The 72,089-nt window shown below is 42.5% G+C and overlaps 1 long non-coding RNA gene and 1 other non-coding gene across 2 annotated transcripts; both read right to left on the bottom strand.

Annotated features, from left to right (window-relative positions):
- Window positions 1-3,989: 3,989 nt before the first annotated feature.
- LOC142876772 (U6 spliceosomal RNA) lies at window positions 3,990-4,092 on the bottom strand. Its single transcript, XR_012923591.1, has one exon. It is a non-coding gene; the product is annotated as a U6 spliceosomal RNA (small nuclear RNA).
- Window positions 4,093-42,168: 38,076 nt separating this feature from the next.
- On the bottom strand, window positions 42,169-69,603 carry LOC105865262 (uncharacterized). The gene is made up of 4 exons (XR_001151435.2): window positions 69,353-69,603; window positions 48,337-48,561; window positions 47,018-47,169; window positions 42,169-45,707 (listed from the first exon to the last, which is right to left on the bottom strand). It is a non-coding gene; the product is annotated as an uncharacterized LOC105865262 (long non-coding RNA).
- Between the last annotated feature and the right edge of the window lie 2,486 nt (window positions 69,604-72,089).

Genomic DNA, 72,089 nt, shown 5'->3' with positions numbered 1-72,089 from the left:
ATCTACCCAATTCTGTAGTATCAACAAGTCTTCCATCAGCTTGCCTTACCGAGGTATTCCCCTCGCTCCTAACCACTCTCATCCCACTCCTTTTACACCAGCAAAATGGAACTGCTCACAAATCCTGCAAAGCTGACTCATGCATCTCAGCTTTTCCACTTGCTGTTCTTGGGCCTAACGAGCAATCCTCTTAGATGTTCCTTCTGCCAAGCACCAACTTTCTGCCTCTTTACCTGGCAAACTTCTGCTCGCTCTGCCTTGCTTACCTTAAATCCTATTCACTGTTTTAAAGCTTTAATTCTGTACCATCGACTTAAAGTGTCTGATACATGTTTAACATAATAAGTACATAGTAAATGATGATTATATCAATAAGCTCCCAGAGGGCATCTGGCACACGGTAAGCACTGAATAAAGTAGTAAATAATAAAAATAACAGTAAACATAATAAGCCTCTGACCGTATTTTGTTGTTGTTGTTGTTTTTTTTTTTTTTTTGAGACAGAGTCTCGCTTTGTTGTCCAGGCTAGAGTGAGTGCCGTGGCATCAGCCTAGCTCACAGCAACCTCACACTCCTGGGCTCAAGCGATCCTTCTGCCTCAGCCTCCCAAGTAGCTGGGACTACAGGCATGCGCCACCATGCCCGGCTAATTTTTTATATACATATCAGTTGGCCAATTAATTTATTTCTATTTATAGTAGAGACGGGGTCTCGCTCTTGCTCAGGCTGGTTTTGAACTCCTGACCTTGAGCAATCCGCCCGCCTCGGCCTCCCAGAGAGCTAGGATTACAGGCGTGAGCCACTGCGCCCGGCCTCTGACCGTATTTTTAAAATGTGTGTGTTCAGTTACACTGGAACAATGTTTATTACCCCAAAGACATCTGACAGTTATTTGTGAGGTGGGCAAGTGAATAAAATGAAGAAAAATGGTTTGACAATTCTGTTGAAGAAATGCAGAAATTAAACAGGAACAGGTCTACTTTATTACAAGCACCTTAAAGATCAAAACTATGTCTCCTCCATCTTTGTCTCCTGCAACTTGCAATACCTAACTTATGGAAGCTCTTTGAGAAATATATACTAAATTAAAGGGGCTTCATACAGTTCACATTGTACTATGAAGTAGGTGTCCTATATAGGTAGCACAGTAGCATTGCTGTTACTGTGAAACATTTTTCTACTTTTATTATAATTGGTTAAGACCAGAGTTGTGCTATTGGAATATTTCTTATGAAAATATTTTGTCTAATGGACACAAGATGACTGTGATCATGACAATTATCCAGCAGATAGGAGAACACATCTTGTTCTAGTGAAGTAAATATATCTCATTCAGTTTCAACCTAAGGGGAATGAAGTCAATAACAGTGAGACTGTATTGGTGTAAGAATGGGTAACATAATCTGTGCTTCTCAACAAGGAATTGCTTTTCTGACATCTGTACTCAATAGGTATCTTTAAAAAATAATCTACTGGCTGGGCACAGTGGCTAATGATGCTTGTAATCCTAGCAATTTGGGAGGCAGAGGCAGGAGGATTGCTTGAGGCCAGAAGTTGGAGACCAGCCTGAGCAACATAGTAAAACCCCTGTGCCTACAAAAAAAGTAAAGAACTATCCAGGCATGGTGGCATCCACCTGTAGTCCCAGCTATTCACAAGGCTGAGGCAGGAGGATCACTTGAGCCCAGGAGTTTGAGGTCACAGTAAGCTGTGAAGACGCTACTGCACTCTTGCCTTTGCAGTCTAGCCAGGACAACAGACTGAGATCTTGTGTCCAAAAATAAATAAATAAAATAGTATTCTTCTATTAGCATTCGTGCACATTGGCTACATTTTGCAGTTATTACTACCATTTGTTTATGTTATCAGAAAGGTATTTTTGAGTTCTCAGGTTTAAGAATAGTTATTTTCTTTGTGACACAAATCACTATGTAATCCCTTTGACAACAGAGGTTTGAGCCACAGGGGCCACTTATATGCAGATTTTCTTCTGCTCTGTCACCCAGAGACAGCTGGACCAACCTCTCCTATTCCTCCTCTTCACCAGCCTAGGCAATGTGAAGACAAGGATGAAGATCTTTATGATGATCCACTTCCACTTCATGAATAATAAATATATTTTTTCTCACTTATGATTTTCTTCATAGCAGCTGCTTTTCAATAGCTTACTTCATTGTAAGAATACAGTATATATGACATACAAACTACATGTTATTATAATTGACTGCTTATGTTATCACAGGCTTCTAGTCCACAGGAGGCTATTAGTAAATTCTTGAAAAGTAAAAAGTTATACTCAGATTTTTGACTGAAAGGAAGATCGGTGCCCCTACCCCTCATGTGGTTCAAAGTCAACTGTAATTAATATTCACTAAATGCAAAAAAGTGTATTTTAATAATTAAATAGAAGACCCATTTTTATAACAAATCCAATTCATTATAATGTGATGTAGAGGAAACATGGAATGTGCTAACTTAAAAATCTTTTTTCTTATTTTGACAAAAATGTCAAAAAGGATTTCAGGAATAGAAATAATTAAATACACGAATTTAATGAATTTAATTAATACATAAATAAATATGTGAATTATTTTCAGAGAATACCATTTGAGATTATAAATTACCTACAACTAACTTCTTAAACTCCTTCTGAATTCTAGACTACTAAAAAAGAAATCAAGAAAAAACATACATGCAAATACACACTGATTTTTTTAACTGCTCTTTCGTGCTCAAAACTTTATTACTCTTACTTTTGCATCTACCCTAGGACCACCAAGAGTCATTCACTGTCAGAAGGCTTACCTGGATCACTATTTTGAGAAGGACTCTCCAGCATGTTTTCTTCATGTTCTGAAGTTTGTTGGGGAATGCTATGTATAAACAACATAATAAATAAACAACAATTTAATACTGACATGAAAATCATTTACCAAATAAATTAAATTCTTAAGAGTATTTCAGACAATAACAGAGATATTATAATAACAGAACTTTAATTATCCCATATACCTCAAATTTGTAAGCTTGACAAACTTCTTATTAAGCTTCCAATTAAAGAAGAAAAGTAAGGTGAAGTCCTCATGAAGGGAGGGAAGTATAGATCAGTCAGTTAACTAGAGGTCCCTTGACATGATGCAAAGTGCCCTGAACTCAGAAGAAGTCCTAGCTCTGTAAGCAACAGCTACTTGTTCTTGGACAAGTTGCTTCTCTCAGGCTCATTGTCTTCTAAAAATAAAGATTGTACTGCCTTAATTCAGTAGGTTCTTCAACAACATTTAATGAGATAACATTTTTACAATGCTCAGAAAGATAGGGAATCAATAGAATAATTTGTCCTTGAACTTTATGGCTGAAATGATTTTGGAATCCCAAACAAAACCCAATTGTATTTTTCCATAGGTTGTAATATTCAAATGTTGCAGTTTTCAGAAAATGTTATTAAGTCTTAATTTGGGTTATCAGTTGTTCTATTTTTGTGGCTTGCAATTCAGGGCATCTCAGCTATTTCATAATTTTAACAAAATTTATTTATAAACATTACCTCATTAAGTTAGATAACACAATTTTCCCCTACTACTGAGCTAATCAATCACAGCAAAGGCAGAAAATTAATGGATGTCAAAACCTAGCTTGGACTATTACTCTTCCTCCTCTACCTACTCAAACGGTGAACTAGCAGATCTTTGTTAGAATGATGCTTAATCTCCATGCTCATCTCCAACTGATGTGGAAGGCAAAACCCTACTTTTATTTAAGTTGAATAAAGGTGATGCAAGTTGACATTTTCTCATTTCTAAGTACTAACAACATATTTGCACACAACATTCCACATTACTGAGCTCCACTGTCATTTCATAGATCACTTTATGGGAATATTTCTGTACGGAAAGTCACAATTATAATATTGGGTGTCACCCATTTTGCCTTGACACACAGTTACCTTGGAGCTAGTCAGCAAACAGGCGAATGATGTTTCAGGGACTGCACAAAACACGGAATGCTTCACCAATTTGCATGTCTACCTTGGGCAGGGACCATGCTAATCTTCTCTGCAGGGTTCCACTTTTAGAATATGTGCTGCAGAAGCAAACAGGAAGCCCTACTTTTCTATGTGGATACCGATGAGTCATGGGTGAGGCTTGGCTCTGTTAAATCCAACTATTCTACTTTAGATTCAGAGAATTCTGTTGAATGGCTTTCTTATTAGGCAGAATTTGAAAGTAATTTTAAAATGTGACATACAGATGCAAGTGGCTTGGGAGGTTTTCATTATTACGATAAACAGGTCACTTGCCAGGCCAACTGTGAGTTGGTGCCCACTACTCTGGGGAAGGACAATATGGGAACTTCTACTACCTAAGAAAAGGTGCTACATGGGGTAGACAGGGGCCTCAGGGCACAGATGTGGTAGCAAAGAAGTAAGGAAATTCTCATCTCTTCCTGACACTTTATTTGAACCTCTCTGACACTTTAGAACAATCCCAACTGCTACCTGGTATAGAAAAGACAAACAAAGGCCTCAAAGGATAACTTACCATTACCTTTGAGGCCCTACTCAGAGGCCTAGGCTAAGTCTAGGCTAACATCAGGGCTCCAAAGAAGGTTCTGAATGCAAGGGAAAGGTCAATTTGCTCACTACGTGTGTGGCTAAAGCTACGAGGCCCGGCTGCCAGAGCAGAGCATTGGTGCTTTGGGAATGATGGCTGAGCAATTAAGCATTCGAATGTGAACTAAAAAAAGTAGCTCTGAAGTCTAAGTGTGTATCACCATGAAGACTGAGGGATCTGGATCAGTGAGGGCATCCTGGTAGCAAAGGTCAACCCTCCCAGACTGCAGGACCAGTCTCAATAGCAACAAGGCAGCAACAGAATGGACAGAAACAACAGAGGTGAACAAAGGTCAACTTGAAATGTCCTTTTATTCCCTTCCTTAATTCAGATGTCATAAATTTTTTAGAGACATGATCTCCTTCTGTCACCAGGCTGGGGTACAGTGGCATGATCATAACTTACTGCAGCTTCAAACTCCTGGAATAAGTGATCCTCCTGCCTCAGTCTCCTGACTAGCTAGGAATACATGCATGATCCACCATCATGGCTAATTTTTTTTTTTTTTTGAGATGGGATCTAGCTATTTTGTCCAAGCTGGTCTTAAACACCTGGCCTCAAGTAATCCTCCTGCCTCACCCTCCCAAAGTGCTAAGATTAGAGCCACCATGCCCAGCCTTCCCCTCTTTCAGACTTGCAATAGGGACTGTCTTCCTTGCACTTAAGGAACCCCTTAGTTTCTTGAAAAATTCAAGCAGGTGGGTAGAGTACATAACCCCCAGGGAACAGTACAAGATTTTCTATTAAAGTGGACATTTCAAGACCCAAATAAAAGGGAGGAGGATCAAGATGGTGGACGAGAAACACTGCCAGACAGAGTGTCTCTGCAGAAAAGACAGATTCTAGCAGAAATTAGAAAAAAGAAGCAAGAAGACGAGCATACAGCAGACGAGGGCCGGAAGGAGGGGTACCTGAGACCCCGGGAGACTCCACGGGAGGAGGCTGCAGAGGAGAACTGGAAGCTGGGACCCCTGGAGCAGCCTGGAGACCAGCGGGAAGGGTAGGTGGGTGGATCACTCACCTTTCCCCTCCCCTGCATTTGGGACTGCTGGTGGGCTCCCCAGCGGGTGGAGAGACCTGCGGACACCAGCCCAGAGACAGCCGCCACCAGGGAGCGGTAAGCCTGTAGCGGACACGGCACCAGGCTCCCAACTCCCTCCCGGCACCTCCATGTGCACAGACTCGAGCCGCGCAGCAAGCGCCATATTGCCTCCTCCCCCTCTCCTCCGACCCTACCCGAGGCTGCCCAGAGAGACAATATAGCCACCAGCCGGAGTCACCTCCAGGGAACGGGACCTTCCCTTTTGGGGCCCTACAGCTGACTAAGGGGAACTCAGACTGTGAGCTCCCTACCTGCCAGCCCTCCCAGGTGCTGCTGGCACAGTGATCCCAGGAGAATGGTGCAGACCCTGAGGCTGAGAGACATAGACCAAGCTTGGGCTCCCTGTGGGCAAATTGGGACTGGCACTGCTCTCCCTGGTGGGGATATAGTTTGAACTCTGGGACCCAGAGGTCAGACCTGCAGACCAGATCCCATACACTGAGGTCTCGCATTGCCCGGGGCACAGAAGGGTTATACGTGAACAGCCTACTGAGGTTTGTGTGCCGTCAGGAGCAGATCAGCATCCTAGAGGGCAACCCTCCTCCCAAAAGGAGGCCGTACGCCCAGCCCAGGTGGCGTTCCTGTGCAGGGAACCTCCCCGCCGGCATCACAGTCCGGGGAGGCCTGGTGGCGTGTGGTCTGGCCTGCTGGCAGAGGCCCAGGAGTAGCTGCGGAGTTGGGGAGGGTGGAAAGAAGCGAGGCCTGCTCCAGACTGCCGGTCTCAGACAGTCCCACCTCCACACACAGATTTTCTGATTGAGCGGGGCCATTCCAGCCCTGCCCTGACAGCTTTTCCTGGAAGCAGAGAACAGAACTTTGATCCCTGGTAACGACATTGGTGGTGCCTGAGGGCAGGCTTGCCCAACCCAGCTCCGCCCAGACTCACTCCTAGACCAGTCCTCACTGAGGGGGAGAAAAGGATACACCTGGAAGTCCCAGGGCCCCACCAACCACCTGAGGCACTAGAGTGCCTCTCTACAGGAACAAGAGCTGATAACAGGACACAAAAACAACAGCATAGCCTGTTCCTCCAAGCAAGCGCCACCTACTGACAGGGAGGACATCCTGCACAGCCTTTTCACGGCACCTACTGACTCATTATACAGGGAGTGGTCGAATCTCACCCACAGACACCACCTGCCAGCTTAGAAACTAAACAAGGCATGTGAATACCCAAACAAAAACCTAAAGAAAAGAAACAACAACTGATTGACATGGGAAGAAATCAGAAAAGGAACTCCAGAAATATGAAGAACCAAACGGAAACCACACCCCCAAAGAGGAGAACCAGCCCCCTAGAAACAAACACCAACTAAAATCAGGCAACCAAAATGACAGAAGAGGAATTTCGCATGTGGATCATAAGAACACTCACCGACCTGCAACAACAGCTCAATAACCAACACAAAGAAACCACAAAAAGCCTCCAGGACCTAGAAGAAAAGTTCACTAAAGAAATAGACACAATGAAGAAAAATTTAACCAAACTCCTAGAAATGAAGAATCAATTCAGGGAACTACAAAATACAATGGAAAGTCTCAAAAACAGGGTAGATCAAACAGAAGAAAGAATCTCAGAGATTGAAGATAACACCCTCCAACTAAATAAAACCATCACAGAGATAGAGCAGAGAAACAAGAGAAAAGAGCAAAGCCTACAAGAGATGTGGGATTATGTGAAGAAACCTAATGTGAGGGTCATAGGGTTACCAGAAGGGGAAGAAGAAAACACTCAAGGGTTGGACAAGCTATTTGAAGATATAATAGAGGAAAATTTCCCAGGCCTTGCTCAAAATCTCGATATACAAGTTCAAGAAGCTCAGAGGACCCTTGGGAGATTCAATGCAAACAGGAAGACGTCACGACATGCAGTCATCAGACTGACCAAAATATCAACTAAAGAGGCCCTTCTAAGAGCTGTAAGACGAAAGAAGCAAGTAACATACAAGGGAAAGCCAATTCAAATAACACCAGACTTCTCTAATGAGACTTTACAAGCAAGGAGAGACTGGGGCCCCATTCTCACTCTTCTGAAACAAAACAATGCCCAGCCTAGAATCTTATACCCTGCAAAACTAAGCTTCATATGTGAAGGAGAAATAAAGACATTCTCAGACAAGCAAAGTCTTAGAGAATTCACTATGACAAGACCAGCCCTACAAGAAGTACTCAAAACAGTGTTACGCACGGAACACCATAATAAAAACTCACGAATATAAAAACAACCAAACCCCAAAGATTAAAGGCCAGATAATGCAATGGCTCAAGAGAGAAATCAAAGCAACAACATCCAACCCAACAGAATGAACAATAATCTACCTTACCCCCCCTCAGTTCCCCCATCAATGTGAATGGCTTAAGCTCTCCACTCAAGAGACATAGGCTGGCTGAATGGATAAGAAAATACAGGCCAAGTATATGCTGTCTTCAGGAAACACATCTAACCTGCAAGGATGCATATAGACTAAAAGTAAAAGGGTGGAGATCAGTATTCCAGGCAAGTGGAAGCCAAAAGAAGGCTGGCGTGGCAGTTCTAATTTCAGACGATTTAGTTTTTAAAGACCCAAATAACAAATTAGCAAAATCAAACATGTAACATGATTTTTCTCCCCATGAAGAGGGGTTATACTTGAAATGAAAAGGACAATGTTGGGATCCTTACTAAGAATAAATGTCTTAAAAGTCATGAGATAAAGAATCCTGCACCCATCGATATTTCTAACTAGTCTAGCCTTTTGCTTGATTTCTGGCTGATGGAGTAGACTAACTCTCTGCCATTCCAAAATTACCTGAATCAAACTATGAAATCTCTCTCATCTAATGTATAAGATACAATAGTTCTAATTATGTTAAACCTCAATTTAGTGTTAACTAGTCTTTTCATGTAGACACTTACCTATGAAAACCACTACCAAAGGCATGATCTTCTGCAGCCTGTCCCAAGAGAACTTCAGAAGAGACATCACGACTTTGCTGAAGAAGACTGACTATATGTGATGACTCAGAGTCTGCCGCAAGCATGAGAGCATTTCTAAAACAACAGACAGATAACTTCACCCTTTGGAGCTTTAATAAAGTTACATTTAATAAAGGCTAACTTGTTATTCTTTACCAATTTAATATCTTGCCTGTCAGTGTAGAATTAACCATTTATATGTACTAAGAGACACAAGTGTCTTGGGTGTTCAATGTTCATCTTTGTAAATTACCACCAAGACTAAAAGCAAGGGACAAAATAGAAGCCTCTCATCTGTCACACTGGGGTATGACGGTGGAAGTTGCTAATTCTTTGCTGAGATCACTTATCTCAAGTAGGCAAAGAATTAAATGAAGACTTCTCCACATCTTCATTAGTCTTCCTTAGTCTGATATAAGTTATTGTAATCAAAGTACTTAGGGGTCAGGTAACAAAGAGTAGGCTTAAAACAATAACATTAGTAATAATGGTAATAACAGTAGTCACAGCAGTTTCAGTCAGTGATGCTGATAAGCAAATGCTAGGCAATGAATTAAAGTAATACAGTGATTACATATAAACATAAAATAATATATATAATATATTTCTATATATAATCTTACTTATGTACAACCACCCTGGAAGGATATATTATTATCCTTCTTTTAATATCATATTTATTTGATAATAAATAATAATTATTATGATTATCTATTATCTATCTATTATCAAAATGCCACTAGAAATGGAAAAATAAAAACCACTTGACAAACCCACACTATCTGGTAATAGCAATTAATAGTCCTTTAGGGACAACCTAATATCAATATGCACCAAAGAAAGCCAGTTAAAGCAAGCAAAGAGTCACCAAACGACAAAATGAGTTTCAACTCCAATTTATGTTTATTATAGAGCATTTTTAATGGATAAGTATATAAGAAGCAGAGGTTTAAGAAATACTACAAAAGCATTAAGAAGTTAATTATTGAATCAGAAAGTGAATTACAAGTTAAAGCCCACACTTTAGAAGACTATGAAAACTAATGTGAAACCCCTTCAGGTAGTATAATGTCATATGACCAAAACCATCAGGTTATAAATAATTAAACATCAGTCACTATTATAAGTGAAGATGAATCCTACTGTATACTGTTCTTTATATTGCCAAGACCAAATAATTCCTTTTCTATCTAACTGATGATTTGTGTTTTTCACAAATCATATCCCAATAATTTTAAGTTAATCTTTTCATTAATTTATAATATTTCTGACTTGAGTGACTGTTTCCACTCTAGAATAACACTCACATTTATTAAAAAAAAGAACTAACCACTGTACCTTTTCAACTTATCAACTGCATTTGTGTTTGCTCCATTCCTTACTAAAAAGTCTACCATTTCCTCTTTGTTTTCACTTACAGCAAGTAAAAGTGGTGTGAGGTGACTCTGTAAGGCAGCAAAACAATTTATCATTCACAAAATTACATATTTCTCAATTGAAATGAAAACCGTATATGAGATCCCATGAACCTAAACGTACAGTACAGAAAGGAAAGCAAAGGTATTCCTTTCCTGCTCACCCCTCTGTGCCTTCCATGTGCTGCTCCCTCCCTTGGAAACACCCCTCCTCTGCCTCTCCACATTAACTCCTGCCATCTCCACAGTCACTTAGAACATTCATGGGCTGCAAGGATCTTTGTTTCTATCGCAGCATTTATCACAGTACACTGCCATTATGTTATTGTTTCCCATCTACACCAAGAGCTTCTTGAGGGCAGGGGCTGTATCCTTTATTTCCACATCCCCGAACCCTAAGACATAGTAGTAAATGCTTTGAGTATTTTTATTGAATTAAGGATCTAAGTTGTTATCTCCACAAGAGTGTTTCTTAAACGACACTCCAAAGAATAGCAACCTTTACCAGAAGTTAAGGACTGTACCCCAACAGAAAGATTCCGTGGCCGTCTACTTTAAAGAAATATTACAAAACTGTGCATTATGACCAGTGCCAAAGAAATCTCTTGAATTTTGCCCAATCCCTATTTGGCAATAATTTCCTGTGGAACATTAACATGTGAGGAATTAGACCCTCAGGGATACTTCTGAGAGCTTTTCAGTAAAGGTGGAGGTTTCCTCCAGGTGACACAAACTCGCTTGATTCTCCTCCCTCAGTGGTGTGAGGAACCCAGGTGCCAACAGCAGGCACTCCTGCTCCAAATGGGTCACTAAAGAACTAGCCTATGAATTAAAGAGATAGGCTTCAAAGCAACTTGGATTCCTTACTATGAAATGGTCCATGCAGCTCCTCCTGTGACAAGATGATAGATTTTTATCTTAGTTCAGTCTGAAATTTTATTCTCAACTATAACGATAATACTGGGACCCTAATGTATTATCTACTTTATTTTAATCCATTTTTATTCTGGGTGCCATTTAAATTGCTATGTAAAAATATTTTTTATCTTAGGAAAATTATAAATCAGAAATATAAATACAATGGCTTATTAACTGAAGTTCTAATACTGACCTATATGGATTATTTCTAGCATAATGAGAGCCCCTAAATCACCCGCACTTTGATGTCACGATGCTCGGGAGAAAGATATGATGTGGTCTGCAACATGCGTAACCTATCCAGCTATAACCACACTTAACCTAAAAAGGCTTAGAGGCATTCTAATGGGAGGGTGAATATTTGTGACATACATAAAGAAAAGAGTTTTTTAAGAAAACTTCTGAATTCTAACATTCAACCCCATTACTAAGGAATTAATATGTAATATTAATACTGTACACTATATGGTATGAACAAGTATAAATTCTCATGAAAACTTTGACATCTTTATCAAAATGTACTATAACACAGGACTTATACACTCAAATACTTACGGAGGCAAAGCAGGTGACCTGAGAAAGAGAAGTACCTGGGGGCACAGGAGCAGACTGGAGAACATACACCCCCCCCAAGGGGCAGCCTCTATACAGCTTACCACATGGAAACATGGGCACCAGGGACACCAGATTTGATTCATTAAGAGAAGTCTGAAATCCAGGTTTCTGCAAGTCCCCTTAAATTTTACATGTTAACTCCATTTATGGAGGAAAACTCAACCTGCCTACAGGCCACATTTAGACTACAGCCCTTGTGTTTTTACTATTTGCTGTGGACGTTTCCAAACAGTTGTGCATAACGCAAGTATTTGTAGGTAAAAGGTTTCCTTTCTTTACCATCATGGGTTTTACCAAAATATCAGGCCCAACATGTAATAAAAATTGCTACTAAGACCCATATGACTCATTTCAAGAATTTTTTAAACTATTCATTTACAATCTATTGGTATTTTATTTTCCCAGATTGTTACGCAAACAGTTAATTAGTTCATAGGACTTATGAACCACGATATTAAAAGAATTCCTATCTGTATTCTAACAAACTTTATGGTTGTTAGTATTTAAAATTGCCATCCTGATTATATCCACGCCGTAGTAATGTAACAGACATACTCAGTCCATAATCCAGCCTCAACTGAAAAAAAGTTTCAGAATTTGCTACTATGCTCATTGAGAAAATCCTGCTGGCAGTAAACATTTGTGGACCTAATCACCTGAATGACAGCAAAGAGATTCAAAATCCTGAAAGAATTACTGAAAGATTGCCCCTAAGGAAATTTCTAAAGACCCTCTGGATAGCAGTTAATGATTGATGGTTGGAAGGAAAAAGGTGTAATTCTATAAGCTGATAATATTGATAATAATATTCCTTTTAACTTCCAAGCCACAGAAGATGTCAGTAAAGAAAGATAAATGTCAGTCTAATATAATATTAGTGGAAAGGAGAGATTTGAAGGAAGTAGCACCTATCAACTCCAACTCTTCTAGAGATTTCTTAGGTTTTGAAATATGAGAATTTAAACTTTACATTTATATATTCAGTTATTTTAAACCAAAATTGTATCCGAATCTTGAGGAAAAAACAATTCCTTCCTGGTTAGAGAGAGGGTCTCACAATGTAGCCCATGCTGAACTTGAACTCCTGGGCTCACGTGATCCTCCCACCTCAGCCTCCCATGTGGCTGGGAGTATAGAGACATGCCACTGTGCCTGGCTTTGAGGAAATATTTTTAAATATACATGTCCAGGCCTTATTAGTTTTACTAAATAAAAATCGTCACAAGAGAACCTAGACCTGAGATTTTTTTTGAATTTCCACAAGTCACTGTGATGCACAATTCTAGCTGAGAACTATTGCAGCAGACAACCACTTCAGTGCCATTTCTCACTCAAATGGGCAATTCCAATTACCATTTGGGGATTTGGCCAAAAAGTGGAAAGAGTAAGAGAGAGCACTCCTGCATGCAGGTAGAGTAGGGACTAATAAACTCAAAATGCAACTGGATTTTGCCACTTATAAGCTCCTTATCTCCCGCCTCCCCATCAAGACATTCCAGTAGCCACTTATCTAAGTGGCTGTTTCTGCAAGAATAGGACAATGACTCAGCTAATTATTCATACTTCCCTCTTCTGAAGGCTTCCCCCCTTCATCAACACCTATTCACTGCCAATATGGCTTCCTTAGTGACCTCCTGAAACTGATCTCTAGGCAAGTTTACAACTCACTAACTCTCTTTCCCAAAAACAGAGTTATTATTCTCAAAACCAAAAGTTACCTGGTGTAAGCATATATACTGAAAGCAAATGCACACACACACACACACACACACAAAGTCTTCTTGGTGTTTTCCCTCAATTACCTGACTTCCAAACAGGCCTTCATGTTTATGACTGGTCCCCTTTTCCCTTCCCATTTGTTCCCCTTAACCCTTGCCACTGAGAGAGAAATCACTTTCATACCAATCACTTTTTTAAGGAATTCGTCAATAGCAGCCAGACTTCCATTTATCATAAAATTCTTTAGTTTTGTTTGAGTTTTAAGACAAAGCCTATTGTTAGGGCAAATTTGGCTTTCCTGTGTAGTTTCACACTAATTAGAAAAAAGCACTTGGGTTGGAAAAAAAACAACTCTTAAATAAACAAGTTTTACCTTTAACAAATTATGTGTTGTCACAAATATTAACCATAAGTGCATAAAGGAAAGCCATACCCCCTAATGCTTCTTTAAAAGTATCAATATTTAAAGTAAAATCTTAGACAATTAAGTTATTTTAAAATATGTTCATTCAGGGAGTGCTTTAGATCCCACATTTGGAAAATTGACAGTTACATATGTCAATGTTAAGACAAATGCATCTCAAATATTTTGGAAATAAAGTTGATCTATACCTTGTTTTTGGGGTCAATATATGCACCGTGTGAAAGGAGTTTTTCTGCTATTGATACGTCCTGGTGATAGGTGGCATAGTGAAGAGCAGTGTTGCCATAGAGATCTTGAAAGTTTGGATCGGCACCACCTTTCAGCAGAACAGTCACACATTCCTCCTCCTGGCATTGGACGGCCTGTCAGTAATGAGACCAAGAAACAGACAGCAAATTCTAGGAATTCAAAATAAACTTTCCGCAGGAAGTTGAAATTGACTTTCCACTCAATTTGACCAATTGAGTCATATGTAAAGAAGCTACATTCATGTTTATTATATGTATTTAAATCCAACCCATCACATGCTGAAAGAGCTGGCTGCCACATACCTTTATCAGAGCTGTCCTCTTTTTGTTGTCATGCCTGTTGAGTTGGCACTTTCTGTTTACCAGGAGTCTTACCACTTCTGCATGGCCATTGGCAGAGGCCAAATGTAGAGCAGTCCTACAGAAGTGAGAGGACTTGTTAGGAAATTGTAGTGCACTATCTCAAAACATACAATGATTCACATAATTGTAAACAGTAAATCGCATGTGATACTTCTGCCTTCAAAACAAATATTTGATCTTCTTGTGAAGAAAGTGCAACGCTTATTAGCTCTTATTCCTCACTAGTTAATGAAAAAGCAGCCTATTTGTACACAACGAGCAATTCAATGATTCAGGGCAAGTTGGGTTTGAATCCTACTTTAAGGTTGTCACTTACTAGCCTTTCTATAGCTCAATTTCCTCATCAATAACATGGGGAGGAACATAGCAGCTATCACACAGGACACCACGGTGATGCTTAAATGAGAATCTACGTAAAGTATTTAGAGCAGTTCCTAGTGCAAATAGAGCTCAGTGATTGTTAGATATTATCATTATTTCTATTACTATATCAAAGACAACACGAAAATTCAGTAAATGATACAACTATACCTGCCTTGTGGTTGGTTTTAAAATTTAGAGCCAACACCGTAGTTCAAGGATTCTAAGATACTCATTTTCTTACATTTTCAAATTTCTGACATTGGAATGCCACTTGTCATTCATGATTTATTTCAAACATATTGGGTAGCATTTTAAATGTTCTCTTATTAATAAATAAAATAATGGGTTATCACACAATCCATGGTGCCTCATATTAAGTAAAATACGGTATATACAACAGGCCTATGGCAGTTCTAGTCACATGATTGACATTTAAATAAATTTCACTTCTTAACAGTATTATGGAAAAAGAAGGCTGAAAGAACAATGAAATGTTTTTAAAACAAGTATTAATAGTTCTTCCCTTGATTTTCAAAAACTTCAACACAAAGCAGACTCAGGTTTCAAATAAATGGGTATGGATCATTTTTTTCAAAGAGTACAACTAAAATAAAATTATTCTTATATAATAGTTGATATATATGTAATAAATCTATATATAACAAAAACATGTCTATGATAAAATGTACACATAATAAAATTTACAAGCACACATGAAAAGATTCCCTTTACCTCCAAAGGGACTAAAAGTTGGCAGAAGATTCCAATCCACATACAAAAAAATAATAAATTATAGGAAGTGAGAAATTATTTCTATCTGTGCAAGATTCATATTTCTTCTCTTCCCAGGGACCATTTCATTAATAATAAACTTTCACTAGAATTTTTATACATGCTCATTGCAGAAATCACAGAAAAAGGAAAAAATTTCTCTTATAATACAAATGCCCAGAAATAACAAATTGTATCACAATTTTAAGTACTTTTGATGAGGACAAGACCATAGGGTGATTGTGTGCACTGATATTTTAATAATCAAACTGATATTTTTTCGTCAATCAATCGATATGCCAAATACTTCTCACATGTCAACATGCATCTGTATCTATGCCCACATTTAATGGTCCTATATTAGTCTACTCTTGGATGCGCTGGAACTTATATATAAAATCCATTATATAGATTCTTCTTAATAAATTGCTATTTTAAACATTGGCAAGAAAAACAAATTGCATCTATCTCTCATTATTTCCTAAGGATATTTTTGTAAAATGGAATGACACACTTTGTGGATAAATCAAATGCCTTCTCTTACAAGTAACACTAAATATTTTATCCTATATGCACAGGTCACTTGCAGATCTACAAAAAAGTATTTTTCTCAATTTTAAATTACAGTTCAGGTTATTTCTTGTTGATTTGAAAGAGTTCTATGTAAAATTAACACACATTTTTCAGCTGATATATGCATGTTTGTGTGTGTGTGTGGCTAATATGTTGTCTTTTATTTTGTTAATTTCTTTCTGATATATAGAGGGTTTACATTTTTTTTCCCGCTAAATCAAGCTTCACAATCAATGCTTGCTTGTGAGATCATTCTCAGGAAGGTCTTTGTCAACATAAAAATGTCTCTGTATAAATAGGCATTTGTGTTTTCTTCTGGTACTTTTCTCATTTCCTATTTTTAAAATTTGTGATTTCTATTCCATCAGGAACTTATTTTTGTGATATAAAAATCTAGCTAGGTGTCTCCAAAAAGGTAACAGGCAATTCATTTACCAATAATTCACCTTTCTCTTCTAATATAAAATGTCACCATTATCAAGTTGTAAATTCTCACATATATTTTTTGGTGTTTCTGGATTTTCTATTCTCTTTCATTCATTTGTCTCTTCAACTGTTAGTAAACAATCAAGCTATGGAAATACCATCATTTCATATCCAGAAGGGTAAGGCTTTGCTCACTGTATCCCCAAATTTCTTAACATCATCAAAATAGTAAAAAGCAGACAGCATGTGTCACTCAAAAATTTTAAAATCTTCATATTTTTGTTTGGCTTATGTAGAATTTTATTTTCCCAGAAGTCAATATAGTATGGCAATTATTTCTCTCCTTAAGCACCTTTCTATAATGTACTTAAATGTTATAAAATGTGCACATTAGGCCGAGCGTGGTGGCTCATGCCTGTAATCCTAGCATTCCGGAAGGCCGAGGCGGGAGGATTGCTTGAGCTGAGGAGTTTGAGACTAGCCTGAGCAAGAGCGAGACCTTGTCTCTACTAAAAAAATAGAAATAAATTAGCTGGACAACTATATATATATATCTATATATATATATATATCTATATATATATAGATATATATATATATATATATTAGCCAGGCATGGTGGCACATGCCTATAGTCCCAGCTACTCAGGAGGCTGAGGCAATAGGATTGCTTGAGCCCAGAGGTTTGAGGTTGCTGGGAGCTAGGCTGACCCCACGGCACTGTAGCCGGGGAAACTGAGGGAGATTCTGTCTCAAAAAAAAAAGTGTACATTAAAAATAAAACACTAATAATTGTGATATAGCACCTCTTGTAAATTCCTGGATAGAGCTGGAACCCATCCTACTAAGTGAAGTAGCTAGTATGAAATACTAGACGGATAAACAAGCACCACATGTACTCACCAGAAAATTGGTATTAACAGATGAACACTTAAGTGGACATATAGGAATAACATTTATCAGGTGTCAGGGAGGGGGGAGGAGGGGATGGGTGTTCGAGGGGGCAGGGAGGCATGGGCAATATACGTAACCTTAACACTTGTACCCCCATAATTTACTAAAATAAAAGAAAAAAACACTATATATACTTAATTTTGTTCCTTAAATCACTTGAAAACTGTTGTTAAAGAGCTCTAAAGGGGAAATAAAGAGTGCACTGGAAACCAGCAAATGTTTTGCTTTTGTGTTGCTGCTCATACCGATGGCCTGGGCGGGGTCCCCTACAAATACTGCGGGCCTGTGGAAGGAGGAGAGCCCAGGCCCCTCGAGGACAGGAGGGCGTGAGGCCCAGTCCAGGAAAGAGTGTTTCCCCTACACCCTCCCGGCCCCCAGCTCCGGGCCCCCGCCCAGCCGGCAGCTCCTATTACCTGCGCTTAAAATCTTTATCATTCAGGATATGAGGTTCCTCCAAAAAGATACGCTCCAGTGTCTCCACATCACCACGGCAGACAGCCCTGTGGATCGGCTTGAGGTCTGCCGGGTGGATCTTGTACCAGGTCTTCATGTAGGCCTTGCGAGGAATCTCATCATCCGTGGTGCCCACCAGGGTCTTCCACGTGCTGTCAAAGGAGGACGACTCGCCCTTGCCCTCCTTCCTCCCGAAGGCAAAGAACTTCTTCATGGTGCTGGCTGTGGGCTCTGGACACCTCAGCTACTCCGCTCCCCCTACCCCGGCTTTTGCCCGCCTCCCAGCCCAATCCAGGCAAGAAATCCCAGTCTGGCCACAAGCTCCAAAAGAAACACTGCAGCTTTCAGTCTCCCACACCAAGTTAACCGCCAGGGGGCGCCAGGCCAAGCCGCTAAGCACCACTGCGCATGCTCACGGATGGCAACGACAAAAAACGGCCAACCATGCTACTCTCGCGCTAGCTGAGGAGTCGGGATCTCTACGCCCACCGCCGGGTGGATGCGCCTCAGGCAGCGCAGCTTGGGCGCCTGCACGGGTTCCCGGCTCCCCTGGGGCTGCTTGGGGGTCCCCTAGCACGATGCCCGCCCGGCCTGCGGGCTGGCGGCCTGGCTTGGCGCTCCGGCCGGGCCAGCTCCTCCTCGCCCCGCCTCCATCGCGCAGGGGGCGCCGGTGCTGGGCGCTCCGCCGCGCCAGGCCGCGCTGAGGGCCGGTTCCCGCTTCCTGACCGCCCGGCCGGGCCGCCGCTGCAGCATCTGCCCGGGGGCCGCGCCGGGGCTGCCGGGCCACCGCGGCCGGGCTCCTCCCGCCTGTGCCCGGCCGGCGACCACGCGGAGCGCCCGCGCCGCCTGGCCGCTGAGGAGCCTGCCTGCAGCCGGCCGTGAAGCCGCCCTGTCGCTGGTGTCAGAAAGGAGACGCTGGTAGGCGGTGGGGTGATGAACAAGAACGTGAAACGGGGACAGCACGCGTTAACTCCTGTAAAGCAGGTCCCTAAGTTCGTTTGTGCAGAAACTTTTGGGTCCACGAGGGAAGTCTGTGAAGCCTTTACTAGAAGAAAACTCGACAGAACGTCCATCCTTGGAAGAATTTCCACGAGAGAAAGGCAAAGGCAGAATGATTGAGGGGAAGTGGAGAAGCAAAGTATGTCCACCTCCAGGATGATCTTCCTCTCATTGAAGTGTTTGTGCATCCTCCAGAGGCTTATGCCTGGTTGGGGCATGTTTAGAGAGAAATCAGAAAGTTCCTCATCCCTGTCTGTAATGACGAGATGGGGCATCTACAGCTCCAGGAATTAACATATTGGAAAGGTGGTTCAGAAAATGCAGATGCTGTAACAGTTCCAGGGAAAAGCACCTCATATACAAGAGGTCTACCAACCCCAGACTAACCAGGGAATGGGCAGCAGTCACAGCCCAGCCTGTTGGAGTTGCTGTACCAAGAGGGATTTCGACTCCTAGGAGAATCCTTTCCACCCCTGGGCCAGTGAGTCGGGGTAAAGGACTTCCCACTTCTAGAGCAAGAGGAGTCCCCTGAACTGGGTCCAGACCTCCACCCCAAGCCCCAACAGAAGAGAAATATGAACAGCATGACTATGATGATGGATGTAGTACTTATGATGAAGCGTTATGATACCTATGATAACAGCTATAGCTCCCCAGCCCAAAATAATGCTGATTACTATGATTATGGACACAGACTCAGGAGACTTACAATTCCTACGTTCAAGGGGAGTGAACCAACACAAGGCACCTTCACTGGAGACACACCACGAAGTGCGTGTCTGTGCACACTGGCCATTGGCAGATACTGATTATAATGTCTGATGTCATGAAATAGCTGATTGCCATCAGTCCTGTATAGTGTTCAAAGTGATTTTCTATGAATGATCCTTTTCTAAAATCAAAATGCTTAAAATATGAATGGATAGAAATTACTGTGGTGAAGCATCAACCTTGGCAGAAAAAAAGAAAGACATGCAAAATTTTGTTATTTCCACTCTGAAAAAAATAGAAAAAGAAGGAAAAATAACTTGGATTAACTAGTGTTAAACAAAAAATAATAAACTTTGAGAGTAAAAAAAGAATAAAAAGAAACTCTCTCTAAATCTCTTTATTCAGCAGTTTATTCCCCTTCCACATCCATCTGGGCCCCAGCTGGCCTCCATGGGAATTTAATGGATGCAACAGCCCAACATTGTTTTCATGATTTCGGATAGTGTGGCAACATGTGTCATCAAGTAGAAACTTCTGTGGAAAAACCAATACACATTCTTCAGAAGAAATGAGCACACTTTTCTGGTTGCCTCCTTCCCTTCCCTTTGGCCCAGCTATAGGATTATCTTTTCTTTAATTTTTGCTTTTATTTTATTTTTACATGGTATAACATTTCAGAATTTTTTTATTTAATGGCTATTTACTTGTAATAAAAAAACCCATTTTCTTCATTAGCTTAAAATCCGACTTTAGCTTAAATTCTTCAGTATTTTTGTCTGTTTCTCGTTTTTCATTCTGTTCTCTTGAATGATCTGCTTCTAGCAACAGTACTCCACTATTTTAACTTTTTAAATTATAAATCTATTTTAATATTCATTACAAAAAATAGATGCAAAAATTCTCAACAAAATCCTAGCAAACCAAATCCAGGTACTTATCAAGAAAATAATCTATCATAACCAAATGGGCTTCATCCCAGAGATGCAGGGATGGTTCAACATACGCAAATCTATAAATGTAATTCACCACATAAATAGAACCAAAAACAAAGACCATATGATTCTCTCAATAGACTCAGAAAAAGCATTTGACAAAATTCAACACCCTTTTATGATAAGGACGCTTAACAAAATAGGCATAGATGGGACTTACCTAAAAATGATATAAGCCATATATGACAAACAGCCAGCATCACACTGAATGGGGAAAAATTGAAAGCATTCCCATTTAGAACAGGGGAACCAGACAAGGTTGCCCACTATCTCCACTTCTATTTAACATAGTGCTGGAAGTCTTTGCTAGAGCAATTAGACAAGAGAGTGGAATTAAGGGCATCCAAATGGGGACATAAGAGATCAAACTCTCACCCTTTGCTGGTGATATGATATTATATCTAGAAAACCCCAAGGATTCAACCAAGAAACTCCTGGAATTGATAAATAAATTCAGTACAGTCTCAGGATATAAAATCAATACACACACACATCAGAGGCATTCATATACAACAATAACAGTCAAACTGAGAACTGAATCAAAGACTTTCATTATCCTTCACAATAGCAACAAAGAAAATAAAGCACCTAGGAATATATTTAACTAAGGGCTACATTTTAAAGTCAGGTAGTGTGATGCCTCCAAAACACTTTCTATTTAACTTTATTTCATAAGCTCTCATTCTAAAATGGTTTATTCAAAGTTTTTATTTCTATTTTATAGACATCATTACAGAGTTTAAATTTGTTTATTTTGTATGATCGTTTATTCAAATGATGTTTGCTACTTGTACTAGTTTGTATTGTATTTGTCAAAGACCATGTTAAAGAACCTTGGATAGAGTTTTTTTAAAAGGTATTATCTTACTTAGACCTATTATATGAGCAAACTAAAGTTTCTATTCAGGAAAACAATATAAAACTTTATTTCTTTTGTTTTATTTTTAAAACTTGAAATGCATTTCTTTGAAATAAATTTTTTTAAAAAAAACATCTTTTTTAGACAGAGTCTCACTCTGTTGCCTGGGTTAGGGTGCCGTGGCATCAGCCTAACTCACAGCAACCTCAAACTCCTGAGCTTAAGCAATCCTTCTGGCTCAGCCTCCTGAGTAGCTGGGACTACAGGCATGTGCCATCATGCCCAGCTAATTTTTTCTATATATTTTTAGTTGGCCAATTAATTTCTTTCTATTTTTAGTGGAAACAGGGTCTCACTTTTGCTGAGGCTGGTCTTGAACTCCTGCTCAAAAGATCCGCCCATCTCAGCCTCCCGGAGTGCTGGGATTACAGGTGAGAGCCACCATGCCTGGCCTAAAAAAAATCTTTTTATGGTACACAGGAAAATGAAGGTTCTTTGTGGTCTTTTAAGGAAGGTGATGAGATTGGAAAGGATCAGGATGCTTTCTGGGTAAAGATCACATCTATTTTGTATTCTTCGTGAGAGTGTGTGTGTGTGTGTGTGTGTGATTTCTGCTTCTGTGTTCCCTGGGCCATTAGCAAAATTGTTCTTCAGTTGCTTAAACCAGAAGCACAGAGAGATTTGTTTCTACTCCTTTCCTAATCTTCCACATCAAATTTATCACCATATCTACTCAATTTTACCTTTGTGAAAGTTGTCAGAATCAAAATGGAGTCACTAATGTTAAGAAAACCCTGACTGACAGCCAGGGAAGACCATGAAAAGACGATTCTCCTGCTTGTGTGCCTGATAACAAAAAAAGACTCTCTAAAAGCACAACCTTGCACAAAGGCCATTACAAACTTACACAAAAAAGATTTTGGCAAAGACTTCTGCCCTTGCAACTCCAGCCTCATACTGGCATCACCTTTATTATTGATCTTTGTAGCCAAGGATAATTATTTCAAAACAGTTATGTAATGCTAATTTTTCCCTTTAAAAACCCTTGTCTTTCTTTACCTCCTTGAATATACACATAGTTTACTGTGACATATGTATTCCCATTGCAGTGTTCTATTCTCAAATAGAGATTTTCTTTTAGAGAGTCTGTTATTTAGGTTGACACCTTCAACTATCCTACCAACATCCTAGTCTAAACTATCTTGTGTCCAGCACTGATGTAGATGTAGATCACGGTAATGAACAAAAGAGACATAATTCCTGCCCTCATGGGTCTTACACACTGGCAGAGAGCCAAAGAAATGGGTTACTAAACAAAAAAGTAAGAAGAAAAAGAACAGGGTGTTGTGAAGGAGAATGATCGAGGGTGCAGGGAGGCTCTTGGTCTACTTTAGAAAAGGTGGTCCTGGAAGACCTACCTAAAAAGGTGATATTTAAGCTGGAAACTGAGGGGAGCCAGCAGGTGGGAAGTGGTGGGAGAAGCAGCATAGGCCTAGAACAGCCAGGACTCATGAGCAGGGAGGTCAAAAGAAGCTCACAAATCAGATCATGCAGAGCCCTGCAGACCACAGCAGAAGGCTTGGATTAATTCTGGATGCAGGGGATGCCTTGGTGGAGTTTTAAGCAGGCAAAAGAGAATCTGAGTGTGAATCCCAGCTAGGTGATCACACATAAGTTTGTAACCTTTCCCATCCTTGCTGCTGTTATCCTCAGATAAAGAGTCTGACCTCTCAGGGTGGTGCTGAGGGTCAAATGGGAACATCTGCAGAACACTTAACACAAAGAGGCACTTAACACTTGGCACAAAGAGGCTCATCTTGTGATAAAAAGTAAAACATTCTTTTAAATAGAGTAATTTCAAATTCTGTTTCCCCATTTAAATCAGCACTAAGAATTAAGTGGAATTTTGAGCTGTATACAGTAAAATTCCTTATTAAAATAGTATTGTTAATTATAATTTAGCCCTTGTGATTGGACTGGATTTTTCAAAGACTAAAAATACAATATATTTTTGGTTTTTTCTTTTGTTCACTCAGCTCTTCAAGGTTAAAAAGCCTATTTTTGAGAATATAGTTATTTAAGAAAATGTCTGTTATTCAGGTGTATATACTTAGAAGTATGTCTTGGCTAATGTTCAGGCATTATGGTCAATTCGCATGTTTATCAACTTCCAGTATCTGTAATTATTTTGTTTTTCTTCATTCTATTATCTTTTGTGTCATATAATGAGTGGTCTTAAACTTGAATCCTTTAGTGTTTTAGAATTTCCAACATTACTAAGGGGCTTCACCTGTTGACATCTGTAATTCAAGTGTAGTTTTCGGGGTTCTCAAACTTGAGCATGGATCAGAATCACCCTGAAGGGCTCCACCCCAGAGTCTCTGAGGTCTCCAGGTCCTCAGGTGATGCCAGTGCTGCTGATGTCTGGCATCCACACCTGAGAACTCTCGCCTCGGGCCAGCAGAGCTTCAGACATTTGTTAAATGACAGTTCACTGTTCAAGATAGAGATCTCTGTTCTATATTTACCCTATATTATTTCACACTGAATTATTGTTAAGGATATTAGAAATATTACTATAAATATTCTTGGGGAAAAAAGTAATTTGCAGACTATCACCTTTCCAGCTTCAATCACTTATTACTGATACATCCCATGATAAAAGATTTCAGAAAATACAAGAATATTTTCAACAGAAACAAAGCCACTGTCCTCAAAAATATAATGATCTTCTGTTATACCATCTTAACAGATCAATAAATAAAGCAAGTAAGTTGGTTTGGTTTGTGACCCAGATTCAAATGTATAATTATTGTAAGGTTTTTAATTTAATGTGGTATAATACCTAGGAACTGGATAAAAATGAATTTCAGTATGTTTCACTGTTGCTGAAATGTATTCAGCGATTCTTCATAGATGATGTCAAAGAAGATGAGCCTTTGCTAATTCAGCAGGGACTGGTCCCAAAGATAAGTGTCACATTTTAATTTTATATGGTTTGGGGTAACTTGAAAAACTAGTGTGGATTCAGTTGTCTAGTATTTTCTCTTCCTCTGAAATCCAATTTGAAAAGAAATTGGCATCCATTATTATTGCCTATATGTAATCAAAAATTAAATTCAACATGTTTCCAGATGTATATGCTTGGCAGAGCATGTCAGGAGTTTTGGGACTGAGCCAGACACAACTCTTCCTCTTGACAAGCCTATGCAGTAATAGCATATTTTTAATTATTTTAGTGAATTTGGGGAAGATGAGTAGTGAGTAGGCTCTGTAACTATTTTAATAGACTTTATTAACTAGATTAGACCTAGAAAAATTATCAGACACTTCCCTTTGCCCTGATAACATGTCACTCTTTCTACTTTCTAAACCTTGAATGAATCTGGAAAAATAAATAGCAAAAATATTTTTGCTTATTCAGAGTCACCCCAGTTACAAAATTTTATTCTGTTTTGTAAAATTAACCAGGAGGTAACATGCTAAGTGCCTTTATAATCCCACCTGGCAGCACAGCAGCCTTTGCAGCAGCTCTTGCTGCCCTTCCCTGCTTTTCCTGGGGAGGTTTTTGCAGCACTGAGATGGTTTGTTTATTGCTGAGGACATGGAGGAGGGTAAACTGGCTGGTGATAATGTCTTTGATTTACTCCCTGGGCTCTAGTACCTAAGATTTATTAAGGCCAGGTGGGGCCAAGAAAATCTGTCTCTGCCCCTGTTTACCCTAAAATGCCTCTAATTATGAAGCTGCTTCTTCAGGGGAAAAAGAGTGAGCTTCAGTCTTTCCCAACCCCTCTCAGGGACTTTAAAAGTGTTTGCAGGGGATTTTAAGGACTGTGCTTATGCAAACTGTATATATTTCATTTTGCATTTAACCTTGCTTGGCTCCCTGATACTCTAACTATACTATCATGCAGATAACAGGAAGCAGGGAAGGAGATAAAACCCCAAAGGAAACAGAGCAGGGATATCCCAAGGTTACCTTGTAAACTTAAGCTGATTTGGGGGAGTATGTGTTGGAATACGCCTCAACCTGCCCTGATTTTTTAATTTAGGTTTAAGAATGCCCTCTCAAGGTATAAAAGTGTCATATCACATCTCCACTGCAGTTTTGAAATCAAATAAGATTTTCCATATGCCCCTGGAGTTCTAGTTGGTGATGGAAATTTAATAACCATAAGTTAGGTACTATTATTTCACATAGGTTTTGGCCTGGAGAATAGATTGAAATTATCAAAGACAATGGGGTGCTAGACTCTATACTTCTAAAGAAAATTGTGTTTGCAGACTCATTACAAAGTGTGCTTGGACATTATTCTACTCCATAGAATAAGAATTTCCTGCAAGAAGGAATGTGTTTAGATACTATAAAATGTGTACAGATACTATAAAATCCAGGAGAATTAACACAGGGACTGCCATGTGAGTTGTGTTTAACTCACACTAGTTTTGAGCCTGGGGCCTTGTGAAGCAAAACTCTGCAGTTGGTTCATGAAAATCTTGTTGATGTTATTATTATTACAATTAATATTAGCAATTTAGTTCTAAAAATGTGGATTGCATTGCATTTAACTCATTCACAGAAAACAATAAAAAATAACAAATTAGGATCATTTGTTTGAATAAAACACCATGGCCCCAGGGAAAATTTATTTTTTCTAGTGTGGCAGTCAGTGTGTTAAGCAACTTGTCCTGTACCATATTCCTAGTAAGTCATTGCTATTGTGTCTGGCTTCTGGTAAGGACACAGCTATGGGGACAGTTGGAGTATCTGCTAGATAGTGTATGATCAGGGCACATAAATAGGTTCAGTGAGTACTTGAGTACGTCCTGTTCCCAAGTATTGATCAAATAATGTGCCTTCCCCCACTTCTGTATATACCCAACCAATTAATGGTATGGGTGGGGGGCTGGGGCATGCACTGAGAGGGAGATAGGCTTTGGGGTATAGATGGAATAGTGAAAAAATATACTTAAGGGCATAGAATTTTGAGCATGAATACAGGGAGGGAGAAAACACAGCCTGAGCAGTTAGTTCCTCTGTATAGAGGAACATTTCTTTTCTTGTGCTGTCGGAGAAAAGTTTGCTTCAGAAGGTGAGTGTTTTAATCTAATGTAAATATTTGTTGATTTGGGAAAAAAGAAACCTTACTTGCAACACAGTGGTTCTCAGCCTTTGCTGTGCATTACAGTCACCTGGGGAGCTTTAACACCCTGAGTAGTGCTGATTTACCAGGTCTCGGATGGGTCCTAGCTATCAGGGGTTTCCAGAGCTCCCAGGGTTTTCCACATACAGCCAAAGTTGCAGACTGATTGGTTTGTGTATGGTCTTCAGCTTGGGTGCCTTGGGTTCTTGGCTGCAAAGTATACAAAGGTTTGAAGGCTCTGCTCCTGTAAGAGTTGTTTGTCACAAAGTCATGTTACTAACTTCATGTTCAACTGATAATTTCCAACTATGAATGCAGGATTTTTTTTCTTTTCTTTTTTTTTCTTTGTAAGAGTAACTAGTCTTAGCAAAAATGTTTCAAAGATGGCTTTTGCTTTTTGAATAAATACTGTATGTTCTAGAGGGAGTTACAAAAGTTTATTTTAAATCATACCAATCCTAGGAACATAATATGAAATTGAATGTATATTCCTATGTGGAATATCTGGCTTTTGACCTTTAGCTTTTGGGTGATTTTACACTTATGAGTGTTTATTGTGCTGATCTGTGTGTAACACTGTGTTGAGTACTTCCTGGAGGGCAGATCTTGCCTTAGTGAGTTCCCTCAGTCTTTACTTATCTGAGAAGGTCTTTATTTCTCCTTCATATACCAAACTTAGTTTTTCAGGGTACAAGAATCTAGGCTGGGTGTTATTCTCTTTGAGAAGAGTGAGAATGGCGTCCCAGTCTCTTATTGCTTGTAAGATTTCAGCTGAGAAGTCTGCTGTTATTCAGATGGGTTTTCCTTAGTAGGTTACCTGCTTCTTTCATCTTACAGCTTGTACGAGGGTCTCTTTGGTGGTTATTTTAGTCAGTCTGATGACTGTGAGTAGTGGTGTCTTCCTATTTGCAATGAATCTCCCAGGAGTCCTTTGAGCTTCTTGTACCTATATAGCTAGATTTTTAGCAAGGCCTGGGAATTTTTCCTCCATTATATCCTCAAATAACTTATCCAACCCTTGTATATTTTCTTCTTCACCCTCAGGGATGCCTATGATTCTCACATTAGGCTTCTTCACATAATCCCATATTTCTGGTAGGCTTTGCTCTTTTCTCTTATTTCCCTGCTCTATCTCTGTGGCTGATTTATTTAATCAGAAGTTGTTATCTTCAATCCCTGAGATTCCTTCTTTTGTTTGATCTACCCTGTTCTTGAGGCTTTCCACTGTGTTTCATAATTCCTTGAATATTCTTCCTTTCCAGCAGTTCAGTTTGATTTTTCTTTAATATTCTGATTTCTTTAGTGAATTTTTCTTCCAAATCCTGGATTTTTTTTTGTAGTGTCTTTGTGTTGGTTATGCATTTTTTCTTGCATTTTATTGAGTTTTCTTATAATCCATGTCCGAAATTCTTCTGTCATTTTAGTGTTCTGAATATGGTTGATGTCCATTGCTACAAAGTTGGTGTTCCCCTTTGGAGGTGTTCTTTCCATTTGATTCTTCATACTTCCAGAGTTCGTCCACTGATTCCTTCCCATCTGGATCAGTTCTTGCTTCTTACCTTTAGATTTTCGTTTGGATAATGACATGCCCTGTTAGTCTCTGAGCCAGTAGGTGGTGTTTGTGGGTGAGATTCGACCACACTCTCTATGATGAGTGAGTAGATGCAGTAAAAGAGTGTGCAGAATGACCTCCCTGTCAGTAGGTGGTGCTTCCTGGGGAGAGCAGACTACAGTGCTGTTTTTGGGTTTTGTAACCAGTTTTTGTTCCTCTGGAGAGGCACTCTAGTGCCTCAGGTGGTGGTTGGGTTCCTGGGACTTCCAGGTGTGTCCTTACTCTCCACCTCAGTGGGGGAAGGAGGGGGAGTGAATCTGGGCGGACTTGGGTTGAATGAGCCTGCCCTCAAGCTCCACAAATGGTGTTAGCCAAAGGTCTGTTCTCTGCTTCTGGACAAAGCTGCCAGGGAGGAGCTGAAATGGGCCCACTTGGCCGAAAACTCTGCATGTATGGGTGGGGCTGTCTGAGACCTACAATCTGGATCAGGCCTCTCTCCTTTCCACCCTGCCCTATTCCTCGGTTTCTCCCAGGTCTCTGCCAGCAGACAGGACCTCAAGCCAGCAGATCTCCTATGGCTATGATGTGGGCCAGGAGGTTCCAAGCCCAAGATCACCACCTAGGCTAGGCTCATGGCCCTCCCATGGGAGTAGGGTTGCCCCTAAAGCACACTGATCTGCTCCTGGTGGCACACACACCTCAGCATGCTCACTGTCAAATATCCCTTCTGTGGCCCCGGAACAATGCAATTGAGACGCGGATGCATGGGATCTGGTCTGCAGGCCTGTCCCCTGGGCCCTGTAGATAAATCCTCCTGCCAAGGAGAGGAGTGGTGATCTCAAGTCACCCAGGGAATGCCCAAGCTCAACTGGTGTCTCTCCACCTCAGGATTTACCCTGCTCTCTTGAAGTCCTGGCAGGTGGTACCTGGGAGGGCTGTTGGGTAGGGAGCTCACAGTCTGAGTACCCCTTGGTCTGTAGTAGGGCCCCAAAAGGTAAGGTTCCATTCCCTGCAGATGCCTCCAGGTGGTGGCTAATTTGTCTCTCTCGGGGGCCGCGGGTAGGGAAGGGGGAGGGGAGAATGAAGCAATATGGCACCTGTGGATCTGCTTGGGTCTGCGGGCCGGGAGGTGCCTGAGGGAGCTGGGAGCCTGGTGCCCTGTCCGCAAGAGACTCACCAGTCACTGGTGGCTGTCGTCCTGGGCTGATATTTGCAGGTCTCTCCAACCACTCAGGAGCCCACCAGCAGTCTGAGATGCAAAGGAGAGGAAATTTAACTGTTCCATCTACCCTTGTCACTGGTCTCCAGTTCTCTCAGGGGCCTTTCTCCTTCCAGTTCTCCTCTGCAACTTCTTCCCATGGAGTCTCCGGTAGTTCCAGGTACCCTTCCTTCTGACCCTCATCTGATCTATGTTTGTCTGCTTGGTTATTTATTTTCACTTTCTTCTAAAATCTGTCTTTCTCAGAGAGTCACTCTGGCTGATGGTTTTTCTCCTCCACCATCTTGCCTGTCCCTCAGGATATGCATTTTTTAATTTAATGGAAACATTTAATTCTACAACATTGATTCAAGATGCTGAAAGAAGACTACTTTGTAAAAATTAATCTTACAAGTTGTAAATTGAAGAAGATATGCTTCTCCATTTGTGTGATTACAGAATTATGAGTCATTGTTAAGTCCTGCTATAATGTAAGAAGGAAACATAAAATGCTATGTTAAATTTCACATGGTTTTCTTATATCCCTGTAAACAACATACTAATAGCTCTAATTTCCTTTTTATGCCATACAGGATCTTAGTTAAAAATTGGAGAGAGCATCCATAATGAAATGAGTGAAGCCATGATTACTGACGTTGAAGATCAAAAGTCTTCAACTATATCTATGATTGTCAAGCAGGACCCGATATTCATAAGAAGAGGGAAGAAATCGACTGAAATGTCAAGTGTACAGGATTCCTGAAATGAATGAATCCATGTGTTAGGTAGAACAACTATGAGTACTTAAGTTAATAAAGCTTCCTGAGAATAATATAAAATGTCCTCTTTTCTAGAGACATTTTTAAAAGCAAAAAATCATCAGACATAATTTTGTATACTCCATTGGAACCCATCCTTTATCGCATTTCTATGATAATAGGTAGTTTATGTAAGAAAACAATCACCAATTTTGTGTAAATTCATGTGACGTGTATGTATGTGTCGATTACAGGATAAATCAGAATAACTCCAGAAAGAAGCAATGGCTGCATTTATTTCTCTAACAGGGTTGCAGCTCAAAATTTGTTTTCTCATTTCATTGATACAGATTCAGAGCCTCTTTAATATAACCTCAAATTTTAATTTCAATTAATAAAAAGATCAAATAAAAGGCTTATTTATTTCTCTGTCTTTACTCCCCAGAAGACTTAAAAGAGCTAACAAAATTATATCAAACAGCAAGATAAATTACTTAAGTAAGTTATGGACAGACCAAACACTAAGTCAGAACATTAAGCAAGAATCAAAAGAGCCAAAAATTAATAATTCATAAAAAAAATCTGATAAGGCCCAATATATCACTTTGCATTATCCATGAACACAGGTTTTACTAGATTCAATATAAGACATCACTTTCTTATATTCAAAAGAAGTTGTAACGGAGTAGTCACCTCCTCCCATAGATACGGAAGGATAAAACCGACAGTGGGGAATATGGATCAGAGAGAATGTCCTGAAAAACATAGTACACATGTTTTCTGTCTCTTTAAAACCTCTTTATTCTTTTTGAGGGCTAAAACCTGTATCTCTGCCTCAGTGCAATCATCACCAGCATCAGGGGAATGTCCTTCGTCCTTTGTCCTACAGGAGATGGCTCAGCAGAATTGCAGGGCCTGGGTCCAGGCAGGTGGAGGTCTGGGCAGAGGTCACGAGATTATCTTTTCTGAAGATGGAAGGAATCCGAATCATCAACTGTAGTTGAACAGTGATTGTCTGAAGCTAAAAGCCCTCCCTTTAAAAACTCTGTATTTTTGTTTATGAGTCTCTGCCAGCAAATTAATAAATTTCTCTTCATTTTCCTCAAACCACCTGTCCTTGTTCTTTGGATGTGGCCTTGGGGAGAAGTGGGGAGTTTTGGGTAACAGATTTGCCATCCCTGGGTGGGCCCTTCGGTTCCCTGGTGGCATGGCACCCTGTGACTGCGGGGGAAACAGAGAACAGCCCCAGGACAAGCCATGGGTCTCCTCTAGTAGAACTGGCTTCTCGTTGAGATAGAGAGGATGGGATGGTCCCAGCAGCTGCTGGAACATGTTTTAACTCCAGAGAACTCCCAGCTCTCCCCACAAAATAGATATAACTCCCCACAACCTGAACTGAGTTGAAGAGAAGAAAACAGATTTGAACAGTGACCAGGCACCATGGCCACTTGTTTAGTAAGTTCCCCTCTGTACACACTGAGACCCTTGACTCCACCATTTCTGGAGGGTTCTTAACCCCTCAGGCCAGTGACAGGGCATTTGCTTGGAGCCATATAGCAGGGTGTTTGTTTTGAGGTGCCATTTGGGGGTGGAAATCTCAAGGTTGAGTAAAACTAGGAAAACTGGTTTAAATTGGGAGCTCATTTGCAGTTCCCAGGAAACAGGGAGACTAGGCCACCAATTGTGGAGGGTTTTAAACCTTCCAGCTGTGGGGCAGGGCAGTTGTTTTGGGGTGGTGTTCATCTCTTTGGATTCCCATTTGTTTGATAAGCCCAACATTTTGTGTTGGGGATCCCCTGTATTGTCTATTTGTTATTTGTGAGTTTTGTTACAACAAAAGAACATTCCATCTAAAAGTTCCTTGGAAAAAATTATGGCTGAGTGATCAACTTATATAATAGCTATGAACCTATATATACAGAAAATGGTATTGCAATCCAATGTACACGGTACAGTGTGAAGAAAAGTTACTGTTGGATAAAACCTTAAATTATTATACTGTTTTATAGCTGGAATTATTTTGTCAAAGGTCAGGTAAATGGGAGGAGATCTTATACATGTTGGGTAGGAAATGTCTGATTTCCTTGTCTATTTCAAGGTTGGACATTTTCTATTTAATGACCTAATACAACCTAAAGGCATGGGGTAAAGTTAATGGTGCAAGAGAGTCCTCTACTGGCGGTGGGTGGGATAGTCATGGTACCTTGCTTTAGTTGGTCCACACCAGTTCTGGGTCCTTTGCTGGGCTCCAGCCAGGGCAAAGCACCACCACCACGTGGGACCACAGCCATGGAGGCAGACCCAGCAGCGAGGGAACTGAGGAGCGTGGCCTGCCACTGCACAGCAATGGCCCCCACCCCTGGGCGCACATGCAAGGCAGCAGGGAAGTGTCAATGCCCAGCAGCTCCCTGGGGGCGGCCACGGTGCCCACTGCAGTTCTGGTGATACGGGGCCACACCAGAGGTCCACAGCCAGCCTGCCACAACTACTGCCCACAGCCACCACTGCCACAGTGGCGCTGTGAGAGCAGCGGGGGAGGGTGCGACTCTTCAGTCCCACGCCTACTAAATAATGACTCAGGTTTGGAACGGTCTCTCCCAGCAAAAAGTTCAGTTTGGCCAGAGGACATCCATAACTGGAGCAGGACAATTTAGGTACAATCAGCATGATTTCTGTAAACAAGGGCATTGAAAAGAACATGGCCCCAAATTACAAAGGACTCCAGGTAACAAAAAGCCACCAGGAGAGAAAATGTTTTTTCAAGTCCAACACTCAGAGGACAAAGGAGGCGGTTGGGGCCCCCTGCCTACTACTAGCCCCAATCCAAATGTTTCCCACAGGATCCCGGGGCAAACTTGACAGTGGGATTTAATTAGTGGCAAGCTGCATGGACAGACACCAGCCATGCCAGGTGCTCTGTGAGCCAGGCAGGGATGCAGGGAGAGGGGCCGGGCAGAAATGAAAAAGCCATAGGTAAGTGGGGGCTGAAGAACTTGTCCCAGAAGGTGGACCTGGGCCAGCAGCAGGAGCACTGGGACTTAAGCTCACCTCTGGGGGGCGCCGCCAAGCTCCTGCTCGCTGAGCACCAGGGCCTGGTGAAGCATACAGAAAATTATCACTGCACTTCAACGTTCCGACCTCCAGAGGCCTACACACTGTTACATTTACAAAAAAAAAGCTATCAAAAGTGAGTAAGGCCATATAGGCTGAGGGGATCGTGGTACATACAAAAAAATTAAATTCCCCATACCGATAAATATAAATACATACAGGATCTATAAGTGCCACTAATGATAACTGTACAAATGACTGTAAATGGCACTCAGTTACATTTGAGTGTCAAGATCCTAAGACTAGCGTGGCCCTGTACTGCTGCTGCGCTGTGCTAGGGAGTTTAAAAGGGGGCTCCCGCCCTGTTTGATGGGAGCCTAGTGGGGACTTGTAAAACCTACAATTGTACAGGTTTACAAACAACAGGTTACTTATCTGAGGTTCCTAAGAATGGCATCTGCATCCCAGACTTCAGATTGACAGTAAAGCCCTTACACAGGGCCCTTAAGGAGAAGCTTATGATGGCCCCCACTTTGGGTTTGCCTGACTCATAAATAATACAAAAAACAAAAAATGAGTCTTAGTATAGATGCTGAGAGACATCCCAGGCCAGTGGCCTCTTTGCCTGTGGGCAGTGACAACTACTTGTGAGTTGTTAGCAAAGACTTTGCAGGAATTAGTGCTGAGATAGCCGCTCCCAAGAGCTTAAATAAGGCTTTCCTGGCCTTAAAATGTCAAAGTACTCAAAATAGCACTGCCTCAGAAAACCCCCATTTGTGGCTGACAGCAAACTTCTCCTCTGTGGCCTTCGGAGAGACCCCACCCGCAGAGCCGGTATCTACACAGCTGGGGCTCAGCCCGGCTTTTTGGAAGGCTGCAAAGGAAGGAACTCTAGGGAGGAACTGGGCAAAGGCGCTCGCTGGAGTGCCTGGGACTGCCCAGGGGCTTTTGATGGTGAGATTGGCTGACAAGCTGCTGGCTCCAACATACATGCTTCCTAGTGACTAGCATTGTCACCTTCCATTTTCTCACCGCCACACAGGGCTAGAACAAGCGCTGTCTCAGAGAGGTTTCTTTCTGTGCCTTATTGCACTGCTTTCTGCAAAAGAAAGCCCAGGTAGTTACCCAGGTTAGAATAAGACGGGGCACCTAGCACCTGCCTACACCCTGCACCCCCTAGCTCCCCCTCCCTCTCCCGCAGCCAGGAAGGGGCTCTAGAATGGCCGGTTTGAAAATCGCTGAGCCAGTTTAAACACGTTTTCTAAAGGAGGAAAGTGAGGCTCTCAGAGACCTAACGTTTCAGCCCACGTTACCATTCTGCATTTCTAAATGGCTCCCTGAGGACCAAAAGCAAGGGAAGGGCAGAACAGGGATTAGGACCTGCTGCTCTTGCCTGTGGGCTTTGTTTTCACAAAGAAATAAACTCCAGAAAACTTTGTGTCTGTACTGAGGCCAATGACCAGGGGAACACGGGGGGCCAGGCCAGCTGGATGCCCCAGAGCAGGGGACAGACCCTAGACAGTTGTCACAGGATTGCTCCCTAGGCTGGCCTCTCTTCTCCAGCGTCCTGCTGTGCAGAGCTCTTGGTTAATAGGGACCCTGGATACCAGGGGCTGTTTCTTCAGGACCTGCAGAGCTGGCAGTCTCTCAGGAAATAAATATCTGCCCCTGTTCTGCCTTGGCCCCCAATCTCACACAGTTCAAGGTAGTTTGCAGGGCAGAAACCACAGAATCCCATCCCAACACCTCCCTATTGGGGTAAGTTATCCCTTGTGAACGTAATATCCCATGCAAAACCCAGATGGTCTGTGTTAGCTCATCTAACATCTGCCAGATGTTAGACCCTTGGTGTAGAAGAGGCCTCGGGTCCTTTCACCCCCATTCTACAGGGAACAGCTCTACAGACAAGGCTGCAGACACGCAGAAAAAGTATCTTGGTTCTTGTTGAATGAATGTGTAAGAATAATCGCTCCTACTTATATAGCATCTACCCCATGCTGGGCACTAGTCCAAGTGTTAATCCTTTCAGTAGCCTACAGCATAAATAGGATTATCATCCTCATTTGACCGATGAGGAAATTGAAGCACAGGGAAGTTTAAGTAACTTACCCAAGGTCACCCATTTGGTAACTCACAGGCCCAGGGTTCAAATCCGTCTGTGCTCTTTACTGCCGGGCATGAATGTTATTAAATATAATCCAGATACATGAGACACGACATGAGGCCGGACGTAGCTCAGTTCTAACCTGGGGCAGAGAGCCAGGCCCTATTCCTTCGGTTGGGGCTGGGTCAGTAAATGCATTTGACAGGCAGCTCTCCCCTCATTCCTTCTCCCCACGTCCCATGGCAACCAGTCTGCTTTTCAGGAGTGGAATCCTACCATACGGGATGGAAGGCGGCCCTCCTTGCCCGTCTTCTCCAAACGTCTCACACCGTCACTTTCTCCTTGTTTCTGCTCAGGTCATTTTGCCGTAGTTTAAGCAAACATTGTAACAATTTACTATCTTAAAATTTGTCTTACAAGGTCCTCAGGCAGAGCACCTATTCTTCTTGCCTCTCTTCCCCTGCCCAGCCCTGGACTTCTCCTCTGTGCTCAGGGTCCAAGGTCCAAGTTGAGCCAAAGATATAGTAATATCAAGGAGTCAGAATAACAGGCTGCTGAATCCACAGGCAGGGCTCTGAGGATGGAGGTGGGAACCAAGCTGCCTTAGGAGGTGGGGAAGGCTGGAGGCCTTCCTGGAGGCAGGGAGGCTGGCCTTCACCCCGGTTTCACTTCTGCATCCTCGCAGCAGCCCCTTCCCCACTGAGCTCTGGGTCATACTTGTTTTAATGCTCCCAAAGCCAAACTCTAGATCTGAGCCACAGAACAGAGTAATCAGAAACAGGCCCTACTAAAGAAAGGTTTTCACAACAAAAGGGAAAAGCTGCCTCCCCTCCACTCTGGCATCCTAGCGTCAGTCGGTCACGTAGACTTGTCTCCTGCAGCTTCCGCCAGTGCCCACCGGGCATGCTATGGAAACAAAGACCCATGATCCCCATCCCAGTACCTTGTTAAAAATAAACTGCTTATTTGAGAATAACTTCAGATTAACAGAAAAGTTGTAAAGACATCGTAGAGCATTCCAGTATACCAAACCCCCACTGCTGGGCCCCCTGATGCTGTTCCTGTTGTCCTTCAAAACAAAGAGATCATCACTGGTGCGTTAGTATTAATGGATCTCTGTTTGGATATCACCAGTTTTTGCATGAACGTCCTTGTTGTGTTTCCAGGATCCGATGCCGGTAATGTGTGGAGTTAGTCATCGCATCTCCTCGGGCTCCTCCAGTCCATGGCAGTGTCTCAGTCACCTCCTTGCTTTTCGTGACCGTCACTGTCCCGAGGTGTGTTGGCCAGGCACTCTGTACAATGTCCCTCCCGTTGGGGTTTGTCTGATGTTTTCTCTCATGATTAGACTGGGGCCACCTCAACACATGTTGACTCAGTAGGTCTGGGGCAGATTCCCAGCATGTGGTTCTGATGCACCTGGTCTCTAGTCCCACTCTGAGAAATGTTGCTAGGCACAATATTACTAGATGAATAGGATTAAAAGATGAAATGTTTTTAAATATTGAAAATTGCTTAAAGATCAGGAATGAGAATGAAACAAGAAACAAATCTGTGGAGAATGACACTTTTCTCTGATTTGAAACAGGAGATATCACAAATTAATAAAATATTGACACATGTGGACATGTAAAATATACTCCTTTATAATAAAAAATAAAATAGCAAAGGGGTTCATATCTATAAAGAAGTACTTCTAATGTACCGGGAAAACATAAAGTATCCACTAGATAAATTGAGAAAGAATGGATAGATAATTCCCTAAAAGTAAAAATACAAATAAGAAACAGATATATGGGGAAATTTCCAATCTCACGAGTAAGCAGATGTAAATTTTAAAAAGAACCATCCTATGCCATCTAAATTAACAAAGGTTTTTTTTTTTAAGACAAGACCTTGTGCTGGTAAATTTTTGATGAAGTTAGATTATCCTTCATTTCTGTTGACATTGCTAATTTATACAACTCTTTTGCAAAACAAACTATAAATATATATTCACTTAAACAAAATATTTATAGTCCATATTCCCAATAAATTCTTGAGAATTTATCCAAAAAATCTATCTTAATGCTCTATGAATGAAATATTTCAAAATACCAAAAAAAAATTTGGAAAATAAATATATATGTAACAATAGCAGCATGATTAACAAATGATGATATATTGTCTCCACGTATACAGCTACTTGATAGTTATAAAGACTATCGGGCATCATAAGAAAACACATAGTAATATTATATTGAAATAATATTAATTATATAAAAAGAGGTGTTATGTTTATATTTACTTTGAAATGTTTGGTTTATGTATGGACAAAAACTAAAAGGGAGTTTACCAAAATGAAATGTTATAAAAGATTTTACAACCTCTGATCTAGTGCTCATTTATTCAGTCCAAATTATTTCATTGTCTTTCATCTCAAAAGATATAAGACCCTTAAAAACCAGGAGGTCATTCCGTCAGGCTGCACCGCTGCTGCCTTCCGAGAACGCGTTGGTTTGAGTGTTGACACGAGTCAGATGCCGGGGAGAGTTGAGCTCAAGTCCAGTTCATTCACCGAATGTGGTCCACGTGATTTAAAAAATCCCTTTGGCTTTTCTTTGTAACAGGAAGGGAATCAGCGAAATGAGTGGGTGTGTCTGAGTCATGTTGAGAATTTCCCTTTTTATAAAGAACCACTGGGATAACTAACTTTTGAAAACTCCAAGTGAATTGAGCGAGCTGCCCTCCCCTTCCCTCCTCCGCCCACCAACTATCCGCACTTCCCTCCTGCTCCCACTTCATTAAACCAGGCCTGGCTTTGGAGAGTCGGTTGAGGGGACAGCTTTCCTAGCTGGCCTGCAGCTGGGAGGCCAGCGCAGCCACAACCCTGTCTCCCTGCTCAGTGCACTTCAGCACGCCAACCTGTTGCAGAAACGCCACAGTGTGGACATCTGACCACAGTGGACATCAAGCCTTCCATCACCTAAACTCTTCCATGTTGAATAAGTACCAACAACGCTATTGTCTCAGAGGCAGGGAAGACTCTAAATGGAGCAATATGGGGCATTTTACTTTTGGATTAGAAAGTTTAATTAAAATATCTCCCTGAGTGTTATGATTACAGGATGGACCCAAAAGGAGTGGCTTTAAAATATTCCCTCTAGAATTGATCGACGTTTTTCCCTCACGTGGTAAAAGGATATTTTGACCCATCTTGTATTAGTTTAGATACTGAAAATGTGCAAGGAGAAATTCGCTTCTAGTTTACTAAGGTATTTCTGTTGAGCTTTGACACTCTTCCAACAGATTCCGCCTCACCTCCTTTTTAATTTTAACTTTTACTCTACTTAGGAAAGGATTCATTTGGCCTTGAACACTGGAAATTAACTGTTTCCCTAAGGAACACAAATCTGTGGATTTCCTAATATATATCCAGGAAGCAAAGAAAAGAGAGCCAAGCTCCCTATTGGGGTCAGAAGTTTCTGGCCAGGAGGCGGACTCCACCTACTAACATTCTCTTTCTCAATTCCACCCAAGGCCAGATAGTGAGAACAGGACATTGGGCCCAGGACAGACCCTGCAACTCACCCAGTGTCCTCCACTTCCGAAAAGTGATAGGGCTGGGGGAGGACGGATGCTGGGACCAGGGGTGGCTTGTGTGGCACACTCTGCCTGCACAATCCAGGTGTCTCTCCAGGCTCGCTCGGAAGGGGCTGTTTAACACAGTCAGTTCCAGGGCCCTCTGCAACTCCTTGGTGACTACAAACCAGTGAATGTGCTGAATTCTCTGAGGCAGAGATTCATAAACTGAGGCTCATGGACAGAGTGTCACAGGGTCTGTGGACATGGGTGGGAAAAAAAAAAAACTACATACTTATTTTTAAATTCCAACCAAAATTTAGCATTTCTTTAATTATGAATATAAGCAACAAACCACAACCACATTAGAAGTTCCTGGGACTTTGCCAATGGAAATGGCTGATATTTTCGTAACACCTTACACGTTGTGGCAGATAGCTCAGAATGTCACTCATGCTCATCATGACTCATCATCATTCAACATAGAAGAGTTTAGGTGATGGAAGGCTTGATGTCCACTGTGGTCAGATGTCCACACTGCGGCGTGTCATCATCATGACATCATCACTCATGCTCACCCCTCTTCCTAAGTAGGGTGGCTGTTAGGTGTGAATGTTTGTGTCCCCCACTTCCCAAATTCATATGTGGCAGTCTTAACCCCCAGTGTGATGATATTAGGAGGTGAGGCCTTTGGGAGGTGATTAGGTTTAGATAAAGCCAAGAGGTTAGAGCCCCCATGGCAGAATTCGTGCCTTTATAAGAAGCGGAAGAAATAGCAGAGCACACGCACACACGCACACACGTCCTCTCCCTCTGCCCCGAGAGAACTCATGGGGGAGGGAGCGCTCTGCAGAGAGGAAGGGCCATCTCCAAGAACCGCGTCCGCCAGCACCCTGGTCTTAGACTTCCAGCCTCCAGAACTGTGAGAAACAACTGCCTGCTGCTTAAGCCTCCCAGTCTGGGGTGTTTCCTTACAGCAGACTGAGCTAAGATACTCATACAACACAATATCCCATGTTTTAAAGACTTTGGTAACTTTATTTGCACTTCCTTGGTTTCTTTTATAATCCTATGTATTTCCTTTTACGCATTTGAAAGCATTATTTCGTTATAAGAACCGACCCATAGACTTGCCCATGGGATCCATGCCACAAGAAAGGTGACAGATGACACTTCCTCCCTGCCCTCCGTCTTGGTCACATCCCACCTCACAAGGACAGCTTCCTCCTGCCTCCCAGGCTGAGACATGGTGGCTGAGAACAAGGTGTTAATGAGGCCATTTGCTGTGGCCTTTGTCCTTTTACATCAGTCCTTCACTCACTTCTGGGATTAGGGACTTACTGCTCCCTCTGACCTCAGCCACCACCTGACAAGCATGTGCTGACTGGGGAGAGGAGGGCACAGAATGGTGTCCACCCAGCACTGCTCCTGGGAAAGAACTCCAAGGCCACCAGCTCTTGCCAACGGTGACCCTTGCATAGAACGGCACATTGACACCTCCTCCAGGACTGTGGGGGGAGCAGTTGGAAGGCCACTAAGTATTGGGAAGAAATGTTAAATCTTATATCAATTCAATGTTATGAGTTCATTTGGAATTAAAGAGCAGATGAGACCTATATTGCAATCTTGCCAGCACTACTTACTAGCGATTTGAACTTGAGAAATCTGTTACCATTTTGAGCTTCAGTTTTCTCATCTGTCAAATGATGGATACAACTGCAAAGGTTTCTTTTTCAAAATATGTTCTCTCTCTCTCTCTCTCTCTCTCTCTCTCTCTCTCTCTCTCTCTCTCTCTCTCTCTCTCTCTCTCTCTCTCTCTCTCTCTCTCACAAATCCCTTATTCCGTATTTTGAGAACTGCCAGATTTGAACTTTTTTAATTTCAGTAATAATATTGGATGACAATTCACTTTCAGAAACAGGAAACTGAGTATCTTCAAGAAAGGAATTTAATTTTAAAATCCATTATATAAAATGGCTCAGGCTGAAATAGCTTGTTTTAGGACAGAGTGGGCATTCCTTTTTATTTTACTTTGTTCTAGATATTGCATTATCTAGAATCTGTTTCAATGCATCAGCTCTAGGTGGCAGTAAGGTACCATGGAGCCGTGTGGTAAACAGGCTGCCAAGTTTCAAGTCTCAAAGGGCAAGAAAACCTTAGGGAAAAAGTAAATGTCATTACTGGGTGTCAGGGCTACTCAGATGCTCTGTGAGCAGGTCAAATCATCACTGTTGTCCCTGTGACCAGCTGTGTTGGAGAAGGAAGGAAAGCCACAGGCTCATGAATATGGTATAAGAAAGATGCGATGAAATAAGGTGAATTATATGTTGTAGGGATTTGTCCAAACCTGTTCTCTATATATACTCTACGCACTATATATACACTTATATTACATTCTCTATCTCTATGCACACTCACACACACTAAAGCATGTAAGCCTGAGATTGCATTTGAGTGGACAGTTTAGTTCATTTTTCATTTCTCTAGATTTAATTACAAGACTCAATGTGTCAGTTTCCTTCCTTTCCTACAAAATGAGGCTGATAGTTCCAACTTTGTTGGATTGTTATGAGGATTAAATTAGTTAATATATATAAAGATAATGGGTTGCCTGACACGTACATAGTAAGCTCCAGTGAATGAATGTTAGCTGCTACTATAATTAGTATTGCCCAAAGTCCTTTGCTTTTTATCTAAAGGAGTAGGGAGGGGATCCGGGCATGGCCACTTAGGAGGCAAATGAAAAGGAATATGGAGAAACACACCACATACACAAACACGCACAGATGGAGACAGAGACAGAGACAGGTACACATACACAGATGCATCACACACACACAAAGACAAACACAGATATGCACGCACAGATGCATCTCACACACACACACACACACACACACACACACGCAGCCTCTATATAATATAAGCAGATGAGGTGGGACTGCGAACTAGTTCGACCTCTGTGGAAAGCAATATGGAGATACCTTAAAGAGATACAAGTAGATCTATCATTTGATCCAGCAATCCCATTACTGGGCACCTACCCAAAAGAACAAAAGACATAGCACAATTCAGAATTACAAAGTTGTGGAAACAACTGAGGTGCCCATCAACACATGAGTGGATTAATAAAATGTGGTATATGTATACCATGGAGTACTATTCAGCTCTAAGAAACAATGGTGATATAGCACCTCTTGTATTTTCCCGGCTAGAGCTGGAACCCATTCTTCTAAATGAAATATCCCAAGAATGGAAAAATAAGCACCACGTGTACTCACCAGCAAATTGGTTTCACTGATCAACACCTAAGTTTACATATAGGAATAACATTTATTGGGTGTCGGGCAGATGGGAGGGGGAGGGGGATGGGTATATACATACATAATGAGGGCATTATGCACCATCTGCGGGACGGACACACCTGAAGCTCTGACTTGGGGCTGGGGGTGGGGGGAGGCAAGGCAACGTACATAACCTAAACATTTGTACCCCCATAATATGCTGAAATAAAAAAAAATTTTAAAGAATATAAGCACATGTGAATCCAGATAAGTAAGAATGTCAGAGGTGGTTTAAATGGAAGAAATAAAAGCTTAAAGGAAGAGTGGTAAGGTCTTAGCTAATTTACCTTTTAGGAGGGATGGATAGAAAGATTGATTTTTTTAGGGTTAAGAAAGATAAAAAGAGAGCAGCCAATTATATGAATAAACCTTGTTTTGGGAAAGTAGCTTCTCTTTTCCCAGTATTTGGGTTCCCTGGGATATATGTGCAGTACCGTGTGATGGGCACACATTTAAGGTGGCCCTTCTTTATACAAACTGAGGCATTTCACTGTCCCATGCCGTGGTCATGTCATGAGTGGAGTTGGGTAATGTAGGATCAGAAGATATTTGATTTACTCTTCATAAGTGCCTTGTTTCGTGCTCGAATATTGCTTTGGGGACATATGCTGATTTATGTCTTTAACTTGGTGACAATCAAATACATGAAAATCACAACATAAAAATCAAAAGTGAATGTGAGATTCTTTAAATAGGAAAACAAAAGTGAATGTGAGATTCTTTAAATAGGAAAACAAAAATAATTTGTCATTGGTCTCCCTGAAGTCACTGATGGAAAGTTGATCACATTTCCCTGCCATCTCTCAAAACTGTGTTATAGGGCCATAATATCTGAGGATCATTCTTTAAAGTAGATTCATTTGAAAGCAAAAAAGGGCCGGGTGAGGTGGCTCACGCTCGTAATCCTAACACTATGGGAGGCCGAGGCTGGCGGATTATTTGAGCTCGGGAGTTTGAGACCAGCCTGAGCAAAAGTGAGACCCCATCTCTACTAAAAATAGAAAGACATAATCTGGACAACTAAAAATATATAGAAAAAATTAGCTGGGCATGGTGGTGCATGCCTGTAGTCCCAGCTACTCAAGAGGCGGAAGCAGGATGATCACTTGAGCCCAGGAGTTTGAGGTTGCTGTGAGCGAGGTTAATGCCATGGCACTCTAACCGGGGCAACAGAGTGAGATTCTGTCTCAAAAAAAGAAAGAAAAGAAAAAGAAAGCAAAAACATTTACTGAAAGCATTACTTTCCATGAAGATGAGTTGGTTGGTCCAATCCATGTAGATGGCATCTTAGAAGCAAGTGTTTGTGGAGCGGGGGAATTGCTGACAGAATGAGAAAGCTTTCTGGGTATCCTTCCATTCTCTTTTCCCTTTTCCTCCCATCATTTGTTGCTATTATCACCATGCGAAGGTTTTTACCTCTGTGTCTGAGGGCAGACAGAATTTTACCACCTCTATTGCAGCAGGTGTGGCTTAACTACAAAAGCAGTGGTGAGGTTGGATGAAGAGCAGAAAGATGAAGGCCTTTCACTCACGGGAGGTTCCCACAAGCTGAGCTTTTCCTGGGAAGTTGTACTAAAGGTAGACATCACAGCTCACACTTCCAGAACACTTCACAATTGCAAAGACAAGATCTGCAAAATTGTACTTTTGCAATTCCTGGGACCATTTTTAATTACATCAGTGACCAAATTTACTAATATACTCCATCAGAAATGTTTACACTTGGCAGGACCTTCAGACAGTGACATCAGCCTCTGATTTGAAAACCTGCTCCTTCCAAGACAATCATAGAAATTATAAGGGAGGAAAATGCATCTATGCCAAACAACAACAACAAAAAAATATATAGATGCTTTTAAGATTCTAAATCTGTGTTTTGTCATTTTTCCAAAAAATGTCATGGAGATCACCAACCTGCCTTTAGAAGTTAATCAATGAGTGTGGAAAACTGAAAACGCATTATTCCAAGATTGCTATGTAGTTTATTAGCTAAGACATATGTTTATTTTTTGCTTTCTAGATACTATGGAGAAAAGACTGTGCCTTCTGCTTATTTTGTATTCCTTACTATTTCTATCTATGTGCTGTTAAGGGTATGTGATTAAATGCTTGTTGATCTTATTTGCTGAAAGTCTAGAAGCCTTTGACATGAGAGAACATGATATTAGAAAGGTGTTGGATTAAGACTTTAAAGACACAAACCTTATCCAGGTCCTGTAACTCTATGACATTATGTATAAATCACTTCATCTCTCTAGACCTCAAATATCCCAAGTGAAAAAAAAATAATGTTGATATTTTCCTCCTCCTTGACCTCATGAGGAAGATATCTAAGATGTATTATAGCAAAATATCTAAGATGTATTATAGCTCCTTATTTTTGTGGAACAGTTTATAAAGTTCTTACAGTACACATAACCTATCACATTAAATCCTCATAGCTGCCCTACAACGTAAAAAACACTATATTCACGTATCGCAATATGGATGATTGAGAATTTTCCAAATCTTCAAATTCTGGTTCCTTTGTGCTTAACAACTCCTTCTTCAACTTAGCTTTGTGCTTTCACATTCTGCTACAAAGTGGTGAAGAGAAACCAGGCCGCACCTTCAAGACTTTCCTTAGAAATCTCATCTAAATACCCAAGGTCATCACTTGCAAGTTTTACTTTCCACAAAGCACTGGAATGCAGTTCAGTCAAGTTCTTTGCCACTTTATAACCACGATCATCTTTCCTCCCGTGCCCAATAACACGTTCCTCATTTCCAACTTAGGCCTCGCCAGAAGAACCTTTAATGTCCATATTTCTATCAACGGTCTCTTCAAAGCCATCTAGGTTTTTCTAATATGGCCTCAAAACTCTTCTAGCCTCAACTTGTTACCCAGTCCTGAAGCCACTTGCACATTTTCAGGTATTTGTTACGGCAGCACCCTATTCCTTGTACCAAAATCTGCATTAGTCTCCTAGGGCTGTCATAACAAAGGAACAGAGACTGGGGTAGCTTCAACAACATAAATGTATTTCCCAATCGTTCTGGAGGCCTGAGGGCCAAGATCATGGTGTGGACAGAGTTGGTTTCATTCTGAGGCTTCTCTCCGTAGCTTGGAGATGGCTTTCTCCTTCCAGTATCTTCACATGGTCTTTCCTCCATGCATGTACATGTCTGTGCCCAAATTTCCTCTTCTTGTAAGGACACTGGTCATATTGAATCAGGGCCCACCCTAAAGACCTTATTTTAACCTAATTACCTACTTAAATTAAAGACTTTATCTCCAAATACAGTTACATTCTGAAATACTACGGGTTAGGACTTTAACATATGAATTTGAGGAGACATTATCTAACCCATAAGTCAGTAAACCCGTGGATGAGAATTAGACTCATTATTGAGAACATTAATGTGCATAGAAACTGAAAGTCACATAGCCAGTATACTCAAGACCCAGATATTTTTATTTCCTTGCTCATCTTATTCAGGCAGCAAAAAATGTATTGGAAGTTGTGCGATCCAATTCAGTAGACCTGTGAATGGTTTCAGGAAACAAGACAAAAAGATAAGTTGTGGCCACAGGAAATGCTGATTTTGACAGGGGTACGACAACAAGTTTGACATCACTGCAATGAATATTACAGCATGCGTGTGTTGATCTGTTTATGCTGCTATAACAAAATACCTGGGTCTGGGTGATTTATAAGAACAGAAGTTTATTTCTTATAGTTCTGGAGGCTGGGAAGTCCAAGATCTAGGTGCTGGCATTTGGTGTCTGGTGAGGAACTTCTTGTTCTGTCCTCACATGTGGGAAAGTGTGAAAAGGACAAAAAGGCACTAGGGCACTCCCTTCAACATCTTTTTATAAGAGCATTGATCCATTGAGGAAGGCAGAGCCTATGTCTTAATCACCTCCTAAAGTCCCCATCTCTTAATATTATCCCACTGTGATTAAGTTTCAACATATGAATTTTGAGAATCACCTAGAGACCATAGCAATGCCTAACATCTTTTACAAATTGCTTGAAAGATTACATTCATGGCAATGTGATTATTTTAAGGTTTAAATATTTTTGTTGTATTTTCATAAATACAATTAAATGATGCTTCATCATCCCTAGAATTATAACCCTAAGAGTTAAGGAAGGGGATCATGTTTTCATCTCTACCTTTTGAATGGTGTAAATCTCTTCAAACAAAATTTGAAACTACACCGCCCTACTTGGTGAACGTGGGAACAGGCACTGTGGGCTGAATAAAAACCAGTTCAGTCAGTATCCAGCCAACAAAATCAGTGGCAAGAGCTCTGTTTGGCAGAGCATCATTCCGTGTGCTGACCTGGAAATCACTCAACTCTAACTAGCCGCTTCATTGCCAAGGTCATTGGCTTTTTCTCTGACCTAGAGCAAATCATCCTTTAACTGTGCTGCGTTTCTGCTTTGTAAACTGGGGATTAACTATCTCAGAGGCTTAGGATCACAGTTGAAATGCACTTTAAAATAGATATGCATTTATTAAAGGTAGGGGAGAAACATTTTTGAAACATTACCCTTCAAGTGTAAGACTGTTCTCGGATTTTCAAAATGTGTGCTTTACACATAATAGCGTAAGTGTATATTTATGTTTGAAAAGAATCATATAACAGATTAAAACATCATTGTTGTGCAAACACAAAAGAGACATGAAATTTCCTTTTAGGTATGTCCTTAAGATTACTGGGTGTTCCAAGAAGGAAAGAGAAAACACAGTCAATAAACACCATTCCCAGCACCTGAGTCTAGGTCTTTTGTGAGGACAAGTTTAAGACAAAACGAAACCAATCAAGCTCTAAATTGTCACTCACCTGATGGGTCCAGAAAAAGAAGGACTGGGCTCATTCCTTACCAAGGTCTCTTTAGGTCCAAAAATCAGGGGTCAATGCATAGATTTTTCTGTGGGATATGACCAGATAAAACCTCAGGATCCTTCCATTCAAGGGCCTTGAGAATGCAAACTCTGCCCAAAACAAAAGTGTTTATAGCTGTCAGGCAGCCCCAGGTAATAAGACAAGATCTGACAGCTACAATATTTCTCCCTGAGCTTGTCTTTAGTTCTATGATAATTAATTTAAAAGGACACTTTAGCACTGTGCCAAATAATAGAAAAATTAGTTAAAAAATGCAACCAGCTGGCTTTTCAACCTTCCTGGCAAGTCATGATCAGAACTGCCCTTTGATGAGCAGCTTCGGGGCCGGACACTTCTTGGCAGGTCTCCAAGGGAAGCCGGGCACGAGATGTGGGGGCAGTCAGATGGCAGCCCTGCTGCTGGGCTGAGCCGGCCCGGCCCTGTGCTGTCGGCTGCTCAGTGGCTCTTCACAGCCTTCCTGGGGGTTTCTAGAGCCCAGTTATCCATCAGAGAGTGAATTATTCCCATCCTCTCCCCACTGGTGTGCTTGCTGCACCCCTGCCTCTCCTCCCTTCTATCTCCCACACCACAGCCAGAGCTACCCTTGTAAAGCACAAATTGGGTCATGGTGTTCATCTGGCAACCCCCCCCCAATGTCTTCCAGCACAGAGAACAATACCCAACATCCTTTCTGGAACTTTGATGGTGTCCCCATTACCTCCCTGACCTCACCTCCTAGCCTTTTCCACTCCCTCCCTCTGCATCAGCCTCCCTGGCCCCCTAGCTATTCCTTGAACACCCCAGGCATGTACCCTTTGTGTGTTCTGTCCCCTCTGCCTGGAATGCTCTTCCTCCAGGTCCCCAGTGACTTGCTCCCTCACCTCATTCAGGTCTTGGTCAAGTGTCTCCTTATGAAAGAAGCCCTCCCTCCCCCCCATCACTCTATCCCCTCCTCATCCCTCTTCCCTGTTTGAAACAAGCTCAAACTTAATGAGAAGCTGCAAAACAAGCACAAAGAACCTTTTTCCTCAACTACTTAAGAGTAAGTCCCCAACAAGATGCCCCATCACCCTTAAATATTTAAGTTTGGAGGTCTACAAATAAGAACATTCTCCTACACTCCCACAATACAACCATTAGAATGGGAAAGTTAATATTGATACATTACTATTATATTATCTAACCTTTAGACCCCATTCAAGTTTCACAAATTGTCCTAACAACACCCTTTGTAGCTAAAAGACCCCGCATACAAACCTGCCTTGCAGTTAACCTACCATATGCCTTTATTGTCCTCCAACATGAAACAGTTCCTCAGTCTTCCAGTGGCTTCCATGACTCTGAAACTTTTGAAGAGTGAGGCAACTGATTTTATACAATGCCTATTAATTTGGTTTTGGCTGATGTTTCACCACAATCAAATTCACGCTGATATGTCTTTGGCAGGAATATCACAGAAGCAATGCTGTGTTCAGGACCAGCTACGTTGTACGCAGGGCTCACTACAAAACGAAAATGCAGACCCCTCGTTTAAGAATTTTGAGAAGGTGACAACAGACCATTAAACCAAGCACAGACCCCTTCTAAGCAGTGGACCCTGTGCGACCACAAACATTGTTTGCCCATGAAGCTGGCCCATTGGATATCTTCACTTTGAAGCTCATCAGAGGACAAATGGCTCTTCTTTGTACATTATTGATGATGTTAACTCTTTTGTTTAATTTCAAAATATTAAGGGGGCACAGATGTTTTTGATATGTGGCTTGAGTCAGAGCTATAAATGTGCCCATCACCCGAATAGTGTTCATTATACCCGTTAGGTGGGTTTTGCCCTTCCCCTCCTCCCCACCCCCCTCCTCACCCCCGCTTGATTTTCTATGACTTTTACTTTCCTTTGTGTACTTATGTGCCTTTCAGTTAGTTTCCATTTATTAGAGAGAACACACGGTGTTTGTTTTTCCATAGTTGAGATACTTTGCTTAGGATAATGGTCTCCACTTCCTTCCAAATGGCTGCAAAAGGCATTAATTCAACCTTTTTATGACTGAGTAGTACTCCATGCTATACATATCCTACATTTTGTTAATCCACTCATGAACTGATGGGCACTGGGGTTGATTCCACATCTTTGCTGTTGTGAATTGGGCTGCATAAACATTCAAGTGCAAGTGTCTTTTTAATAAAATGACTTCTTTTCCTTTGGGTAGATGCCCAGTAGTGGGATTGCTGGATCAAATGATATGTCCACTTTTAGTTCTTTGAGAAATGTCCATGAGGTTTTCCATAGAGTTTGTATGAATCTGCAGTCCCACCAATAGGGTATAAGCATTCCTTTCTCTCTGTATCCATTCCAGCATCTATTATTTTTAGACCTTTTAATAAAAGCTATTCTAATAAAGCTTATTCTAAAAGCTATTTAATAAAAGCTAGTAAGGTGATATATCATCGTGGTGATTTCCTGATGATTAGTGTTGTTGAGTATTTTTCATATGTTTGTTGGCCATTTGTCTGTCTTCTTTTGAAAAACTTTTGTTTACATCTTTTGCCCACTTTTTAATGGGGTTGTTAATTTTTTTCTTGGTGATTTGTTTGAGTTCTTTGTAGATTCTAGTTATTATCCCTTTATCAGATGTGTAGATTGCAAATATTTCCTTCCATTCTGCAGGATGACGTTAACTTTAATCACTGTATTAAGATGAGTCTGCCAGGATCCTCCACTATAAAATTAATCTTTCTCCCATTTAGTAGGTGTTTGGAGGAAGATATTTTGTATTTACTTATATCAATATGAACTCATGGTTTCTGATTTTATTCAATGGTTTATAACTCATTACTATCTTTGTTTACGTATTTATTATTTGGAATATACATACAGCCAACTTGGCTTTATTTGGTATACAGTTCCACGCATTTTAATTCAAGTATAGGCAAACGTACCCACCATTGCAATGAGGATACAGAGCACTTTCAGCACCCCCAAAACTTCCCTCATGCTGTCCCTTTGTAATCAAATCCTCCCATACCCCCCTCCAGCCCTTGGCAACCACTGAACTTGGTCCTATAGTTTTGCTTTTCTAGAATGTCATATAAATGGAATTATACTGCATGTGACCTTTCGAGACTTGAGTGTTTCATTCAGCATAATGCCTTTGTGAGTCATTCATACTGCTTCCTGAATAGGTTTTCACTGCATGAATGTATACGATTTATTCATCCAGTGACCCATTTGTTATGTTAGATTTTCCTTATTGAAATTAATAGAGCTTTCCATCTTCAGACTGGACCTTCGCCCGTAGAGAACGTGGGGCCTGTGATTCTTCATTTCTGACCAGTTCCCAGGTGATGCTGATGTAGCTGGTCCAGGGACCACACCTGCCGGGCTGTGGACAGATCACTAGGACAATGACACCAGAAGGGGCCGGGCTGCAGGCAGGCCCATTATTTGCTAAGGAGGGTATCGTGGCAATGCAGGCGAGAAATAAGCAGGGCCTGAACCTGGCCAGTGGCAGCGGGGCAGACAGTGGAGGCAGACTGTAAAGACAGTACAGAGAGGGACTGCAGGCTTGAGGAGTGAGGATGCAGTCCCCAAGGACACAGGAAGAGGAGCAGGAGGGGGGCTGTGGTGCAGGCAACAGTGGGCTCCCTTTTAGTCGTTCAGTGTGAAGAGTATGGTGGGATATCAGGTAGAACTGTCCAGTAAGAACCTGGCCATGACTGTCTGAAGCTCAGCGGGGAGAGAGTCAGGAGCTAAAGCCAAAGGCGGATGTGGACTGTGACACCCCCCGCCCCAGGGAAGGGGAGTAGATGGGGAAGGACAGAGATTGGGAGGGCGGTCCTCCTCTGTGCAGCTCTCTGGCCTCAGTGAGAAGTCTCACGCCCACTCCCCCCACCCCGGCTGCCTGCCTTCTTCCCTTGTGTTTACCAACAGTTGGGCTCAGAGCCAAATCTTAGCATCTTTAGGACTTGCTCAGAGACAAAAGGAGGTAACTGTCACTACAAGCCTCCAACGTCCCAGTGGAGAGTTCTTTGGGCAGACCGATCTGACCTTGGCTGCCTCTTCTCCTGGCTCTGTCCGAGGACACTGCCGCTCACTCTATTTTATTTTACTTTTCTTTCTTTCTTTTTTATTAACTAACCCCATGACAGATGATGCTTCCTCTATTTTAGAGGCAATGTAGCCACTAAAACTCTTTTCTGCTCTTCTTAGCACAGGTCACACAATTTTGCATTAAATTTTTTTTTTTTTTTACCATTAACTAAGCTAAAGGAAACAACTGCAGAATATGCATTAACAATAGTCTAATTTCCAAAATTAAAGGACAGCACAAAACAAACAAACAAAAACACAAGAAGGACAAGATTCCAAGGCCTGAGGTTGCCTCATTCTGGGAACAGCATATTCTGCGTGGAAGGGCTTGCACAGAATAACAGCATATTCTAGAAGGGCTTGCACCAGCCATTGGCTCCTTCTGTTCCAAGGCTGCACGGGCAAAGAGCAAGCGGGAATACGAGAAGGGTCATTTTATCTCCCTTCAAGACAATAAGTCTAAAGCGACACTCTGTCTCCTCCTAGGACTGGTGCGAAAGCCATATTAAAAGTAAATCTTTTTTATTATATAATGTTAAGTAAAAAAAATATTATATTAAGTATGGCCCCAATTTCGCAATCTTATGTTATATATGCACTAAAAAGTCTGGAAGACTTAGTGAATGTCTTTGAGAGAGTGAATTATGGATGTTTTTACTCATCTATTGTCATTATTATCTTCTATAATGATTATCCTTTGCTTCTGTAAGAAAAAGTCAAATGAAGGTTTTTAAATGTTTAAAAATTCACACCGCTCAGATTCTAGATAGGCACTTGGTTCTCGTTTATTCATTATTTGAGTGAGAACGAATGAAAATGAATGCATGACAAAGGAACAGTGTCATGCAGTATGGCTCTGCTCATCTGATGAATGGCCACCTCCTCTGCCTGCAAAGCAGTGACTTCAGTACAGCTCCAGGTCTGCATCGTGTTGTCACCTCCCTGAACCCACAAACAGATCACTCACAGAAGAACAAGGTCTCAGAGGAGCAGGCATGACGGGGAAGTTTTTTGGCATTTGTGAATCAAAAGTAAGGCTGAGAAGGCCCCACCTCTGGTTAATTGCAGGGATAAAAGTGAGTGTCTCTTACTGTAAACAACTTGAAGCAGCTGGTGAGACAAGTCCCCTAAAGACCAGATCCCTGCTAGCTAATTAACAGGTGCTCACCTGAGAAGACCTTACATTCAGGGTCTTAAGGAACCTGCTGGTATTTTTCAACTAGATTTGTTACGAGTTATTCTTCTAAACTGAACAAGGTAGGATCAAACTGTGGTTTCAAAACACAAGCTGTGCCTTTAGGAGGGTTGAAAATCACACTGCAGCAGAGAAAAGGGACTGATTACAGTAAGTATATAGTATTTGCTAGGTCAAATGTAGTTATTTTACATGAGGTTGTATGATTTTATAAAAAGCAAGTGTGTGTTTTGATTATAGCAAATACTCTTCTAAATGTTTTAATTCATTCAATATACATGTACTAAGCACCTGTTTATATGTTTCGCTGTAGATGACAAATGTCACAGCATTTTATGAGAAGAATTGAATCTTTCCCTCCTAAATGGGCGTGATATGCAATATGGGCGTGGTGTGCTGGAGCCGGTTTATACTAGCTGATTGATTGTTAAATTTTCAGGATTTTGTAAGCCAGTTGTTAAATACAGTCATTATTAAAAACTAAATTATATAAATTTACAATTAAATTATATTAAAAATAAACATAAATACTCAAAACATCTCTTCCTAATTATCCTACTACATTTTGCTATTATGCTCTTAGGTTATTTTCTCTACTTTACCTGTATTGTGGAAATACTACATATTGATACACTACTGCTCATCTTGTCCCATCTATGTGTTCAGTGATGTCATGTGCATAGCATGAGATCAGCCATGGCAGGAGCATTTACATCACAAAAATTGGTGAACACTACAAATCAGGGCTCAATGTATTTTTTTGTTGCTTGTCTAGACTTAAGAAAGTCATGGAGAACATGTCAATGATGAAGATTAAACCCAAAAGTGTGTCATAAAACTTAAAAGTATATCTGTAGCTGCCAGATTGTGAATAGCACCAAAAATTGAGGAAATAGTCCTCCAGTATTGAAAAACCATGATCTAATTTAGTGACATCATTCATATTTACGAATGAAGTTCACATATCTTCATTGTTTCCTTCTTGTTCAGAGTAAACAGGAACATCCACCAATTTCATGTGGGAACTATACTCATTTGTTAATGCCTTGAGTGACTTTGCTGAACTTAATAGTCATCAAACATTAGCTCATAGTCTGCTTCTGCCAAATCGTGGTTGAATTACAGCCATCGGTTTACTATGGATACAAGAGTTCAGCAGAAATCAACAAAAGCATTCTGTAAGAATCAATTGGCTAGATGAAATTTATAATAAAGAGTATTGTCTACTTTATAAATATTTGTAAATTGTGTGCTATGCAAACTTCATATTAGTAAAATTTATAGTAAATTTACGTGCGTGTCTATTTGCATGCTTTGTTTTCCTGGAGAGCCAGTTGTTGAACATTTTTCAGTGCACCACTTTGCATGGGGCTCCAATAAAGGCAAAGTAAGCCAACCCTGCCAATTTCAGCTATCTATCAACCACCACAATAAAAATGACTTAATATATCCTGAAAATGTCTGTACTTATTAAAAATACCAAACCATAGCCATAGATGGAACAAGTTATGATAAGACACATTGTAGACTGGCTTAAACCAGTCATTTCCAAGCCTTGAATATTAGTTGGGTATAAGAGGAAATGTTCCCTTTTCTTCATAATGGTTTGCTTCTCCCACCTCTTTCACTCATATACACCATTGTTCTGGAATCTGAAACCTTCCCTAGCTTAAACACTACTGAAATCTCACATTACCGCATACCTAGTGACAACACCCATTTGTTGGTGTTGACGTTGTTGCCAGTAGAACAAGCTGAGCTCTACTGGCATCTAGAAGATGCTGGGGAAAGTGTCAGAAAAATGTGTTCTCAATGCAGTGGTTGAGTTATAGGGTGGAAAATTCAATGGCACAGAAAACACAATAGTAGCTGTTGCCTCACTCACTAGCTGTATGATCATGAGTAAGTCACGCTAAACAAGGATAACTTGGCCTCCTACTAGAGGTCAAGGTGCACATGTGCAGATACCTGGCTTTGTCCACAGCTGTCCCAGGAGCCTAGCACAGTGCCAGCACACAGTACGCATTCGAATAATGTGCACTGAACAAGCTAGATGACAAAAATACAAATTCTACCTTTCATAGCTGGCCTGAAGACCAAATCACTTTGAATGCATGGGAAGTGTTTTGCAAACTCAATGTTTTAAATCATTATCTTATCAGTTACCCCCACCAAAGAACTGTCTTTTGGGTGTCAGTGCCTTGCTCCCTGCCTTGAATTCTTCTTTCTAGCCAGGGGCAACCCTGCAGACATGACCCCTTCTGTGTCCCCAAAGCAGCCTGAGCAGACGCTGAGCACAGAAGTCTTATACTGTATTGGAATCGCTGATTTATTCACCTACCTTTTTCACGATGTCATAGGCTCCTTCAAGGCAGAAACACTGTTTTTTCATTTCAGTATCCCCACCTCCTAGCACGGTGCTGGGACAGGGTATAGGCTCAAAGAATAAATGCATGAAAGCCATGTGGACGCCACTTGATCCATTCCATTTGTTTTCATCTAGAATGTGTCCTAGACCAGTAGGGACAAGCAGACGGGGCCATCATCCTCAGGGTGCAGAGGCTACCTCCGATACAGGACAAAAGATGTGGACTGTGCTTCCGGTAGAGCAGCACTCTGCGGTGCAGCATTGCGTGGGTTAAATAAGCATTATGGACTAGCCTAGGAACCTCACTTCCATTTTTAACAGTTTTTCATTCATGCAGATGACATTGCCTGTTCTACTAAAAAAAAAAATAAAAACAAAAGCAAAAAACATGCAACCCCACCCAATAAACCAAGCTCAAATATGCCATCATGGATACTGGTCGGCTTTGAGGGGTTCAAATCCTGCTATCCCCCCAAATGTACAGTTTCACATCTGGAGGTGCTAAAGTCTGCGTGTAGCTAATTAAATAATAGCACAGCAGAAAGAAGTCAATTTGAATTCAATGCAGCAGAGTTTTGTGGAAATTATTTCTCCCACTGAAATCGTCGTGCCTGTTGACAAGCACACGTTCTAGGCTCTGCCGACGTTTTGGGGCAAGAGCACCACAGGAGAATTATGTGTCCCCAGTGGGATGGGCAGTACCACCCTCTCCCCAGGCACAGTCCCCACCCTCAGTTTCTTCCTCAGTCCTTCACTGGAACCTTCCTGGGCTCACTCACTGAAGAATCTCTGGGTTTTGAGGAGCAGGACACTACCTCCAAGCAGAGGAAGCGTTGGCTTTAATTAAGCATTTGTATTAACTTCTCAGAGCAACAGAGATGTCTGCTCGATGACAGTGACAGAGCACATAAAAGGCAGAGCCAATAATTAATCTTCACAGACCGTCCGATTCTTGGCAAACTAAGCCTGCTGATGTTCACCCTGCACGTCTACATGGCACTCTCTGATTCCTGCACGCGTAGAATGAAAGATATACGAACTCAAGGTGGGGGGAATTAGCGTGGTCCACGGCTCAAATCTGCAGGATCATGAGCACCGGGATGGAACGCCCCCAGGGTCCCCTGAACAGGTGCAGCAGCAGCAGGAAGACACTAACAGAACGGGAAATGGTTATATCTTTTTAATTGCGTGGCAGAACCATTTGCTGCCTCCCCAGCTGAGCAACTGCACAGGATAGTTGTTGTTTTGCTTTGGCAAAACGCAGTGCCTTCGCTTCCTGCCATGCGTTTGTTTTTGTGTAGTCCTGTGTGAGAGATCACCCAGGTCACCGCGGTCGACACGCACTTCCTTAGATCTGCGTCCCCCCAAACCCAGGAGATCAGAGGCCTGACAGGAACGAGGACATCTTCTAATCTTTGCAGATGCTCGCCAAACCCCCGGGTATAAATGCAAAGAAAGCTGCGTTTTAGGCCAGGCACAGTGGCTCACGCCTGTAATCCTAGCACTCTGAGAGGCTGAGGCGGGAGGATTGCTCGAGGTCAGGAGTTCGAAACCAGCCTGAGCAAGAGCGAGACCTCGTCTCTACTATAAATAGAAAGAAATTAATTGGCCAACTAAAATATATATAGAAAAAATCAGCTGGGCATGGTGGCGCATGCCTGTAGTTCCAGCTACTCGGGAGGCTGAAGCAGAAGGATTGCTTGAGCCCAGGAGTTTGAGGTTGCTGTGAGCCAGGCTGATGCCACAGCACTCACTCTAGCCTGGGCAATAAAGCGAGACTCTGTCTCAATAAAAAAAAAAGAAAGTTGCGTTTTGTGAAAGAAAAGGAAGGCCAGACTCCCCAGAGCAGGGGTCCTCAAATGTTTTAAACAGGGGGGCAGTTCACTGTCCCTCAGACCGTTGGAGGGCCGGACTATAGTTTAGAAAAAACTATGAACAAATTTCTATGCACACTGCACATATCTTATTTTGAAGTAAAAAAACAAACAGGCAAAGACACCCGCGTGTGGCCCGCGGGCCGTAGTTTGGGGACGCCTGCCCCAGAGAATGTGGGTGTGCCCGAAAAGCCCTGCTAAGAGCCAGACTGGGCCGCGCCTGCATGAGTGATGCTCAACCGAAGGCCTCCAGTTCCAGAGTGTGATGCTTCATACAGGGCAGCGTTTTAGATTCAGGCGCTTCCCGGCACCTTTGATCAAAAATAATCGCCCCCTTCCCAGTAGCAGCGGACAGATGGGTGTGACGTGCTGCTCTCACGCCCCTGCCTTTGTCGGCTCCCCAGGAAAAGTATTTCCAGCCCGGCCTCAACATCCTGAAAGTGTTTCTCTGCCCCGCAAGCTGCTAGTCGGTCCATCTTAGCTGCCCTCGTTCATCCGCCCCACCCTGTGCTATCTGGGAGTCCAGCGACCTCTCCACGCCCATCCAGCGATCAGCCATTCTCCATGCCCATCCGCTCAGCCCAGAGTCTAGCCACGGTGCTGGCAGGAAGGAAAAGGGAGAACAAGAGGCTTTCAAGTAGAACCCATGGTGCTATTCAGTAAGAATCACTCTCCGCTGGACATGCATATATAAATATATACTATGAACCTAGACGCAAACAGAGAGGTCTCTGTCTCCCTGTTCTAGCATGTGAGGCCAATCTCTAGCCCCACCTAAGGCCAAGTAGAAAATCACAGGGCCAGCAGTCTACAGTGAACTTCCTAGGCACGCCTGCAAGAAGCCTGGGCTGGAGAGAGACCCCAAAAGATACACTGCTCCCCTTGCACAACTAGAAGGCACAAGGGTGCACTGGCTTGATACTGGGTGTTAAAGAAAAGGTGAGAAGGTGCCAGGGACATGCTCAGGAGAGGTTGCTCACTGCCTGAAATGCTCACCGACCCATGTCAGCTTAACAAACTCCTATTCATCCTCCAAAGCCCAGTTCACAATGTCCTCTTTGCACATTTCCCTGTCTGCATCCATCCGGCCTCTCCCATAATGGCCTGGCTCCTTTCTCACAACTCTTAGAATGGAAATGGCCATGACATTTTGGTCAACAACAGATCCCATATATGATGGTGGTTCTATAAGCTTATAATACCATATTTTTATCGTACCTTTTCTATGTTTAGATACACAAATATCTTGCCACTGTGTTCCAATTGCCTACAGTATTTAGTACAGTAACATGCTGTACGGGTTTGCAGCCCAGGAGCAAGAAGCTCTACGATAGAGCCTAGGTGTGTAGTAGGCTGTGCCACCTGGGTTTGTGTAAGTACACTCTATGATGTTCACACGATGACAAAATCACCTAATGACGCACTTCTCAAAACGTATTCTCATTGTTAATTGATGCATGCCTGACTGCACCATAATTACTTAAGTTTTACTAGCTTACTAACCTGCTGATCTGAGACATAAATCCACCCTCAAATTATCCCCCAGTTTTTCCTGCAAGTCCCCAGGGGCTTCCGGAGAGGGGCTCAGTAACAGCTCCGTGGGTGAACATCCATCTCGGTCTTCAGCTGGATGTATGAAAGCCACGTCCCCTCGAGGAGACACCTGTCCTCTGCCTAGCAGCAGGTGCCCTTGTGAAAACTCAGCCCTCCCTGGTTGCCCTGCTCCCCCGGGCTGTGCTGGGCTGTGGTGGAGCATGACAAATGGCTCTCCTGTTCTGTGCCTTATGGTGTCGCCTTAGCCTTGAAACGCCACTCTGCACACATCCCCAGTCTTACTGACCGCCCTTCACCTGAGGCTGTACTCCCTCTCTCTGCAGGTCCCAGGTAAGGGTGCCAGGCATTGGCCTCCACGCTCCTGTCTTTCTCTTTAGTATCCTGGGGCCCAAGTGAAGCCCTTCCTGGTTCTTCCAATCTAAAACAAACCATCAGAAGCAACCAGGCCCATCGATCCATGCATAGTAATGATCTGGGCGGGGTAAGTAACTAGCTCCATCCATACAATCTCTGCTCAGCCTGGATTGGGGACACCAGAGACACACACTTTTGTACATCCCCCCTTCACGTGCTCTAAGGACCTCCAATATGACACTTGGCATGTTCCTGTGATTGTGTCATCATGGCTAGACTCCAAGATCTCTGAGAGTAGGTTCACACTCTGATTTTGCACTCAATAAATAACCATGATAATATCTGACATGTAATGAGTATCTGCTATGGATGAATCAATGCACATTAGGACTCAGACATTAAGAGCTCCACACTCCCCCTCATCCAAGTTCCTAAATAAATGTTGTTTGCATTCAAGGCTGAGAAGAGTGAGCAAGTAACTTTCAACTCCTTCCCTACTCTCCGTATTAACTGCCAAACTTCCCACAAGACTAAGACGGTGCACCAAAGTCCAGAGCATAACAAGGATGAGGGTGCAATGGGTGGAACAGAGTGAGCAAGAAACATTCCTTTTTCCCCAACTGAGCTCAACATACATTTTATCATTTCATAATTCTTCCTCAAAGAAGTTGACCCATTCTTTGCATTTCTTCTCCAAGGAATAGAAAGCATCATGACAAACTTAACTACAATATAGCAATTTGTAAGGTGGGTTATTTGGGCATGGGAATTTTAAGGTTAGTCATTTTTACCCTCTGCAGGATGGTAGACTCAATGGAGTTTTGACCCATATTTGCTCAAAACATCTGCCAGACTCTCATCCTGACTTATCTTGATTTGGTTTTCTATTTCAGTGATAGTCCTATTATTGCTACTGAGATGAAAATAACTTCCATGATCTTCTGGAACCATAAAATCTTATGGTTAGAAGTTTCAGGGCATTCATTCCAGCTACCCCTCTAACGCCTAAATCCCTCAGTCCAACGATTCCCTAAAAACACTGCAGAGGGCTGCCCCCAAATCACCAGGGAGCTTATTATAAAATAGAGATTCCTGGCACTTCCTCCTGGATATAATGATTCAGTATATCTGCGAAAGGGTTCAGGAAAATGAGTTTTATAAAGCATCCCAGTTTGGGGATCGTTATCGTAACCAAATGTACAATTGATAACCTCTCCTAGAAATTTCTCCGGGCTATGATTAAATGCCTTTGATGATACACGAAGCCGTCCAAAACTATTTTAGACTGTTCTGAAATTTCTCTTGAGCCCAAAATTCTTGCCTTGTACCTTCCACCAGCTGGTATACTCTTTGGAAATAAACTGAACTAGTCCATCATTTCTAGTTTCACAGACAACTTCTCAAATATTGATGATGAGTAGGAATGATTGCCTAGGGACAGTCTCCTCTCAATTATAAAACACTAGTCTTGACAGTTCTTCCTATAATCATGGTCCTTTTTGGTTTAATTCTTCTAGATAGTAAACAAATAAAAGGCCAGAACCATGTTTTATTAATCTTCCATCACAGTGCTCAGTTCTCAGATATGCTTGGCACATTCACTCATTTATTCAACTACTGGTCATAGACCACTTCTATGTACCAGACAGTCTTCAAGATCCTGAAAATACAGCAGTGAATCAAACAAAGCTCACTCTATTTCACAAAGCTTACCCTTCAGTCAGGATGACAGGCAAAGAGCAAATAAACAAATACAGATGGTCTCCAACTTACAAATTTTTGACTGTATGATGATGCAAAAGTGATATGCATTCAGCAGAAACTGTACTTTGAGTATCCACACAATCATTCTGTTTTTAATGTTCAGCGGAGTATTCAGTAAATTACATGAGATATTCAACACTTTATTACTAAATAGGCTTTGTGTTAGATGGCTTTGCCCAACTGTAGGCTCATGTAAGTGCTCTGAGCGTGTTTAAGGTAGGGTAGGCTGAACTATGGTGTTTACTAGGCTAGGTGTATTAAATCCATTTTTGATTTATGATATTTTCACCTTAAGGGGTTAAGAGGATGCATTCAATAAAAATGTGTTACTTTGAAATCCAAATAAGACTTTTTTTTTTTTTTTTGGTCCAGACCAGCAAAATGTACCAGCTGAATATTTGTGAACACAGGTCACGATTCTTCCCCTCAGAGAAGCTGCTGTTAGAGAGAATGGTCCACGTTCCCGCCAATAGAGGGCAGCTGAGAGCAAGACATATCTCTTAGACACCCAGCTCTAAGTGAGTGTCTTACCCTCAGCAAGTACCAAGTGAGTAACTTACCCAACAGTTCCCAGCCAGTAAAACCTTCTTAATAGTGTCTTATTATTAATTATCACTGGGCCATAAGGAGACTTCTATTTATGTTGAGAATTTTCTTTCCTTCCTTGTGCAGAACCAGCAGTCTGGCATGATGGCAGGGCAGAGTTCAGTTTGGGCACAAAAATGTATTTTTTTTCCCTAGGACCTATCTATGATGTTGAATGAATTGAGTTAGCCATATAGAAAAAAGAATTCGGTTACTTTTTACAGTCTAAAGAGAGTTTGTTCATAATGCTTGCATGACTCTCCCCTCTCGCCAACGTAACTGGTGATTTGATTCATGAAGTAGTCAGTTGCTTTGACATAACCCGGGTCCTGACATAGTAGTTGTTGAGAGAAAAGCGCCTGGGAAAAAATAGTTTGTTGTTCGGGGGGAGTGAGGAATTATAGACTATATTCTTTAACCACCCCCAATCTATAGCAGTGACCCTTTTGTTAAAATACTCAAAAATCCAGAGTAGATATCTAGTCCTATCTGCTTCAGTCAGCATTAACACAGCTTCAGCAAAACTCAGGAACCACAAAATCACGACTTGCACAGATGTGTCATGCCCCCATACAGCCCCCACAATGTCTAGCACACACAGAGAAAGCTCAAGACATTTTTACTGCCAGAGAGGTGGGGTAGGCATCTGATAAACATTCATTCTCTTGACTGCCTTGCCCCTTTCCTACAGTAGACCAAATTATAATAATAGTTCAGTGGTTTGGCATGTACAACCCCCTCCCGGGGTCACTAACGCTGCCTGCTGGCTATACCTGACTGCAGGTGCTGCGGAGAGAAAAACATGCATCCAACATCAAAGCTCAATAACAATCTCAAGGATCACTACCATTTATTGAGCACTTCTATGCACTGTGTGACGTTATCCCACATTGTACTAGTCAGCTCCCTCTTTCTCCCCATCTCCCAATAATAATTTGGAATTTTAATATGATAGAGGTTCGTAAAGTTTCAGGAAGTGGTTGGGGAGGTAGCAGAGCTCTCAGGCCATGCATAGAAAATTGTAAAACTTAGACTTTAATCACTTCCTAATTCTTTTTTTCTTTGTGACAGTTTCACTCAGTTGCCTGGGCTAAAGTGAGTGCCATGGCTCAGCCTAGCTCACAGCAACCTCCAACTCCTGGGCTCAAGTGATCTTTCTGCCTCAGCCTCCCAGTAGCTGAGACTACAGGCATGCGCCACCATGCCCGGCTAATTTATATATATATATATATATATTTTTTTTTTTTAGTTGGCCAATTAATTTCTATTTTTAGTAGAGATGGGGTCTCGCTCTTACTCAGGCTGGTTTCAAACTCCTGACCTTGAGCAATCCTCCTGCCTCAGCCTCCCAGAGTGCTAGGATTAGAGGTGTGAGCCACCGCGCCCAGCGGCACTTTCTAATTATTTGACAGAGTCTTCAGAGCAAGAATTTGTGGAGATACTTAGCTTCTGTAGAAAATGAAGGGCATTATAACCTGAAGAGAGTTTTTGGTTTTTTATGTTTTGAATTGTTTTTTGATGACTTTATTTGTCTACATAGTTACACCCATTACTAAAATCATACTTCACAAAAGAAACCAGCAACCCATATTCTGGCAGGGCATTTTGTGCCATTTTTTCTTTTCCTTTCTGACCATAAAGCAACCGTTTATGATCTATATTTGTTCACAGGGCTTTATATTTAGCAGACAGAGCAGGAAAATATCATCAAAGGCCACTAGACTACGTGTGTACTTTGTGAGTTTAGAGCCACATATTTATATAACAGAAAACTGAAACTGCATCAATGTCATGCCATCTTATCTTCCCAGTGTCCTGCATCTGTATTCTGTTGCCTATACACACTTGAGAAGGCTATTTTGGGCCAGTCGAGGTGGACAGAAGCTTCCCGGAGCTCTCCAGCTCAACAGGAGGATGGATGGGAAGATGCTCAGGTCTCTGTGTCTGGCTCAGTGGCGCCCCACCTGGAGACCAAGAGAAGCGCTGGCTGACGTCCTGGCTTCCTTAAAAGGATTCATTAGTAACTGGGGCAAGATCTATTGCCCAGGATGCACACAAAGCCCTTTTCACTTTTGGAGCCAACAAACATTTTGATGTGCTCTCCCTCAAAGCCTTGCTAAAAGAAAGCAGCCCTTTCCTCTTACAGCGATAATATCAATCTGCCCGCATTTTGATGGAACTCTGCACTTTAACAAACATTGTCACACCTGTTGTCATCTCTTGCGATTTAAATGAATGAACCAGTACAGCAAAAGTAAAATAATTCTTTTCTCAGAAACAACTGTGAATGAGCCAGTCGTTGAGGTTCCCTGGGATACTGCGCTGCTGGTTACACCCTTGTAATTAACGTCACCCCCGTGACCAGCCTCCTGGGGCCCTCCTGCTTCCCCAGGGAGAAAGTGAACCTTAAAGAAAACCAGCCTCGAGGATTGAGGCCGGCTCGGTGTCACTGGCATTGAGTGACTCATGTGCCTAGTGGATAAACATGTTTCTCTGGTTCACCCAGGTTTGGTCGAGTGCTCTTGGGGTACTGTCCTCAACAATCAGCCGTGGGACAGGACATAGAATTTGCCCATGTTCCCTGAAAGAAAAAGAACGTAGCAGACACTGCTGAAGGGGCTGAAGTTAATTATAGCAGGAAACAAGCAAAGCCCCCACCCTTATGTTCTGTACACTCTAGCCAGAGAGACAGTAAACAGATGAACGCGCATTGCTACCAGATAGTGAACAGTGCTGTGAAGGGGAATAGGATGGAAGTCGGATAGGAAGAGCTGGGATGGGAAGCTTTGAGATAGGGCAGCGGTTCTCAACCAGGGGAGATTTTGCCTGGCATCAGATTAGTAAACGCCTTTTGGCTAAGGCTTTGCACAAAAGCAAAATGCAGTATACCGTACCTAAAGAATGCCTCGGATGTTCATACCTGGGTTAGATTTCAGTTCTCCCACTTACTGGCAAGTACTTAACTTCTTCAGTCTCCATTTTCCTATCATGAAACAGGAACTTGGTCTCCTTGGCAGGGTGGCAACAGGGACTAAGGGATGACGGATGCAAACGTATCGCACAGTGTCCAGCACACAGGAGCACTGATGTGTGGTAGCCGGGACAATGGTGACGGTGGAGATGATGGCCGGGACTACGAAAAGCAGGTGCTAGTTGGACATATTCTGGGCTCTCAGCCCCACATCAGACATTTTTTTAAAAATGTGGGGGGTGGGGCAGAAATATGTGACCTTTGGCTATAAAAACTTAAAAATATCTGTTCCTCCCCAAAACACTTGTAACATAGCTTTCTAGGCACAGAATGGAGGTGGGGGGAAGCCACCTCAATCCTCCTTCCACCAAGCTCAGTTTCTCATAGCCTCAAAAATTGTGGAGGTAGCAAAGATCTTGAGATCGTATCTAACCCATTTTATAGTTGAGGACCAGAAAGCCCAAGTGATAGCACCCTTGGTAGGATTCCATGCGGTGGGGCCTGACCATTTCTGTTGGGCATGGTAGTGAGAGAACCTAACGGTAGAGGCTCCTCTGCACGCAGGGCTTCCAGAAGGAGGAGGGACAGGAGAGGCTGGGCGTCCCATCAGCACACCCTCCCAGGAAGCTCCCTGCAGCACACTACTCAAACGCTTGTCATTTATGCACTTGCTTCTTTCTTTACTCTTTTCTTCTCCTACTAAAATATAAGTTCTATGAGCACAAGCTCCTCATATCTGGTTCTCCTCCATAGCCCTGGCCCCTAAAACTCTTCCTAGCACTGACAGGAGCCAGGAAATCTGGAAGGAGAGCTCACCACCCACATAGATGCACCCTTGGTAGCTCAGAGGTCGTGATGAAAACCCTGTTTCTCCCCGCCTTGGAGCCGTGGTGCCTCCAACTCAGATAGAAATCTCCACTACAATTAAAGCACAAACGCCTCTCTAAAATTTTTTTTCTTTTATTTTTAGTGGACACATAATAATTGTATGATAAATGCTAGAGGTGATGGGTATACCAATTACCCTGGTTTGATCCTTGCCCATTGTATACATGTACCGAAAACACAAATATTGTGAAAGTGCATGGAGATCAACAGTAAACAAGAGTTTTCATAAGCAGTTTTGGACTCTCCCCAATGTATCACCAAACTCCTTTTTAATCATGAACATTCTGTTGTTAACCACTTTATTAGTTGAGCCTTTTGTCTCATTCCATTTCAAAAGGTTGGGTTGAGCCTGGTAGAATCAACACCGGAGGGGACAGAACTAGTTTAGAAGGGTCTTGGGACCAAATATAACCAGAATGGTGTCAGCTCAGGTGACCTGAAGGTACAGCCAGGATAGAGCCAAGATTGTTATTACAAGTTCACAGCCAAAGACTACACAGCGCTCTGCGTCAAACCCAAAAGAAGAAAGGATGCCAATCAGGGTGTGAGCGGCACCGTCAGTCACTGGGAGGGTCCAAACGAGCTGTCACGACAGAGCTCAGGAAAGGGGCTCTGCACGGATTTGTAGATGTGGCAAAGCGATCTGCTTGGTGCCTGTACCAAATGTATCAGAGTGGGAGCTTAAAGGCGCTTACGGAGTGGGCACCAGCGGGTCCCTGCCCACTTCACGGGCTCTGGGTGAAAGGCGCGTGGAAGAGAGATGTTTGGACAGAGGATTAAGGGAGCACGCAGCCGTGTTCTCTGCAGCTTTGTCATCACTTGCTCTTAATCCCACAAAGAACCTTAATGTGGAGTGGAAAGCAGTGTAAATATTCAACAAGCTGTATGTCTTGGCCACTTTTAAATAATTATACCCAAGCAAAAGCCTTTTTGCTAGAAGAAATGGAAACTTTATATAAAATGGGCAATTGAGATGTTCCCTAAATGAATCAGGAAAAAACAAATAACCAGCAACTGAGCAGGAAGTGCTCATGAAGCCTGAGGTATACCATCGGTTTTGCACACTCATGCTCTCGTTTGGCAAATGCTGGTATCTATCTAAGCACCTGCCTTCACCAGACAATTCTATTGCTCTTCTCCACTCTGCCGTGCAGACACAGTCCTTTCTCTCTGCAGCCAAGAGACCTGCTCGTGGCAAGGTTCGGCTGCGAGGAGGTCCGCAGTGGCAGTCGAGGCCTGCAGGAGTTGTGTTGTCACTCACTCTGCGGTGAGCGGTCTGCAGCTTCCACACCGCTCAGGAGGCAAGATGCAGTTAGTTCACCAGCCCTGGAGAAGAATCGCTACTCAGAATGGGTCCACAGCATCTCTTCAGATGCTAAGTAATAAATGTTTCTAGTGGTGGTGCCCTCGATGACTTGGACATCGGGAAAGATGACAAAATCAAGGCTCCCTCCCTGCCATCAGAAGTTCTGCCCATGACCCCAGCTATACTCAAGTAATTGGTTTTTACACAACCTGCTTGAAAGAGGACACATGACAAATGTCTCAAAGGCCAGTGGAAACAGGCACAATCTGTTTTAAAGCCCCAGTAAAGAAAAAAAAGGTCCTCGGAGTAAGAAGACATAAAAGATTAATGATCTCCCGGCACTACAGGGAGAAGTCAACACCAGCTGGGGATGGGTCTGTCGGAGGCAGTGGACATGATGGGAAGAGGCTGCTTGCTGATAAGTTCATTCGGTGCAGAATTTGAAATACGATCTGTGGATAGACACAGCAAGAGCAGGGGTATCATTCTTTGCAGAGTATAAATACCCCGGAATACACACGATCCGGCTACAGAATGCAATTTCTTTTGGCTTCTCATTTTGTCCAGCCCCTGTACCCTGTTACAGGCCGCATAATTCATAGGGCATATTTTTGGTAGAAAAATTATGATTGTTCAGTTTTTTAAAGTGATAATGGAGGAAATGTGATTGTAATATGCATTTTCATTTAAAAAAAACTCAAGAAATCAACTTATTTATAGGGACACCTGTTTATTCAACTATTGTACAGGTATAAATATACCAAGCATATATTATGCCCATGTACTGCATAATATATAACATATATTAAAACTGAAGCTGATGAGGGATTCCAGTTTTAGTTCTGTTGATATGTTGGGTGTTACAGAGCCCCAGCTTCCCCGCTGTGTAAGGCAAAAGTTTCTAAAATGACTGCATGATTACCTGTGAGGAGAAAATAAATTCAAGCTATGTGAATGTGGTCTCATTTCAATGATGTCAGATTCATGTAGCTGACTTTTTAATATTTTTACCATGAATTGATGGAAGTAACTTTAGAATGTAAACCCACAAATAATCTGGAAAAAAAAAAAAGGTATGTTTGAATCCGTAAGTCATCCAAGATTAGACAGCGTTTAACTTCCCCAAACCTTTCACCAAAGCTTCTCGCCTTCAGTGCAATGCCCGGCCTTAGCTCTCCCGGTCTCTAACCATCCTCTAGGGGAGGTGATTGCAGAGGGGTCACTGCCTAAAAAAGGAAAGTGAGTGACAGCAAGAAGACAAAGATTACCCACAAATTAGGGTGGCTCTGCCTGGCTGAGGGCCAGTCCAGGTCCTTGAATCTTTGAATAGGAGAACTAGATAATGACTTAGAGATTTAGTCCAGACCTGCTAAATTCAGGCATCCAGTTGACCCAAATAGTTAATGCATGGGACTCTAGTGTTGTTAATTCCTCTCCCAAGCTCTATTGAAAGATACTGGATTTAAAAACAAAACAAAACAAAACAACCCCCAACTGGGAAGACATAGCTCCCAAACCATGAGTCAGCTCTGGCCCCAACTAAATTGCATCTAGCATGGAGAGCATAAATCCAGGTGTTTTTGAGGTGTTTTTCTTTTTGTAACAGTAAGCAAAAATTCAATCTCAAATCTATGATTTGAACTATGATTAGCCTCAAAATTTTTTTAAAACCACCGGAAGAGAGAATGACTTTATACTTAGACTTCAGGAGTACCACAGCGCATTTAACAGCCCTAAAAACAGGTAGCTCGATGTTTTGGAACCTGAAATTTTAATCAGACAATGAGAAAAAGAGAAACTTCCCAAAATGCCTGTGGTTTCCAGATCTTGAGGAGAAAGCAAAACCTTTTAAAGAAATTTCAGACAATATTTTCTCATTTTAAAATATGAGTTATAGGCCGGGCGCTGTGGCTCACGCCTGTAATCCTAGCTCTTGGGAGGCCGAGGCGGGCGGATTGCTCAAGGTCAGGAGTTCAAAACCAGCCTGAGCAAGAGCGAGACCCCGTCTCTACTATAAAAATAGAAAGAAATTAATTGGCCAACTGATATATATATAAAAAAAAAAATTAGCCGGGCATGGTGGCACATGCCTGTAGTCCCAGCTACTCGGGAGGCTGAGGCAGGAGGATCGCTTGAGCCCAGGAGTTTGAGGTTGCTGTGAGCTAGGCTGACGCCACGGCACTCACTCTAGCTTGGACAACAAAGCGAGACTCTGTCTCAAAAAAAAAAAAAAAAATATGAGTTATAGCTTTAGGATATGCGTGTGTGTGTGTGTGTGTGTGTGTGTATAAATACGAGAGAGAATGTGGGAGAGACAGAGAGAAAAAGGAGGGGCTGTTCTCTGGCCACCATGTCTCAATTCTTTTTCCATCTCTGTGTTTCTGTCTAGATTCGGCCAGCCACCACTCCCCTCACCTATACCAAAGGTCCACTTCTACTTCTCTTAGATGGCTATAAACTAGACAGAGTGAACGTTTACAATTTATTTGGGCATTTGAATAACTTTTTTAAAAAATTCTTATATTTTCTAATTTTTCTTCTGCCTGTAGTTCCAGTGGCCCTTCATAGAAATTAGCTCCCCGCCTCCATTCTGCTGAGGCTACCTCATGGAAAAAACCCTTCAGTGGGGACAAAGTTAACTTCCCTTCCTTAGAGAAGGGAAAAAATAGTCAAGTATTACGTAACTTCAGCCTTTTGTTTACATACACAATGGCTTCGACTTCTCACTTTCATTTCAATTCATCCTAACCTCTGAGTGTCCACCACCTACACACAGGCCCTTGAGCTGGAAAAGAAAGATACACTGAGCTGTCCCCTTGGTGACAGTGATAAATACCTGAGCTATAACAAAAATCACTCCCCCCAAAAGAGAAGCACTGAGATCGGGGGATGGCTTGATGGCATACCTCATGAAGTATCCTCCTCATACTTCCAATTTAAAAAACAATCCTGTCCCAAAACACAGAGATTCTTTGTGGTCTAGTACACATCTTCCTCCAAAGCATGTACTTGTCAGCCCATACATACTTCAAGAATTAGCTTTAGAAATGTGTGTGTGTGCATATGCACATTAAAATATGTGCATTCTATTTCGCAAGTACTACCATGAAAGGCTGAGGAGTTAGCCGTAGAGGTTGTACTGATGTCCTGCCTGTCTTCCCATGGCAACATGAGCCCCAGCAGGCGAGTTCCAATATAGACAACCAGCAGAAGAGAAGTCTTACTAAGCCTAGGCGAAAACCTCGATCTGATGGTGTATTAGTGCATCATATTAGTCAGGATAAATAACCCTACAGAAACAACCCCCAAATCTCAGGGGCCTGATACAACACAGGCCTATTCCTTACCCCAGGCACATCCAGAGCAGATTGTAGGCACGTGACTCGGGAATCTAAGCTCCTTCCCTCTGTGTTGCCACCATCTTAAACATGCAGCCCTCCAAGTTGTCGCAGAAGGGGAAGAGAGCATGGGCCACCGCACACAGGGTTTCATGCCAGGCCTGGAAGCAGCCTGCACCTCTTCTCGCCACGTTCCATTGGTCAAAACCCACTTGTGAGGCGCCAGCCTAATTACAATGGAATTTGGGAAATGCAATCTCCCAGCGTGCCTGGAAGAGAAAACAGGATTGCTATTTAGCCAGTCTCTGCCATAGGTGATGTTTTCTTCGGTCTATTAAATCATTAAATTGTGTGTGTGCTAAATAAGCAAAGGTTAGAAAGGTAAAAGACAAAAGCTAAACGAGAACTTTGATAGTCTGATACAATCGGACATTCGATTGGGCTCAATATCCCCAAATGGCAGATCAAATTAGAGTAAATCAGAGGGGAAATGTCCAACATAGAGACCTAAAAAGTGGCTTTTCATTCCAAAGTGCATGGAAGCTTACATGGGAACTGTCGTACCCAAGGAGCAGGCCAGGATGTGGAGTCACCCTTGTAACACTGTGGTCCCCAGGCCTCTAGGTGAGTGTATCCACTGGGCCCTGGCTGGGGAAGAAGGGACAAGTCAGTCTTGGGAATTATTCTACAAGTGCCCTGCCCTCCAGTGAAATTAGGATCAGAAAGGGAGCCAGGGATCTCCAGGATGAGGGGGTCCAGGGCCATTCTGGTAAGGTGGGGACTCCAACAGGAAGCAGAACACGCCATGTGTCCCTCCTGCGCCCCCAGCCCAGGGAATGCCACCAACCTACACCCAGCTCCCCAGGCCATACTGCTCTTTCCCCTGCCGTCTACCTGCTGTGATCCTGACTCCTGGCGCTGTGTCCAAGGCATCCACTGTCTTTATCCACCCACTGCCGTAGTCCAGGCTCATCATCCCTCCTTGGACCTCTGCCCCAGCCTCCCACCTGGCCTCCCTGCCTCCTGGGAGGCACCTATGCTTCATGCTGCAATTGGAGTACTCATTCTAAAACCTAAAGCTGCTCACGTCGATCCCCTATTTAAAATCTTTAATAGGCTCACACTCCTCCCTCTGCCTCAAAATCCAGCCCCCTGGTATTCTACCCCAGCCCCAGATGACTTCCCACCTGTCTCCAATAGGAAGCACCTAATGCTCCCCTATTGCAAATCAGGAAGGAATTATTCGAACATGGTGCCATTCATACTGAAGTGGGAATCTCATCGGACGTAGCGTCACCGCCAAGGTCATTGTCTGGCAAGGATTCCGGTTAAAGTGCTATTATCCAGAGGAACGTGCCTTCCCTAGTGCGAACTAGACCAGGGGGTTGGGACGGAGATGCTCTGCCCAGCATGGCCCCCCAAGTCTTCTTGTGTGCACTTGAGGAGCACCCAGGGCCCAGTGTCGCTGGTGGAGAGGGACCTCGCTGAAAGGGAAGTGCCCACTGGTGCCCGGCCTCATGCCTCTTTCCCTGGCTCCGACCCCATCTCAGCCCTCCCTCTGGAGACGTCTCGGGAGCCAGAGGAAACAGAGGTGCTACTCACGTGACATGGCAGAGCTTGCAAGTCTCAAGAAAGCTTCAGGACTGGAGCTTCAGGACAAGCCCGTGGGGGGCTTGTCCTGTCCCGAAGGAGAACACCTGGACGCCAGGCGGTGAGGGACCACAGGGGCTGTCGAAGGACAGCAGGGAGGGTGGGGGAGTGAGAACACCCTGAATCAGTGACTCTTCTGCTGATGTCCCAAGGAGGAGAGGAAGAAACGGCAAGTGCATCCACATTACAAAAGGCACCGCACCACGGACAGAGGACTTCCTAGGGTTGCCCTAAACCAAGTGTGTGGCCTCAAGCCTAGAACTGCCTGCAGCTATGCACGTGGGGTGAGAATGGCCAGGGAGAAGGTGCAGGGAGCATTTCTGGGGGTGAAGTGTTCCCTTCCCCATGGGGAAAGGGAGGGAGGCTGCTAAAGCCAGGTGAGGGCGCTTTTAGGGAACAGCTTGAAAATGCGACGTGGCCCCTGGGGTCTGGAGGACCCAGATGGAGACGGGTGCCTGACCCCTGAGTGTCTGGCCCGAGGCACCCTTGGTGTGAGAACAAAGTGGGAGCAGCCTGCTCTCCCAGAGTTTGGAGGCAAGAGAGCCCCCACTGAGCAGGCAGGACCCTGGAGAAGATCCGGAGGCTTCAGCCTGCGGGGCATCACCTGCACCATTGCACCCGTGGCCCTGCAGTGGGTAGGGGACCCCAGGAGCCCTCCAGAGGACACTTTCACAGAGCTCACTAGGATCAGAGCCAGCACCTGTGCACCTGCCCCTTTCCAAGGTGGACCAGGACGGCAGCCCCTACACCTTGTCTCTCCCTCCCCCGGGACCCCGAGCCAGCCTGGGGAGCGGGAGACGAGCGCAGAGCAGGAGACCACCCTGTCAGCACCCCACGGTGGGTTTCCATGACTAATCCAGGTCTGCACCCTGGAGAACGAGAAGCTTTAAACTGGAGGCATTAAAGCTTTGATATTATAATAGATTAAACCAGATGTTTTAACCCCCAAAATAAGACTGCCTGTTAAGACCTAAAACTGGGAGGGAATGGATGAGGGGTTTTCTGAAGTCATGTTGGCTTCAGGTAAGCTGAGATCTTGGCCAGCAAACACAAAGCTGCTCCGTTACCTCCATCTAACCTTTCCTAAAATGTGGCC

This window comes from Microcebus murinus, chromosome 15 (assembly GCF_040939455.1).
Source record: "Microcebus murinus isolate Inina chromosome 15, M.murinus_Inina_mat1.0, whole genome shotgun sequence".
Taxonomy (NCBI): Eukaryota; Metazoa; Chordata; class Mammalia; order Primates; family Cheirogaleidae; genus Microcebus; species Microcebus murinus.
Note: the sequence above shows the minus strand (reverse complement) of the source record. Positions and strands in the feature narration are given on the sequence as shown.